We start from the raw sequence: 71568 nt of genomic DNA, 5'->3' as shown, positions 1-71568 counted from the left end.
GTAAATTCAAAGGTTACACACCCTCACCCAATCATATGACTTGTGGCTTGTACCACCCTGCTCACGATTTTTCCCTCTAAAACCCCCTCACCCTGAGAGCTCAGGGCCGTCCTCCTCCACCCTCTGTGTCAGAGTGTTGGACACGGACCAAGCCTGGGATTGCTTGTTATCAATAAACCCCTGTGTGTTTTGCATCGGGTATCTGCTCTGTGGTGGTCTTGCTTGGAGGGGAGGGGGCTTGTCTCAGGACGTGTGTAGCAGGAATCTTAAAATTTCTTATTAATAAAATCAAACCCGGGGCCAGTTATTAGGGTGAACACTGGAAGATCAGAGAGACAGAACAAGCCACAGCTTCCTCACCTCACCGGATCCTCAGATGGTCTTGTTTCCTCAGACTGGAGGCCTCTGAGTCCTCATCCAGAATGGGTCTCAGCTGAACTGTGCTGCTAGAAGCCTGAAACCTTAACCAGCCAAATGCTTAACCAGCCAAATGCTTCTAGTTTCTGGTCTCCATGCCTTATATACCTTTCTGCTTTCTACCACCACTCCCTGGGATTAAAGACTCGCTTTCTGGGATTAAAGGCGTGTGTCACCATGCCTGGCCATTTCCAGTGTGGCCTTGAACTCACAGAGATCCAGAGGGATTTCTACCTCTGGAGTGCTAGGATTAAAGGTGTGAGTGCCACCATTTTCTAGCCTTTGTATCTAGTGGCTGTCCTCTGACCCCAGATAAATTTATTAAGGTACACAATATTTTGGGGAACACAATACCACCCATAGACATGGGTACAACAAGCCTCAGCTGCTCTCCATGACCCCTTCATGCCTTCAAAACCAGCAGCACCTCGGGACTTTTATACTACCAAGTTCAGCTGCCAGCACAAGGTACACCCTAGTCACCTCTGGAACACAGCTTCTATGTGCTCTCAGGGAACACTTCCCAGGTTTCCCTTCAGCGTTGCTGGTCTCTTCTTAATCACCACTAATTTCTCAGCTCCAGCTGACCAGCATCAACTGTCCCAGTAATGTAAAGTTTCGCTTTAGCAGTTCTAGTATCTGGTTAATCACAGCTGATGCTTCAGCTCCAGCTAACCAGAACTTTAATTCAAAATAACAAATGACCCTGATAGAGTCTTTAAACTTCCCTCTGGAACTTTACAAGCCAGGCCTCCGTCTTCTGCACTGCCCTCAACATTCTTATCTTCTCCTACAGAAGAGCTCACCAAACACTGAACACTCAATGGCTTTTTTACACAGTCAAAGTAGGCCCTTAGAAATCAGGCCCCTTTTCCTTTAAACCACTTAAAAAGAGACCTCAGACCTGGGGCCCTAGGGCATTGTCTGGCTTCTGCTTCCTTGCAGTGTCTGTCTGTCTGCTCTCTGTCTCTCTGTCTGTGTCTCTGTCTGTCTGTCTGTCTGTCTCTCTCTCTCTCTCTGTGTGTGTGTGTGTGTGTGTGTGTGTGTGTGTGTGTGTGTGTGTGTGTGTGTGATTCTGCCTCTCTCTGTCTTTAGAGAGGGTCTCACTGTGAAGCCCTGGCTGGCCTGAAATTTGCTATGTAGATATAGACCAGATTGGCCTTGAATTCACAGAAATCCTCCTGCCTCTGCCTCCTGAAAGCACCACAAGTAGCTCTATTTTAATTCCTTGATTTAAAGGAGCCCAGGAACCTAGAAATCCCCTGTTCCGACCCGGGTCCTACAAGGAGGAATTTGAGGTGAACTAGAAGTCACTTGCTCCGTTGTAGGTTGTCTTGAGTTCCAAGATAAGAATGTAACAACACCCTGGTGCACAGGTGGAATGATGTGGCTTTTCCCACGCATACCCCACAGCTATGACGGTCCCGCTTCCCCCGGGTCCATCCACACCCAGCAGTCCGAACTCCAGGTGGCCGCGTGTGCTCCACTAGTGAAGGGCTCCTCGACTGTACTGTTCTCCCAAGGCTTAGCTCACAACATGAACTTCAAGGGGGAGGAAAAGCCAAGATACTGTTCACAAACACTGCTGTGCCATTATCCCCATTTGGAAGAGACAAAACAGTTATTTTTATTTATTTAAAAGGGCAGTGTGAAAAGCCAAGATAAATTATGTAACGAGTTCTGTGGTTTGGCGATTTGAAAACAAAGAGCAGGAAGGAAGGGCTTCCTCTCCAGCTCAGCCCTGCTGTCCTTTTCCCCTCTCACTTACTTGCTAATGACCCCGGGCACAGCACCGGAAGTCACTCTGCAGCTTGCAGTTTTCAAACAGAACTGCGCGGTTTGAAAAGATGCTCACCCAGGACTCTTTCAAATTAAAGGAGACAAAAAGTTGTTCTTAGGTGGCGGGCTTTCCCAAACACACGTAAACGGTAAGAGACAGAAATTAACCAGGAGCAGGTTTACTCAACAGTTTGGGGTGGTACGGTAGATGCTTGTAAGAAGGGAAGCGGGTCGCTTCCAAGTACGCCGATGATGGGTTTGGGTGTACCCTAGATTTTTAGATCTTTTATGGGCCGCAAAAGTTAGTAACAAGATCCTTCATTGTGACAAACATGGCTGTGTGTGGTTGTCTCTTTAACTATGTAAGAACCCTGACATTACAGGGTTGCAGAATTACATGGTAAACTCAGACTAGCCTGTGGTTTGGAAGGTAAATATATAGCCCAATTACCAGAGTCAAGTATCTACTGGTGAGAAAGACTTGCAGACACATACTTGGCTGTGTGAATATTTTACAGGCCCCAGTTCTAGAATCGGGCTCAATAATTCTTGAGGCAAGGTCTCACGCTGCGCCTCTGACTGGCCTAGAGTTTGTTATTTATAAACAAGGCTGGCCTTGAGCTCACAGAGATCCACCTGACTCTGCCTCCTGAGAGCCACCACACTCAGCCCTATTTTTGATTCCTTGATTAAGAGACCAAGAATCTAGAAATCTCCTTACCATGATAATCATCTACATATGGTGTGTGTGTGTGTGTGTATCGTGCATGTAGAGAGAGGTACAGAAAGGCAGAAACGTTTATACAAGAATATATTATAATATATATATTCTATTGACTTCTACTTCACATATATTGATAATAATAAATAACATTTGTTTACACTATAAATCTATGGTGGTTTGAAGAATGGCCCCTGTGGTGGCCCACAGAGGCTCCCTAGTAAGGCCTTACTCAAGGTCAGAGAATCTGAGCTTACTTTACCCAGCGGGGCTGCATAATAGGATGATTTAGCCAGGGATGTGGTTACCAGGTGTTTGGAAGGGTCTACACTTGGCTGTATACTGTGCTTCGATCTTGAAAGGGGGAGGTCTTTTGCCTCTCCCCTTGGTAGTGTATAAAAAGCCCATTAGACTAAAACTGGAGGCGACTGGGAATTGACCCAGGGCCCTCCCGAAGCTATCCTGTGTCTCTGTCTTTCTCTCCATCTATGCCTATATTTCTATCTAATACTTCCTCATTCCTCTCTCCTCCCCCCAAGAACCCTTCAACAGGTTGGAGCTAGTCTCCCACAGGCCCCCATAGGCGTATATATTAGAATGTCTAGTCATCAAGGAATGATACTATTTGAGAAGGATTAGGAGGTATGGACTTGTTGGAGGAAGTGTATAACTGGGGGTGGGCTTTGAAGTTTCAAAAGCCAACCCAGGTCCTGTGTCTTAGGGTTTCTACTGCTGTGATGAAACACTATGACCAAAAGGCAAAGTTGGGGAGAAAAGGGTTTATTTGGTTTACACTTCCACATCACTGTAGATCCTCCAAGGAAGTTCAGGACAGGAACTCAAATAGAGCAGGAACCTGGAGGCAGGAGCTGATGCGGAGGCCATGAAGTAGAACTGCCTACTGGCGTGCTCCTCATGGCTTGCTCAGCCTGCTTTCTTATAGAACCCAGGGCCACCAGCCCAGGGATGGCACCACCCACAATGGGCTGGGCCCTCCCCCATCAATCACAGGCTTGCCTACAGCCCAAGCTTATGCAGGCATTATCTTAACTGAGGCTCCCTCCTTTCAGATGACTTTAGCTTATGTCAAGAGTCTCTCTCGTCCTGCTGCTTGTAGATCCTGATGAAGAACTCCCAGCTATTTTTCCAGCACCATGTCTACCCGTGTGCTGCCATGCTCTCCACCATAATGATGACTGACTAAACTTCTAAAACTGTAAACAAGCCCCCAATTAAATGCTTTCTCTTAGAAGAATTGCCTTGGTCATGATGTCTCTTCACAGCAATAGAACCGTAACTAAGACAGCATCCACATAGTCTATCATGTATTCAGGTATAGTCATAAATTGCTTATTTCTATTGAATTACAATTTATAGCATATATAACACATTTGCTTTCATAAATGTGGAGACAGAGAGGTTCCCTGGAGACTCAGGAAACTTCATGATCCAATTTGAAGTCCTCAACATCAGAGAGCTGATGGTCTAGATTGTAGTTAGGCCTTGAAGCCCTGAGAACCAAGAGCATTAAGGATGGAAAGTCAATGTCTCAGTTGAAGCAGACAGAGCATGAATCCAACTTTCTTCTCCCTTTTTATTCTACGAGTGTCCCCAAAGGGGATGATGGCCACTTATACTGGGGAAAACCATCTGATTTACTCAGTAAATTAATTCAACTGTGACTATTGATCGTGGAGATGGCTCAGTACAGAAAACCATTCACCACACAACCATGAGGACCTGAGATCCTCAGAACCTATGTAAAGGTTAGATGCATAGTGCAAACATCTATAATCCTAGTGCCCCTAAGGGTGATGGGAGATGGAGATATGAAAACCCCTGGAAGCTCCTGGGTCAGCTGTCTAACACTGGAGGTTGTCCTCTGACCATCAATCACATGTCATGGTCCACATATACCCATATTCACACCCCCAAATTTAAAGTTCCAATAACTTGGATCCATGTCCAACTCACTTATCTTTTTTTTTCTTTTCTCTTAAAAAATTTTAAATTATTTTTTAGGTTTATTTTCTTTAGTGGGTTTGAGTGTGTTGCCTGCATGTCTGTCTGTGCCCGACATGTGCCAGGGGCCCGAGGAAGCAGCGAGCCTCCATGAGGGCCTTGGGAATCAAACCCCGGTCCTTTGCATGAACAACAAGTGCTCTTGACCACTAAACCAGCTCTCCAGCCTCATTCTCTTTTATTTTCTCACTCTCCCTTAGCCCATTAGCCTCCCGCTCCTACCAACATGCCTCCCCTATCATGATGGACTGTATCCCTCAGGAAGTGGAAGCCAAATGAACCTTTCATTTCTTAACTTGCTTTGACAGGATATTTTACCGCAACCGTGAGGAAGTCACTAAGACACCCAGGCCTTTGCTTTCCAGTGCAGACCCCCTTCAGTGGGATTCTCAGTTCAGATTCTCTCCTTTGATGTCAGTTTGCATTTTCACAGGTTAGAACACGTGATGGGTAAGGTCCTCAGAGTCCCTTTCATGTCGGTCTAGGGAAGAACACAAGGTTTCACTTTAATAAGTCTGTCACTTAACAGCTACAGCTACTTTCTCTCCACCACACCTGTAACTTCAACCTTGCCTGTGCTCCTCTCCTTGCCAAACTACTAATTTAAAAAAAAAAATTGTTTTTCTGCTTTTCATCACTAAAGAACTGACTAAAAGCAATACACAATAACTATGCCTCAGGTTGGATGTTATGATGACTTCAATTTTTCCCCCCGCTAAACAACTTAGTCCATTACCTTTCTGCAAAAAGATTTATTTACTTATTTTTATGCGTATGAATGTTTTGCCTACATGCATGTGTGTGCACTACGTGTATGCCTGGTGCTGGCAGAGGCCAGGGAGGGCATTGGACTTCCTAGAACTGAGGTTATAGACAGTTGTGAGCCACCATGTAAGTGCTGAGAACTAAATCCAGGTCTTCTGGAAGACCAGCTGGTGCTCTTAACCACTGAGCCATCTCTTTGGCCCAGTCTTACCTTATTATAGTACAGTCTCATTCAAGTTTTTAAGATAAAAGGAGCAAGCACATACAGTTGTTTTTTTTTTTTTTTTTTTTTTTTTTTTTTTTTTTGCCAGAATATAACACAAACGGCCTCTACCCCAGTTCCTGACGAAGTCCAGTTCCCCTCCTAAACCTCACGAACACAGTCTTCATCGTCTTCCCTCTGCTGACACACCCTCACCAGAGGAGCCCATTAAGCTCTGCTTACAGAATTCTAAGACTTCTCTCACCCAAAGATCCAGACTCTTCCATATTCCTCCCATAAACGAGTTCCAAAGGCCCATGACCCACATGGTGCAATTTTTCACCATAGTGGTCCCACACCTCCGTATCGATTTTTGTATCAGTTATTTTTCTCACTGCTGTGATGGAATACCTAACAAAAGAAATTTACATAAGGAAGGGTTTCCTTTGGCTTACAGTTTGAGGGGATAAAGTCCATCATGGCGGGTAAGGAATGGCTGTGGGAGCATGAGGTGGTTGGTTTCATTGCATCTGCAGTAACAAAGCAGAGAGAGAGGGGGGAAGAGAGAGAGAGAGAGAGAGAGAGAGAGAGAGAGAGAGAGAGAGAGAGAGAGAGAGAGAATGGTGCTCACTCTCACGTTTTCATTTTTCTCTTTTTATTCAGTCTGGAACTCCAGCCTGATGCTGCCCACATTCAGGATATGTCTTCCTTACTCAGTTCAACCTCTCTGGAGAACCTTCACCGACAGTGATGTGTCTCCTAGGTGATTCTAAACAGTTGAGCTGACAATGGAGTTTCATCACACAGGTCTTAATACTAGGGGGGGAAAAGTCTCAATAAATTTGGAAATCCCTCACCCTTCCTTCCATTCCCATCCTCCTGGTTTAGACCTCTTCATGGTTTTGCTAGTCTAGAGGATGTCTGTATCTTCTCACGTGGTCATCTGTTCCCACATCACTCCAGAATGCTTCAGAGTTATGTTTTCACCCTGTCACTTTTGTCGTCTTATCCTCCTGACAAACCTTTCAGTGACTACATTGCTCACAGAACAGAGCCCAAATTATTCAACATCAGGCAATCCCAGCTTCCGAGTCAGCCTGCTGGTTTAGTCTTACAATCTCCAACTGTATGTTCTTTCTAATGGAATAAGTCCTAAGATTCCTCGTTTAACTTTTTGTTTGTTTGTTTTTGTTTTTCGAAACAGGTTTTCTCTGTGTAGTTTTGGTGCCTGCCCTGGATCTTGCTCTCTAGCCCAGGCTAGCCTCGAACTCACAGACATCCACATGGCTCTTCCTCCTGAGTGCTGGGATTAAAGGTGTGCACCACCACCACCCAGCCCACGTTTAACTTTTTATTCACAAATTATTTCCGCCTTTCACAACCTTCGGAGTGGGGCTGGAGAAATGGCGTGGCAGCTAAAAGCACATACTGCTCTTGCTGAGGACCCAATGTTGGTTCCCAGCATCCATGTCGAGTGACTCACAACTGCCTGTGACTGCAGCGCCAGGGAGGCCTTTGCAAGCTCCTATACCCATGTGCACACATACAGATAATTCTAAAAAATTAAGATAAGCCTTCAAAAAAAAAAAAAAAAGAACTCCATCTTTCAAGGCTGAGATAAGAAGGACAGTTCTGTGCGAGGCTCCTGCTGCAACACGAACGTGAAATGGCCCCTTCGGGTTCGCGTTCTGAGTGCCTGTTTCCCACGTTAGCACTGCTCAGGGAGGGCTGTGGACCCTTTGGGTGGTATGACCTGGCTGATGGAAGTCCCTGGGGCTGGACCACTGAAGGGCAGAGCAGCTCCTCACTCTTGCTTCCTGCCCAGTGTGAGTGGCTGCCGCTCTCTTCCAACGTTACACACTCAACAACTCAGCGCTGCCTCCCCTGCCGTCGTGAACTGCGACCTTCTGAAACCGTGGGCCAAAATGAATGCCTGTAGGTTGTTTGACCACAGTGACTAACTGACACAGCTTCTTTTATTTCCTTTACCTGAAGGACTCTGGGTGTTTCTCATGCACCTCTGTGAACCACCCCCAGAGTACTCAACGCCTCTTTTTGTATATCAGTAACTCATGTACACACCCCAGCTCTTCCAAACTGCAAACTCCACAAAATCGAGGAAATGACTTGGATCTCCTTTTTAGTGCCTCCCATACTCTCTTACGTTATCTGTTAATCCATTTATCCACTGGTGGTGAACTTATTCATCATTTAAAAATGTAGTTAAACTGCTTCGGATTTTTAAAATTTAGGTGTGTTTTGTCAAGAAACGGTGTTAATGATTTCTCATGTTATCATCTTTCCGTCCAGAGGTTAATCTGTGTGTAGATGAGCTTTAATGATCAGTTCACAAGTGAATTGTATTCTAGATAACAGTGCAGGGGTTTCTTGGTGTGTCCTATAAGAACCAATTCTTTTGTCTTCCCTGGGAGCTAGGGGAGGAAAGGAATTCAGAAGGTTAGGCAATACATTCAAGGTCTCAGCAAATAAAGGCGAAGATTAGATTACAGCTTGGCAAGGCTGGGAGAGTGTTTGTGCTGGGCTCTCCGAGTGAGTCATCCACACAGGCGTGCTGACAAGCATCGAGATCTGACCAACAGCCCACGTAGGACACTGAAGATAGGTCTCTGTAGATAGATGATTGTCCTGTCAGCCTGGTGGGTGTAAAGAGCTGGGCCTTCATCAAATCCTCCTTGGGGAGTCAGTCAGGCTGTGAGATCTGACCTTAACACAGGAGAGGGGAGGCGGACAGAGAGTCCAGCAGCCTGGGAAGGGAGTGGTGGGAAGGAGAGACAAAGTGTTCCTCTCTCATCCCAGCCCTCCCTCCCCCCGCCCCCCCTCCACCGCTGTATTCGCCAAGAACCACGAGAAGTACAAGGACAACAAACAGGTTTGACCTACTGGGGCATGAAATATTTCAGGCTCCCAACAGTAACATCTTGATGGGGATGATTAAAAAGGCTCCCCACATCCATGCCCTGATGGGGAATGCATTCCAGATCCCCTTGTGGACAGATACTAAATTTGGGGTGGCCTCCCCTCAGGGAGTCAGGTCTAGATGGGTAGATGTGGAACTGAAAGATTACACAGATAACTAACCCAAGACTCATTCTGGCCCCACTACTCTCTGTAAACATACTAGGGTGAGTTCTCTGGTAGCAAGCTCTAGAAACCACTCAGGTGCCAATGCTGTCCAAACCTCTCTGGCCAATGCAGACTCCCCTCATCCTGCCACCCAAGTGATCACTCTGAAATCCAGGCGTGGCCTCATCACTCATCTGCTTGAGACCCTCCAGTGTTTCTTACTGTCCCATCCTGCTCTCCTCTCCAGCATCATTTCTGGCCTCTACCCTCTTCCCTGTTCCGGCAGTTCTGAATGGCTTGGGTTAAACTGTTTTTTACACTGTTTCATCAGAGTAAAAAAAGAAATTTCCTCTTCTAAGCCTCTTTGTTGCTGTCCAAGCATCCTTTACTCAGGTCAGATGTGCCCACAAAGTCATTCCCGGGACTCAGAAAAAGAGTACTCAAGTCACAAAGTGTGATGAGCGTTCCAAGGTTACAGAACAGCGTCAACAAACCCTGCAGACCCTGGCCTCCAGGCTTCTCTCCTACCACTGGACCGTATAATGACCCAGTTGTATGTGGGTTTCATGGCACATATCTGTAATTCCAGCACTGGGGAGGCAGAGGCAGGAAGATTGTGAGTTCAAGACCAGCCTGGCTACATGGTAAGGTCTGTCTCAAACAAACAAAACCAAACAACAGCAATAATAATGGCCCAGTCCACTGCCAGGCCATATATTGCTCCCCTCGCCCATACAACTTCCTAACACACACTGCTCATCTCCAACATCACTTTTTTCCCCCTTATGGTACTAAGTATTGGACCCAGGGCCTCACGAATATTAGGCAAGTGCTCGACCATAGAGATAGACTCCCAGCTATGATGGTTCATTTTAAGGGTCGGCTTGATTCGATTTAGAAACAACTAGAAGATAGTAAGGTACAATCCTAGGTATGTCTATGAAGGTGTTTCCAGAGAGGGTTGAGGGAGGATGGCCCACCCTGAATGTGAGGGATACCATCTCATGGGCGAGCGACCCACATGGAGGAGAAGGGGAGAAAGCAGAGAACTAACAGCAGGAACATCCCCCTTTCTCAGCATCATAGCCTGACATGACATGAGTTCGCTTTGCTCAGCCATGCATTCGGCAGCATCACGAGCTAACCACCCTTTCGGCAAAGTAGTGTTCTCAGGAATAATCATTTCATCATATTCTGTGCAATGTGAGTATAATTTCAGTTCACGTGCAGGAAGAAGAGGCTATTCTGCTTCCTTTTGGATACTCAGAATCCTTCCTGTTATTCCCTGGGCCCAGTCAGGCCCCCAAGTGGCTAAGTTCTAAAATGAACCACTGAAATCGGCCAGATCTTAGGGAAAGCTCTGAAGTCTTCTAAATATTCCTGAGGAAGCTGTCTACAGAGAGAAACTCTGCAAGAAATCCCCAGCCCAGGAGAGCACTGGGACATGAAGGGTTGTTTGCTTCAGAAAGTACTTGTGACTTCCAGCAAATCTCAAATCAAAAAGTCCTGGGGGCTGAGCGTGGTGGCACCCACCTGTAGTCCTCGTACTCAAGAGGCCAAAGCAGGAGAATCTTGTGCTTAAGGGCAGCCTGGGAGCCATAGTGCAACCCTATCTGAAAACCCAGGCAAAAGTATTGGGAGGAAAATTGCCTCCAGGAGGTTTCTTCTGTGATCTGAACACATCTTGTTGATGTAACGATGTCGCAACCGTTTTGTTGGGTTCTGACATCCCACACAGCACAGGATCCACCATTTGCTGCTTAGAAGGAAGAGGAATTAGATAATCAAACCCAATTTCTTCATTTTGGTGGCTTTAAGTTACTATAACTGTTGTAGCAGATTTCTTGGTCCACCGTCTTGAATACTTTATTAAAAAAAAAAAAGGCTCTGTGCTGCCCCCCAAAGATAGAATTTCAGAGTTTACAGCAGTGTTATCTTAGAACTCCAACACCTGCTGGGGCTGCTACAGGGTCACACGGAGTGGTAATGCCAAGAACATTATTTGGATAATCAAGGCAAACATTCTTTGAATGTTTTCCCCTTCAGCTATCAGCCAGAGATTTTGCATCCATTGTATGTGTTGCAAACTTTCTCCCAGGAAATATGATTCACTGTGCACATAGTGAATGAACAAGAAAAAGGACCGCATGCTTTAGGCATAACATATTCTTAGTGTGTCAAAGAAAAAGAACAAGTGTGTTTGTCTTTACAACATTTCCCAGGATGGCTTTGAACTCACTATCTATGTGAAGATGGCCTTGATCTTCTGGTCCTCCTGCCTCTGTGCACCACAATACCCAGTTTACAGACTGCCAATGATGAAACCTGGGGCCTTTTGCATGCTAAACAAGCACTCTGTCAACATCCCTTGAAGGTATTATATATCTGTATGTGTGGTAATATATTGATGCATTTTACATTATCTAATATTCAGAAACAAGAATCTGTTCATAACAATATGCATTCCCAGTATATCTAGAACATTGGAGGTCCTCCATGCTTCTCAAATGCTAATGTGCACAGAACCACCAAGGCAGGAGACTATAGGCTGGGATGTGTTTTTCAACCATGGTCTCTCAGCGTGGCATGATGATAATGGGGTCCTTTAAAACAAGAATATGTGGGTAATGTTGGGGTCAAGGCTGGGTTTACAGTAAGTGACACCAAGCAATTGTAGCTAAGGGACATTTTAAAGGCAGCTCTAAACAAAACTGAAGCATTTAATTAAAGAGGGGATTCCCACAATGCCATGATGCTAGTCAATTTCGGTTTTGCTCCCTCCAGTTTGCCTTAAAAAGTTCTAGGAAATAAACACAGTAAAATAAAACATAGAGAAATCACAGTAAAATATAGTGATAACAAATTTAAAGGCTGTGGCATTCTTCACAGAGATTTTGAGATCTTTCCTTCAAATTATTTTGGAAACCAAGACACTGTTCATTGTATAGTATTACATATTCTTAGCCAGAATGTCATATTGATTTTAATTTTACAAAAGAATTGTAGAATTTTTTTGAGGCAATTAACACTATTTACACTTTGTTGTATTTTCACAAAACATGTCTCTTAATGATAGTCCTTACCAGCTGGGTAGTGGTGACACATGCCTTAAGTCCCAGTACTCAGGAGGCAGAGGCAGGCAGATCTCTGAGTTCGAGGCCAGCCTGGTCTACAGAAGGTGTTCCAGGACAGTCGGGACTGCACAGAGAAACCCTGTCTCAAAAAACAACAACAAAAGTCCTTACCACGTACAGTCACTTGCAGATGAGACTGAAGACTTAATGTCTTAAGAAGAGCCGTTCACTTTCTTTTCTGTCCTTAAAGAGTTTATATATATATATATATATATATATATATTTCCTAATCTATTGCAGGTTAATTCCTGGTGGTGCAGGCAACATTTGTTACAAAGACCTCCTGTTTGGGGACAAATCTCAAGATGTAGTCAGCACACTGTGTCTGCTGGGGCTACCGAGCGTGGGAACCTAAAACCAACTGCCGGTGCATGCAAACTCCACTGCAAAGAAAATGACCTCCCAGAATTCTCGGAAAACTCAATACGGATCTTCCTTACAGAAACACATTCCTGGGTGTTTGGCTGGAGTGAAGCTGCTCAGTTTCCATGGTGACTGATACAAAGGCCTTCTCCAGCATTCTACTTGATTTTTGAGAAAGGCTGGGGGGTGAGGGGGAGTGCCGTCCTGCAATAACGGGAACACACACACTCCTGCTGCTTCTCTTTAAAGCAGTTTTTTTTTAGTCCAGGCTGGCTTTGAACTCACCATCCCCCTTCCTCTGCCTCCTGAGTGCTGAGATCACAGGCATGCTACTCCATGTCCTACTAACACAGCACTTTATTTTTTTAATTAATTAATTCATTTTATATCCCAGCCTCCGACTCCCCCCTCTCCCCCATTTTCATCCCCTAATCTACTCCTCCTCCTTTTCTGTTTAGGAAAGGGTAGGTCTCCTGTGAGTGTTAACATAACATGGCATGTCAAGTTGCAGTAAGATTTATCACCTCCCCACGTATTAAGGCTGAGCAAGGGGCTGGAGAGATGGCTCAGTGGTTGAGAGCACTGCCTGCTCTTCCAGAGGGCCTGGGTTCAATTCCCAGCACCCACATGGCAGTTCACAACTGCCTGTAACTCCAGTTCCAGGGGATCTGACACCCTCACACCAACACACATAAAATAAAGTTAAAAAATTATTTAAAAAAAAAAAAAAGGCTAGGGTCTCAAAAGCCAGTAAACGAGTCGGAGACAGCCCCTGCTTCCAGTGTTAGGAGTTCCACAAGAGGACCAAGCTGCACAACTGTAACATACATGCAGAGTGCCTGGGTCTCTCTCATGTAGGCTTTCTGGTTGTTGGTTCAGTTGGGTTAGTTGATTCTGTTGAGTTTTCTTGTGGTGTCCTTGACCCCTCTGGCTCCTACAATCTTCTCCTGTTCTTCTGCAGGATTTCCCTAACTCCACCTAATGTTTGGCTGTGGGTCTGCATCTGTTTCCATCAGTTTCTGGAAGAAGTCTCTCTGATGACAGTTGGGGTAGGCGCTCATCTGGTCACAGGAGATGGCCAGTTCAGGCTGTGTATCTGCTATTGCTAGGAGTCTTAGCTGGGGTCATCCTTGTAGATTCCTGGGAGCTTCCCTTGCACCAGGTTTTCACCTGGCCCAGAGATGCCCCCCTTTTCCAGTCGTCTCTTTCAGTACTCTCCCCCTCCACACACACACCCCCCTCACAACCTGAACACTCATGTTCCCATCTCCACCCACCCTCAGTCCACTCACAAAATCTCTCTTCTATTTCGCTTCCCCAGGAAGATCTGGGTATCCCCCCCCCATAAGTCTTTCTGGGTCTGTGGATTGTAGCATAGTTATCCTCTATCTTAAAACTAATATCCACTTATGAGTGAGTACATACCATGTTTGTCTTTCTGAGTCTGGATTACCTCACTCAGGATGATTTTTTTCTAGTTCCATCCATTTGCCTGCAAATTTCTTGATGTCCTTGTTTTAATAAGCTGAATAATATTCCATTGTGTAAATATATAGTATTTTCTTTATCCATTCCTTGGTTGAGAAACATCTAGGTTGTTTCCAGTTTCTATTACAAATAAAGCTGCTATGAACATAGTTGAGCAACTGTCCTTGTGGTATGATTGAACATCCTTTGGATATATGCCCAAGAATGGTATCACTGGGTCTTGTGGCAGATTGATTTCCAGTTTTCTGAGAAACTGCCACACTGTCTTCGAAAGTGACTGTAGAAGTTTGCACTTCCACCAGCAATGGAGGAGTGTTCCCCTTGCTCTGCATCCTCTCCAGCATGAGCTGTCACTTGTGTTTTTTATCTTAGCCATTCTGACAGGTGTTAGATGGAATCTCAGAGTTGTTTTGATTTGCATTTCCCTGATGGCTAAGGATGCCAAACGTCTCCTTAAGTGTTTCTCGGCCATTTGAGATTCTTCTGTTGAGAATTCTCTGTTTAGATCTGTTCCTCATTTCTTAATTGGATTATTTGGTTTGTTAATAGTTTCTTGAGTTCTTATATATTTTAGAAATCAGCCCTCTGTTGGATGTGGGGTTGGTGAAGATCTTTTCCCATTCTGTAGGCTACCATTGTGTCCTGTTAATGGTGTCCCTTTGCTTTACAGAAACATTTCAATTTCATGAGGCTCCATTTATTAATTGTCAGTCTTAGTGCCTGTACTATTGGTGTTCTGTTCAGGAAGTTTCTCCTGTGCCAATATGTTCAAGATTATTTCCCATTTTCTCTTCTATCAGGCTTGGCATAACTGGATTTATGTTAAGGCCTTTGATCCACTTGGAGTTGAGTTTTGTGCAGGTGATAGATATGGATGGATCTATATGCATCCTTCTACATGCTGACATCCTGTTGGATCAGCACTGTTTGTTGAAAATATTTTCTTTTTTCCATTGTATAATTTTGGCTTCTTTGTTGAAAATCAGCTGTCCATAGGTGTGGATTTATGTCTGGGTCTTTGATTCGATCCCATTGATCCACCTGGCTATTTTTATACCAATACCATGCGGTTTTCATTACTATAACTCTGAAGTAAGGCTTGAAATCAGGGATGGTGATACCTCTGGAACTTCTTTTATTATTCAGGATTGTTTTAGCTATCCTGGTTTTTTTGGGGGGGTGTTCCATATGAATTTGACTATTGTTCTTTCAAGGTTGTAAAGAATTGTGTTGGGATTTTAATAGGGATTGCATTGATTTTTACTATGTTGATCCTACTGATTTGTGAGCATAGGAGATCTTTCCATCTTCTGATATCTTCTTCAATTTCTTTCTTTAAAGATTTGAAGTTCTTGTCATACCAGTCTTTCACTTTAAACTCTGCCAATTGAAGAGTTTTACAGAGAATCACATGACCAGATATGTAATCAGCTGCCTGTCCTTTTAAAACTCCTTCCATTCCACATGCAAAGAGAGCAAAAGGAACACAAAGCCTGAGGTGGCCAGCTAAACCCCAATAGTTCAGAACTCACACAAACTGAACACAACCTACAGCCTTTTCTGTGTGTTCAGTGGCCCTCCTGACACCTGTTTCCCCCTTCAGGCTTCCTATTGATTTGGGTCTTGCCACCTTTTTCCTTACCCTCCCGTCTTGTAATCTGTGATTCTCACAAGAGGAACCTGTGTCTTCTTTCTGGACCCAGTGTTGTGTTTGCCTGCAAGGCCATTTGAGAACTCCGACAAGGCCAGGTGAATTGCATTCCAGTTAGCCATGAACTTGCCAAGAATGGTCTCTCCATTTTGTCAGAGAGTCCAACGGAGGACAGCAAAGAGGAAGCAGATAAGGAGGGCAGGACATCCACACCAGAGTACCGAAGAGAGTTTCCTCTGCAAGAAAAAGTTCATTAATGTGAGCTCTCTTATGTAAATACCAGGATATAGATATAAAAGCCACACAGAGAGGTGTGTATCGGAGACACATTTCAGGAAGTCCACACCTGTGTAGCCACTGCCCAGACTGAGCTATGGAACGTTTTCAGCCTCCACAGGTTTCTTTTACATCTTCTTTCGGCGAATCCACATTAAGATGAACACCTCACTGCTGACCTCTATCATCATAGTATTACGGCCAAATCTTCTAACTTCAATGAGTCAGATATTTCTGCCCTCAGACAAACATGTAAGATGTCAAAATGGTTGTTTCTCATTCACAGTAATCTAGCTTTTTGAGCCTTATAACAAGCCGTCTGGGGTTGGCAAGATAGTGCAATCCTGGAGACCCACCCCGGAGAGAAACTGACTCAAGATTTCCTCTGACTTCTACCTGGGCACATAAACACTAAGCAAATCAGCAATTAAAATAAGCAGTTTTAATATAATGAATTATCTGCTTAATATTAGTAAGTAGAAAGAACTGCCCATAGCCTTTCCTCACTAGCACTGGGAGAAAGGGAGCATCTTTTTTGTTTTTTTAATCATGCAAATGGATAAGGCCATGGATTCAGAAAAATATTACAATGTGTGTATTGTGCATGTTATGCAATATTCACAGTGGGATCTGGGTCTGTGACTCAGAAATGCATTCATATTTCTTAAAAAATTTTTGTTGCATGTATTTATTGTGCATGCGTGCATATGTGTGTGTGCACGGGTGCATGCCACAGTGCTCATGTGATTGTCATGTGGGTCCCGGAGGGTGAACACAGATCATCAGCTGGGGCAGCGAGTGTTTGGCCTACTGAGCCATCTCGCCAACAGAATACCCACATTTCTGAGGAGAAATGGACGACTATTTATATTACATTCAGAAAACAAGGACTGTAGAGAACCTTGTGATAAATTCTGATTGTCACAAAGTCTTAAACGACCACAATTTCCTGAAACATTTGGATTTGAGGATTTTCTATAACACTCTGTGGAGCTGTAGGAGACAGGTTGTCATTTAAGGAACTTTTCTAATAATCAAGGCTTACTCTCATGTCTGGTTCCCCACAGAGCTTTCTCAGGTAATCCCTCTTTTCGAATAACTACAGCACTTGGAGCTTATTTTTCACATCTTATAAAAATATCTGTTTAAAATAAAATACTCAATTAAACACAAAAGTAGAAATTCAAGTATAATAATCCCTCATAAAAAATGTCAACCAACTTTGACCATGTTATTTTGTCTATCTCCATTGAAGTAACAACAAAAATAATTTTAGGGTTGGGGATCACCACAACATGTATTAAAGAGTCTTAGCATTAGGAAGGATGAGAACCACTGTTCTAACCACTGTCCTGAGGGGAAGCTCCTTAAACTCAGGAAGTAAACAACTCAAAAGGCTCAGGAAATCCCTAAAGGAGAATAGGTACACTAGGTCCCTCCTTCCCCAAGTATATATAAGCAGTAATGACTACTGAGAGAAACTCTTAGATAAGTCCATCTTCCTAGAAAACTCTCTGGTAAACTGAACTGCTTAGAAGAGGCTCAGACCAACTGACTGCCTGAAAAAAACAAACAAACAAACAAACAAACAAAAAACCAACAACAAAAAAATCACTCCTTTGTGGTGTGATAAGTTTTAGGCCTCCTGAAGGCCTCTCCACTGTTGCAACAAACCGAATCAGACCAAATTGGAAAGCCCAGGTTCAATGGGTAAAGCGTTCTCAGGCGATTCCTCCAACATGGGATGGGAGACCAGAAGCTTATATACGCTGTGGGAGTGATCTTGATCCTCTCCAGGGGAGGAGCTGTGTTTGGTGGGCTTTGAAGGGGCGGGCTTATGGAAAGAGATAGGGGATGGGAGCTGAGGTGGATCTTCCACCGGACTCCTTCCAAACATGGTGTACCTCAGGTCTCCAGCTTTCATGAGCTGTCATCCATGCTGGTCGGGCTTTTGGTGGCTCAGCTGTCTGAGTCATTCTGTGCCTATAGTAACCCTTCACTTACACTCTGATAAGTAACCCTAGTAAAACTCATAGGTTCATCAGGTTGGCTCTGGTAGTATCCTTACTGTGGTGGTGTGAATGAGAATGGCCCTCATAGGCTCATAGATTTGAATACTTGGCTACCAGGGAGTGGCGCTATTTGAAAGGACTAGGAGATATGGCCTCATTGGAGGAAGGGTGACACTGGGCGTGGGCTTTGAGGTTTCAAAATCCCACTGCAAGCCCTGAGTCTCTCTCTCTTCCTGCTGCCTGTGGATTCGTACATAGAGTTCTCAGCTATTTCTCCAGCACCATGTCTGCCTACATGCTGCCACGATCCCTGCCATGATGAAAATGGACTAAACCTCTGAAACTGTAAGCAAGCTCCAATTAAATGCTGCTTTCTTTCATAAGTTGCCTTGGCTATGGTGTCTCTTCGCAGCAATAGAAAAGTAACTAAGGCAGAAGTTTGGATTTTGTGCTACAACCTTACTTAGGTCAGGCTTGAGCTCTCTATCTGGAGTAAGTAGACATTTGATCCCATCTCCCCAGGAACAGTGTCACACAACACCTGCTCTGGAGCCAGTATAGAATTCTAAAAAACAATAATTAATTAAAAGGTCTACTGCCTATTACAGTGGGTCAGAGGCACACAGAGCAAAGTATGATTATCATTATCATTCTATTCCTGCTACTAATAACTCTAATATCCTCAATTTTATCTAATAAGTGTTAGGATCTATTCTATGGAAAGGATGATAATTATTGTGATAGGAACAAGATTTGTTTTGTACATTTGATCAGTGACTGTTAGAAATGATTTTTTTTTAGGTATAAAACCAGAAAACCTTATTATAATTGATTTATACAAATAGAGTATTTTTAAAAATAAGAACCATAGAAGTAGGGCTTAAGGCTGAACATGGCTCAATCACTTTCTGAATGGTCTCTAAGAGGATGAAAGAATTTCTTCCAAAGGAGGAGAGTCCCTTGTAAATGGAGCTAGAAGCTGTTGATCCTGGACCAGAAAGAAGTATGGCTCAACTCTAAGCTCAACTCTAAGCAGAGTGTGGATGGAGATCCCATTGCACGTGTCCTAGGAATGAGTCATTTGGATTCCTATGTGTTTGAATGTTGGGGGGAGGGAGAGGGAAGAGGAGGAACCACAGAAAGACTAGCTTGTTTTTCTAGTAACAAAGTATTTACTTTTCACTGGGAGGCATTTGACCAATCTGCAAGTCAGAGTACATCGGGCACCTGACATTAGCAGATGCTGCGTTTAATGAGGACTCCAGTGACCTCAAGCAAATTAAATCCCACCCTGATAGCTCTGTGCAACCCCTTCAACCTGGAGTAATCCAAAGATGGCAATCAGGGGCAAGAGAACTCCGCTGATGAAGAATTCATGACTCGTGCAATTTCGCAGCTTGCCACACCTTGAGTTTCTGGCAGGCGGGGTTATGTCAGGCCACACTTATTTATAGTTTCTCTTTCCTGCGGTGGTGACTATAGCAGCTGTACCTATTATTTGTCATCTAACTGTAGTTTTTCCTCAAGTGCCCCACCCTTCAGTGTTCAGGGCAGTGTAACCGCCTGGCTTTGAGGGGAATGATTCACTTTTCTCTCTCTGATTTCTCTTAAACTTGTCCTATACGTTTCCATCATCTTTAAATTTCTCATTTTCTCTTTGTTGCCTCTTATTTACCCTTTTATCTTTTAAAAATTATTATTTCTATCCCTTAAGAGCATATCGATTCCATTATAGTGGATAATTTCTAGCGGTTACAGTTTCTGAAACAAAAATAAGTATCTTCCAAAATCCTAGTTGTGGGTGGGAACAGATGTGGGACAGGGTGTGTGTGTGTGTCCCTTGCTGCCTTCAAGGATGAGAAGATGAACTGTTCCAGCGCTTTCCCGAGAACACTGACTATCTATTCGTGGTGACAATGGCAGCATTAATGATTAGTAAATTCCCGGTAGGTCAGTAACTGGGCCAGCAGCCATGGAGGATGGCATAGAATTTTGGAGAAGACCTACATTCGCCAATAAATACTGCTCAGAAAAATGCAGCCCCATCAAAGTGCCCACGCTTGCGCTTCTTGTGCTCCCTACTCCCCCTTCTCCTGCGTTGCCCATCTCTTCCCTCCTCCACAGGCGGTCCAGGAGAACCCACATCATAATTTCCTCGTGTCTGCTGGACTAGGAGATTGGTACCCGCAGACCACGCGCCGCGCCTGCGCACAGCCGTCTTCTCGCGTGAACGCCCTGCGGTGGCTGCCGAGTCCCTGCCGACCCGGAGTGCCTGGCTGGTGGCTGGCATAAGCCACCCCCTCCGCGTCCTCATGGAACCGGGTACCACCCTGCTCCCCCGAAGCACACCCCTCCTCCCGCCGTCGGGGTCGCGGGTGAACCTCTGCGCGCCGCCTCAGAAGAGTTAACACCCAGGAACCCGGCGCAGGAAGGTGCAGCCGAGAGGAACCGAGCCCGGGGGGCGGAACCAGGCTGGAGCCACGTCCCGCGCCCGCTCCCGGCCTCCCATTGGCCTGCGTGCCTGTCCGTCCGCCCGGCACCGGCCCGCGCCTCTTTCTCCGCTACCTCTGCGCGTGTGGGGCGGGCTCCCCCCGGCAGAGCAAGCCGGAGCTGGCGCCGGCTGCCAGGAGCTCGCGGGAGGCCGGGCGGGGCGGCGCCAGGACCGAGCATCACGGGCTGTAACGCCGCGGCCTCTCCGCCTGCAGCACCACCTGGCGCGGGCCAGGGTTCGGTAAGGCACGGAGCGGGCGGCCTGGTCCTGGAGGGTGGGCGCGGGCCTTTCCGCCCCGGCAGCCGCGCGCGCCGTTTGTGCTTCGCATGTGCGGCCCGCCTGGCGGGTGGGCAGCGGGGCGGAAGGAGGGACTCGGCACTCTGTGGAGCTCCAGCTCGCCGGTGCCAGGACACCCCGCTTTCCTCCCAGGAGTCCAGCCCGGTGCCTTCCAGATCTCCAGCATCCCAGTATCTTTTCCTCTTGCGCTGGGGAAAGACATACTTTTGTAGTTCGAAACCCCTTTGGCAAGATTTCTTTCTCAACAGAGCCCAAGGAGGCACAGGAGTTGGGCTGTGTGTTCCTCATTTTAAAAGAACGAGTTGTTGCGGGCTAGAAAGTTCTAAGATTGGAGTGGTTCTGTCCATTCATCTGTAATGGCACCTGTACACCGGGATTAGCAGGTGACTCTGACTCTCTTCATGACCAACCCAGAGTATGGTGTTGCGTTTGTGGTTTTAGGTTCGACTTTATTTGGGGGGGGGGGGGTACTAATGATCATTCTAGAAAATGTGTATTGCTTGTGGTGATAAGCATGATCGAAATAACTGACCTCAACAGAAGTGCACCCTTAGTAACGTTGGATCCCTGGAATTATCCTCTTAAAATGCTTGTGGCAGTCACTTCTAAGCAAAGCAGTAACGTTGTTACTTCTGTCGGTGTAGGAATTGTTGGTAACAGTAGCAGCACTGTTGTTAGAAATGGTCTGGGCGCTGTTCTCTGAACAGGTTACCCCAGAATAACCCTTTCAGGTTAATACTGTTATCTCCCAGTAAATACCTTGGAAGGTTAAGTAACTATTTCAAGACCCGAGTCTTTAAATAAGCGAAGGACTGGATTTAAACTCAAGCTAACTTCATAGCTTTTTAACTGTGCATACTCCTTAAGTGTTGTTTATGTTGGTAAGTGATTGCAAAGTAATGCAAACTTTTTAGTTTCCAAATATCCTGGAAGATAGAGAAGAAACTGTCGGTTGCATGCCCCAAATAATTTGAAAAGTAAATGCACCTTGTATATAACCGCTGTAAATAGGTGGTTATACATCTGCTACACGGTTTTCAGAAACACAAGACAACAGTTTAACTTTTTTAATACTGGAATTTTAAGAAACCAGCCTTGAGCATTGATTGTAAGCTGCAGTTGTGTAGTTATGAAAGCTTGAAAGTTAGATACAGAGGCCAGAAATGCTGATATAATGTTTTATCATCACTAGGCATGTTGGACCTTGCTTTTATTAGAAGGTCCTCGTTTATTCTTAAAATGAATGAAGAAGCAGCTGAGTCACATCCCTATAAGGAGTTTAGTGTACTTATAAAATATATTTCAGAGTTCTGAAGGACTCACTGTTTCAGGGTTGCTGTGTTTTTATTTGGTTGGTTGGTTGGTTAGTGTTTAGAAAAGGGGCTAACATAGCCCTAGCCAGCCTTGGATTCTGAATTCTTCTGCCTTGATTCCCAAGTGCTGTGATTGCACCCCTGAGCCTCCATATCCTGCTCATTTTAGAGGTGTTGTTTAAGTTAAAAGCTTCTATAGTGCTGTTTATGCCTAATTTGTATTTAATTCCATTTTTAAAATTCTCATCTATACTAAATTTTATATTATGTTAAAAATTAAAGCTCATTGAAGTTGAAATAAACTAGACACACACACACCAAAAAAATGAAAGAAAGAAAAAGAAAAGAAAGAAAGAAAAAAAAGAAACTCACTGAAATCTGTTAATCTGGGTTCCAAGTTACATTTGGTTTAATAAAAATGTAATTATGGAAAGTGAACTAGTTTATTTGAAGTTTATTATTGATCATTTTGCTTATACTGCTGAAATTGATCAATGTTTGCAAATTTCAAAGTGAAGAACATATTATGAAGAACATATATCTACATAATAATATTATGTAGATATTGTTTAGTATTTTCTGTTGTCTGGATCTCTGTCTCCTTTTTTCTTTTTCTTTGGAGCTGAGGACCAAACCCAGGGCCTTGCTCTTGCTAGGCAAGCGCTCTACCACTGAGCTAAATCCCCAACCCCCTCTGTCTCCTTTTTGACCAAGAGAATGAAATATTTTAAATGTTAATTTTGATTATCCTCATAGCCTCTAAATTTATTAAAACAATGTTGATGCAGAAACTCCCAGGTGTTTAGAATGCAGCTTCTGACTGTGTTCGCCTGTAGCTTCTTGAGTCTTATTTAAATTGAAACTGTCTTGATTTAGAGCTTGAGGGAGTGAAGAAAGCCCTTGGAGTAGCTCTTGTCGTGAGCTATGAGAACTGAAACTCAGGGAGGGTGTGACTTAACTGCAAATTAGTTGATTCAGCAAGTGGCAAACCAGGGTTTCAGTCCGGGCAGTTGGACTGTAGAGCTTGCCCTTTTTATTGGAAAACCTTCAAGTCGGCCGTGAGGCTTCCGATAGGATGACGATACTGTGTGTGTGTATATCCATCACTCTGTAAGTCTGTCGTTAGAGTCGCCTTTCCTTTTGTGTGTGTTTTGCCCGTGTGCACTTGGTGCAGAGGCCACCGATGTCCTCAGTTACTTCCCATCTTCTTTGGAGACAGGATCTCTCCCTAAGCAGTAACCTTTGTCTAGACTGACTGGCAAGATCCGCCCGTCGCAATCCCCCCACCATCAGCACTGGGGTTACACCCATGTAACTGGCTTTTTATGTGTGGGTGTTAGGGGTTTAAACTCAGGTCCTCGTGGTTGTGAAGCAAGAACTCATGTCCCCAGCCCTCACTTTATTGAGAGAAATTCGTGTTCTGGTGGAGTGGTTGGTTCCCAGATTAAACTTCATGAACTTTTTTTGGGTTTTTGTTGATGTTGTTTTTTAAGTATATATGTAGAGGGTATTTGGGACCAGAGAGGAAACTGCCGCCTTCTAAGTTAAGAACCTTCTTTAAAACTACTGTAAATCTTGCTATTTGGAAAGCAGGAGGACTGCTGTGATTTCGAGGCCAGCCTGTTCTAATTAGTGACTTCCAGACCAGCCTTTGGAACATAGCAAAACAGTGTCTTTAAGGACAGCATCAGAACTCCCCTCCAAAGCCCACTATCCCCATCCTGTCCTAAAAGATAGGATTTAACTGCCATAAAGTAAAGGTGATAATAACATAAAAACAAAGGATACATTTACTATTATGAATGTCCTAAAAATGTCCTTAGGTGGTCACAGGCCAGCGAAAACCTGACTAACCCCAATGCCAGTTCAGAGACCATTTGGGATCTCCACGGTGACAGCTCATTCCAAACCGGTCGTTATCTGAGTCCAGACTCAAGTTCAGGTCTCTAACTGCCAAACTCACTCATTACACCAAGTCATGACCTCTGTCTTGTGAAGAGTGTCGAAGACTGGTCTCTAGTGATTAGCCTTTCCAGGTGGCAGCCATCTCATTTCTGTCTCCAGGGCATGCAGTGGCTTTACAATTGAAGCCTTTTGTAAACAGCACTCGAAAGAGAGGTCCACTGCCTCAGAGTTCAATGAAAGGGGCCAGGGGGAAGGGCAGTGGCCAATGCCAGCGGAGAACCAGGATCCATGAAACTGGAGTTTCCTGGAGCGTGCCCCAGGTTCCACGACCCTCTGGAGTAGGGGACCACAAAGGAAAGCGGTAGACTTTGGTGGTGGTAGAACATAAAGAACATTGCATTGTCGGGGTGGGGAGACAGTACAGCAGTTAATAGCACGTGTTCCTGCAGCAGACCGGGGTTCAGTTGCCAGCACCCCCGAATGGTGGCTCACAGCCGTCTGTAACTCTGGTTCCACAGGATCTGACACCCCGGTTTGACTTCCTTGGGCACTGCACTCACAAGGTACACAGACACGAATACAGATAAAAACACCAACCTGAGAGACCCTCCCCTTCCTGAACAGTGAAGTTAATGAAATAGGAAAAAAAAAAACAAAAACACAGAGGCAAGTTTGAGAGGGAACTCTTCATATACAGCAGTGGCCAAGAGTTGAAGACAGACTCCTCCTGGGTAGACATGGAACTGTAAGGACAGGTTGAGTCTGAAGGGTTTATTGCTCTACAGGAGATGGGAACAGATTTCCTAGGCCCTGTTTACCCATAGGAACCAAAATTGTATGTCCCGAGTGAGAAGTAGGAGAGCAGTCGGCAGGACTAGGAAGTCTGCCCTGCCCAGGATGGGGGTAGGTTAAGCCGGTCACCCTACATCATGAGTATATCCTAAACCTTCAGCTCACGTGAATCTGGGTTTGACAATCTGCATCCATTTAGATATGGACTAATTTAAGAATTGCTTTTAGGCCATAAACCCTGATCTCGCTGACGCAAACTCTCAGTGGCCTCCAGAAGTTGGCTTTTAGAGAGCATATAACATGTAGGGGCCCACTATCAAAGATCTCTACTGTAACTGCCAAAAGAAAATTACCTCAGATGGAAAGAAATTAAAATTTATATCTGAGTACTGGAGACATTAGAGTGATTTGGAAGGGTCTTGAAAAGGTCTTTGAAATATGTAGTGAAACCAGAATTTTAAATTATAAAATATGAATAGGTTCGAATAGAAATACGGACAAATAAAGTGGAAAATGCCCATCAGGAATAGGTAGTTAGGGCCGGAATGTAGTTCAGTTGGTCGAGTGCTTGCTTGCCTGTGTGCAGGATGCCCTGCTTTGCTGCCTGGCACTGCAGGAGAACTCCCCAGGCCGTGGTGCAGGGAGATCGGAAGCTCGGGGCCTCAGATAGGAGATTTGTCTCAAAAAAAGAAAGGGGTCGCTGAAGCGCTAGGAGAATTTAGGGTAGAGGAGTTGTTTAATAATTTTATTTGGAAGAATGGGATTTAGAGGGAAAAGAAATAACTACATAAAAAGTTAAGAAACAAATCGAACCAAAGTTTCAAGGGCTGTAATTTGGAACATGAAAGGGAAACCAGACCAGGAGCCCAGATAGTAGCTCTTACGCTGGGTGAAATAGCGCATGCCAATTCCTATGATTGGGCTTTCATGGTTTTCAATAAATTAACAACTTTAAGGAGGGTGGAATTATAAATGTGATTCAAAGAAAATCTGTTTAAGTATGTAAATCCACTAATGAGTGCATAGTTAACTTTAAGGCTATAGACTTGGTTTAAATAGCTGTAATCTTGTGCTTCAGGCAGGAATCTCAAGGAGCTAGGTGTCATCCTGTAATCCCACAACTTAGATGCTGAGGCAGGAAGATTGACTTGATTCGGGGCTATAGAATGCAATCCTACTCACCTCCCCCAATAAAAAGAGGGGGAAAAGGATTATAAAACAAACCCCTCTCCAAAAGACATGAGAGTGGGAAGGGGATCTGTTGGGAGACGGCCGGAGGGATGGGAGGAGGAAGGATGTGTGCATGTGTTATGGGGATATATTATATACATGTATAGAATGACAAAGAGTCTTTTTTTTTTTTTAAAGATCAAAAGTAAGAAAAAAAAACCATTAGGGTCATATAAAATGTTTTTGGTATTTGTCCTGTTCTTTGCTGAGAGCTACAAGTTTTGGAGTTTCTTGAGGGATAGGAATGTCATTTGTTGTTCTTGGTAAGACTTTTTGATTCCATCATTTTATGCTAATGAGGTAACTGGGTAAAGCTCCTGGAGAGCTCCAGGATGGGGCTGGGCACTGCGGGGTCTAGAGGACTGAACCTTCAGCCTCACCCAGGACCTCTGGGAAGGGTGGGGCTGGACATTAAGCCCTATAAAACCTCCTGCATTAGAAGAGTTCATGTGCTTCTGGGTTGCCAGACACGTGCAAGACCAGGGGAGGCGGCAGTGTACCCCACTCCTTCGCACTTTGCTCACACATCTATCTCGCTGTTCATCTCTATCCTTTCTGTATCTTTTTAGAGATAATTTTTAGAGTAATTAAAGTCAGTCTTTCTCTGAGTACTGTGAACCATTGTAGCAAACTATCAAGGCCAGAAGGGAAGCTGCTTGGTGAGGCGCACAGGTGGCAGTCTTCTGTTTGAGTCAGCCGCTGGAGTGAGGCCAGTCTTGTGAGTGTGGGTCCTAACCTGTTGGTCTGACGCTATGTGCAGGTAGTATCACAGTTGAATGCAATTATAGAGCATCCTTGGTATCTGCTGTAGAATTGTGTGGAGTAAGCCTTGTATACAGCTAGTCAGGCGTTTTCTGTAATTCATAGGAGAGAGATGCTGCATCTCCACAGAATTGGTGACTGAAATGTGGAAGGAGAGGAAAAAGTTTTCCCTTTACACATAAATAGTTTTGTCCCTTAATTGTTCTGTAGGTAGTAGATCCACTAACTAGGTCTTAGAAATAAGTTCTAGTACTTGTTTCCAGAGGAATGGGGAGCTGCACGACAGGGAAAACAGAAACTTCACTATTCTCTTAACATTGTGTCTTCAATTTTCAACATGTAAATGAAAAAAGTGACCTTAAATCTGAAGAGATTGGGCTCTTTGATTTTTAGATCTCCTGGCCTTGTGATCTTCAAACAGTCAATTTGGGTATCTTTATGGATATTCAGGTCATGTATAAGTTAAAATTCTAGGAATGACAAAAAAATTACATGCAGTAAAAATTGAAAGTCAAATTCACTTCTGTCCTTTCCGCTCTCCCGCCTCTCCAGATCTCCAAGTGTGTGTTTGTCTTTTCCGATTTGTTTTTAATGGGATGCTCATGTTGTATGTGTACCGTCTTCACTAACAGACTCTGCTTCTGTCTCACGATTCTTGCCATCCTTTCTCTTAAAAGACGCCTCAGCTGAATTTTAATTGCTGGCTAGAATTGGACGTAGATGGGTCGTTGAGGGATTTGAACAGGTGGTTTATGAGGATTTTGATGGTTAGCTTTTCCTCTAATCGTCTTTTTTTCTGTTCTCCCACCTCCTGATGTGTCACCTTTTCTTAAGGCTCACACTCAGTGCTTAAATTCCTTCCCTAAAATGTTTGCTTAAATTCGTCTCTGTGTTGGCCTTTTATGTACAGTGATTTTTCACTTTCTTCAAGAGCAGAAAACCTTTCATTCACACATTCTTTTCACTACAGTCCGTTTCATACTTTACTTGAAAGTTGCTTGTATCCATGGCTACCTAAGCTGAGTGGGAACATCTGTGACAATGTTGAAGTCTTAAGCTTTGCATTACATCTCAGCGTCACCCTTGAGATATGAGTGAGTTGGTGGGGCTCCGGGCCTTACGCGAATGTATTTGAAACAGTGTATCTTCTGATTTCTGGTGCCTGGCAGAAAAGAGCTTCAGCAGAGCCACTTGAAAACTGCAGTATGGCAGTGTCCATAACTGAACGATCCGCAGTGCTTGAAAACTAGCCTGGTTTGAATTTGCTGATCTCTGGAGTGAAATACCTGTAGGAAACAATCCAGAAAGGCTGCTCACTTCCTGCCCCTAGGGGGGTGTGTGCAAGTACAACACAGGAAGGAGATTTTCCGTCCTTCAGATGACAGGGATTGGTAGCCTCTGCAGCAGGGGCCAGCAGCGTTTGTTTTTAAGTCAAGAATTAGTGAGTAAACAGTTTAGGTATTCTGAGTCACGTGTGTTTTCTTTGTGTTCTCTGCTTCTATTTTGCCTATGTGTTTCTGCAACCCTATGAAAAATGTGAAAACCCTTCTTAGGTCAAGGACCACATACAAACAGGCCAGAGTCTGCTGCTGCTTTTTAAGAGCACACCCATTTTTGATTGCCAGCCTACACTATCATAAAACAGTATTGCTTGCCCATAAAACAGTATAGTCTTGAGACACTTTGAAGCGAGTGTCTTGTTCCATGATAAAATTTAAAGTGTGGTGCCCATTTTTCTCCCCTAGGGATTTCCCATTGTTTTGGTGGTGTCTCCTGGGGGAAGGAGAGGAGAAACTAAAAACCGGGGAGGGATGTAAACCGAGAACTCCGTACCGTCCCTGTAACTTCTGTGAAAGCTGGACCCAAGCGCTTATTTGAAAGTCCTATTTTATGGTTGTCCTTTAGGAAAGGTCTTCAGTTGGTCGAGCTGTGTTTGTTTTATTGCTTAGCGAGCAGTCACTTGGCTTTGACAGTCTGCTTAGCGGTGGTTCTTCCCGTTTACTCGGGACTTTGAGAAGAGCAGGGGAGAAGCCAAAAGACTTTCCATAACAGCAGATAGACAACCAAACGCAGGTAGCTCCATATTCGTTCTACATAGCTATATGTAGGTAGCTATGTTATATATAGTATATGTAATGCCATTTCAGTCTGCCTTGGGGTCTTATACTAAATTAAATGGTTATTCCAGCATTTGTTGGCACACTTGACACCACTGCATAGATTTTTTTAAAAATCATTTCAAAAGATGCATTTCACACACCTATCATATCCCTTTCTTCTGAAACTTTGTATCGTGCATTCAAAGTGGAATATCTTCTCTGTGGCTACTGTATATTCATTTTTTTGGTTGCTGTGATCAAAACCTGACAAAAAGCTTATAAGGAGAGGGGTTTGTTTTGGGTGAAGGCCATCTTGTCAGGGGAAGAGCTGGAGGCTGGGCCCAAAGGGTGGAGGGAGACAACTGCTGACTCACTCTTTCCCCCTCTTCCTTCAGTCCAGGACCCCAGCCCGTGCATGGTGTCACTCACAGTCAGGGTGGGGGTTTCCACTAAACCTTTCCGGAAGTGTACCACAGACATCGGAGGCATGTCTCCTGGGTGATTCTAATTCCAGTCAGGTCGACGGTGAAGTGTAGCTCCGTGGCCAAGGTCAGGCAGTGTAACATCAGTAGTGTATCTCCCTTCCCATCACCCGTCAGCTGTCTCAGGGATGCCTTCAGACTAGGGCGTTTTCCAGAGTGCAGTGAGCGTCCACGTCCGCCTTCGCAGTGGGTGGTGCTTTGGAGCTGTGTGTTTCTTACCGGCACTTTGCTTTTCCCAGGGGAGAGAAAAGATGTTTTCCCGGGTAAGAGCCGTTACCAGTCCTTGCGCTCTGACATGCCGCCGCCATTTGCACCTGAAGGAGAAAGGCAAGCCACTCATGTTGAATCCCAGAACGAACAAGGTTAGTAACATTAATGCCAACGTGATTTATCTTCCTGGTAGAGGTGTGCTTTTAGACTGACGAGGCTTGAGAGTTTTGTGTTCGGTAGCTCTGTAGCTGTCTAAGGCCTGCGGAGAGTCGCTTTTTCTGTGACGGATCTCTTCATTCAGCTGGCTTTTGTTTCTTTGGTTGGTTGGTTGGTTTTGGTTTTTCAAGACAGCGGTTCTCTGTGTAGCCCTGGCTGTCCCGAAACTCACTCTGTAGACCAGGCTGGCCTCGAACTCAGAGATCTGCCTGCCTCTGCCTCCCGAGAGCTCCTGAGAAAACATTCAGGTTTTGACTCATTCTGACCTTTATTTACTGTATGACACTGGCTTCTGATTAAGACCTCTTGGCAACTTAGCTGATGTCATCTGAAAAAAAATGGCAGAAAGCAGCTCCTGCTTGTTGATGCTTTCTATGGAGGGAATAACACGGGGCTTTTGACCTGCTTTGCATCCTGTCTGGCGTGTGCTTAAGAAATGTCTCAACAGCGGTTGGGGGAGAGTTCAGTGGTAGAGTGCAGCACCACAAAACAGTCATCAATAAAATGTAACTCTGGGTAAATATATACAAGATGGACTGGCTGGTTTTGTATGTCAACTTGACACAAGCTGGAGTCATCAGAGAGGAAGGAGCCTCAGCTGAGGAAATGCCTCCATGAGATCCAGCTGGAAGGCATTTCTCAATTAGTGATCGATGGGGGAGGGCCTAAACCGTGGTGGGCGGTGCCATCCCTGGACTGGTGGTCCTGGGTTCTCTAAGAAAGCAGGCTGAGCAAGCCAGGGGAAGCAAGCCAGTAAGCCGCACCCCTCTGTGGCCTCTGCATCAGCTTGTGACTCCAGGTTTCAGCCCTGCTTGAGTTCCTGTTCTGACTTCCTCCAGTGATGGACTGTGATCTGAAAATGTAAGCCAAATAAACCCTTTCCTCCCCAACTTGCTTGCTTTTTGGTTATGATGTTTCATTGCAGCAATAGAAACCCTAACTCAGACAATGTGATATTTTAAAAATGTAATTCTGAAAAGAGATTTCTTAAAGAAAGCTTGCAAGAGGGTACATAGAGTTTATATCACAATATATGAAGTATGTATGCCTTCTTGGGAATACTGCATTGAGATGAAAGGTGTGTTCTGTTTTTTTTTTTTTTTGGTTTTTCGAGATAGGGTTTCTCTGTGTAGCTTTGCGCCTTTCCTGGAGCTCACTTGGTAGCCCAGGCTGGCCTCGAACTCACAAAGATTCACCTGGCTCTGCCTCCCGAGTGCTGGGATTAAAGGCGTGCGCCACCACCGCCCAGCTGGTGTGTTCTGTTTTAAAAGACTTGCTGTAAAAATTTTGCCTATTCTGTTTTTTTTCTGTTGTAAGAGAAAAATCATGAGCTGTTTAGCATACCGTGTTTACAGGAGTTTGAGGCCTGCAAAGGAATAGTAGGTGCACAGAGTACTCCTCATCTTAGCATGTCGGATGCTTGCAGAGAGTTACGTAAGCTGCGGTTACAGGGTGCTCAAAGAAGGAGCTCCCTTCCCGTTTTCCCCTGCCTCCACATCTTACATGCTCTTTAACCTGTAGCTCATTCCTGATCCAGGACTGGAGACATGGTGTGGTAAAAGAGCACCAGCAGGGCGTGCTGGGAGGCTCATTCAAGCCCTAGAAACGTTATAAAGCAGAACAAAGCAGACCACCGGTGACCTCTCCACACCACCATAGATGGGTGGTTGCTCCTTCTCCGAAACCCTGCAGCGATTCTTAGCCCCTGTTCCTATGCCATCACCAGTCTTTGTCTCTTTCTGCTGCTTTCCATGTCTTGAGACCATGTTCCCACGAGTTTGTCTTTGTGAGTATATGTCCTGTTCCTTTGGGACAGTACCATTCATCTACTTTGTATCTTTTCTAATGTCACCTAGTAGCCACTTTGTAAATACGATGGATTTGCTTATTTGCCTTTAAAGTGTGTGTGTGTGTGTGTGTGTGTGTGTGTGTGTGTCTGTGTCTCTGTGTCTGTGTCTCTGTGTGTGTGTCTCTGTGTGTGTGTGTGTGTGTGTGTGTGTGTGTGTGTGTGTGCCTGCAGAGGTGTCCGAACCCTCTGGACCTGGAGTTACAAGTGGTTGTGAGCCCCCTGCCGCGGGTGCTGGAATTGAACTTGAGTCCTTTGAAGCGCAGCCTGTCTTCTTACCTGCTGAGCCATCTCTCCAGCACACACACCTTATCTGGCTTCTTAGAGTGATGATAGATGTTTCTTTTTCTCTTTTCTTTCTTTCTCTTTCTCTTCCAAATCCAGCACTGGGTATCAAACTCCAGGCCTTGTACATGCCGAGCAAGCTTCTGTCACTGAGCGATGCCTCAGATTCTACTTTATAGTAATATTTACGTGTGTATTTCTATTCTGTATATCTAATGAAGTCTCCGGTTAGTTTGGCAGTCAGCTGAGGATAGGACAAAGGCTTACATGTCTGGAGCTAGAGCCATGTAGTCTCCCGTGCTTCGCTAAGAGTTCTGTTGCATGATGCATGCCCGGTCCACTCAAACACCATGTATATATAGCTCCTGCTCTTGTAGCCTGCCGGTTATCTTCCGGCTCTTTCCTGGATGTTGTATTCCCCCAGCTACCTCGGAGCTTTTCCGTGCCTCACGCCTATGGACATCTTATTCCCTAAGCTTTTTCCTCTGCAGCTTTTTGTGTAGCCTGTTGTTTAGTGGGCGTTAGCCAGGGCTTCAAGCAGTTGTCTGAAACTGGGGTCAGCTGCTTTTCTTGGATAAATGCTAAGCCTTCGGTTATTTTCCAGAACTAAAAAAAAAAAGTTGATTCCTGATCATTTGGCCAATGCTCTTATGCCTTATCCCTTCTATGGAGGAAAGAATTTTAAGAAATCCATACCTAAGCATTTTTGCTGGGTTCATTTTAATATATTTTATCCACAGCTAAAAACTGGAAATTGAATATGTTTTGACATAGATTAATTTTCAGCTCTATTTCGTTGATTTCATTTATAGGTTACATGCATCTATATATAATATGAAGTTTTGGTGAGTTTTCTAGGCATCAATGGCTTAACAGTGCTTTGATTGGCACTCTGTGGTACCCATTGTATGGATATACCGTGAATTCCTTATGGCATAGAGATGAACTTGTAGTTAGTCATAGCCAAGCGATCTAGGAGCATTGTTAGAACTGATCACTGTTACACACCTGCGTGTTCTCTATTTAACTAGATGTTTCTCTGGAATGACTATGTGCAGGTTATATTGCTTAATTAGAAAATACGTGCGTTAAGTGTAGTCAGATGTGGTAGCACCCACACCTTTAATCCTAGCACCACACTAGGGAGGCAGAGTCCTGCCTGGTCTGTGGAGTAAGTTTCAGGATAGCCAGGGCTACACAGAAACCCTGTATCGATCCAAAAACCAAAACAAACCCAAGACGTTCAGATGTGCTTTAGATCCCCTTCCATCTCCAACAGCAGCATCTCCAAGACAGAACCTTCCCGTACATTCATCGTGTATGATGTCATCAATCTTAAAACAGTTTGAACTTCCTGGAAAAGGTGTTTTACCTTTCAGGGTTTTCATTTACTTTGTATTTAAAGGGCGGTGCTGTTGCTCCTGCAGTTAGTACTAATTTTAATTCTTCACTTCTGTTTTTTAGGGGATGGCGTTTACGTTACAAGAACGGCAAATGCTTGGTCTTCAAGGACTTTTACCTCCTAAAATAGAGACGCAAGATATTCAAGCCTTACGATTCCATAGAAACTTGAAAAAAATGACTAACCCTTTAGAAAAGTAAGAGCTGATGGGATGTTTAGTTGTTGTGTTGGCAGTCTTTTTTAGAATCACGGTGCGATTATTTATGGCATGAGAAATGTAGACGCTCCCAGTGAAGTTTGTTCTTTTATCAGTTACCTCCTCCTATGATGATTGTGTCTTCTTCCTTTTAGGGCATGCTTGCCAGTGATCACTGCTGTAGAATTTGACAGACTAAGTTCTGTGCCAATGATAATGCCTAGCATTCACATTCCACATGTGATTTGGACATTGGAAACAGGAGGTGCCGTCTGATTTGCTCCCATTTCATTCCACAGCTTTCACTGGGCTCCCACTTTGTGTGTGACATTTTGCTGCTAGATTTGGAAGTGCAGGAATCCAGGAATAAGGGGCTGCCTCTGGGGAGGGCTTTCTTGCTGGTAGAGACTTGAGGTTGATGGGACATCAAATAATGAGGGAGCTAACTGGCTTTTTTAAGTAGGTTGTGTCTGCTGATAACTAACCTGCTCCCATGATAGCCCAGGGACCAACCCAGCAACATACAGCCCCACCTTCTAGGAGTTCAGCAGCAGATAGCTATGCCGTGGCTGTAACTGCATTCTGTCTGTACTGCGGTGTGTGTTATGGTAGGAAAATTGCAATTTTCTATTCTGAGAGCATGAGGGGTCATGTAGCCCAACTTGGGGAATGAGATAAAACTTCTGGAAGGAAGCGATATCTGAGCCGAAGTTGAAAGCCTGTTGCAAGCTAACAGTTAAAATGAGAAAGGAAGGTATTGCAGGTAGCGGGAGTTGTCTGAATTCAGGACGGACTGTATCTATTGGGGTAAATCTAAACACTGCTGACCTGTGGGAGTAGTTCCGTTGACTGGATGGGACAAAAAGATAGTTGCGTTGAGAAGCGAGTGGGTGGGAAGAAAATGTAATCTCCTCTGAAGTTCAAGTAAGAGGGGGAAGAAAGACACCGAGCCGTGGAAAAAGTGGAACTCTGGTTTAAGTATTCTTGCTTGGGGAACAAGTTGAATGTGTTCATAGTTGCACAGAACAGACTGAGGAGAAACGGCTGCAGCAAGGTTCCAGAAGAAGATAAAGGGGCAAGGGCAGAGGTAGAAGGCTCCACTAATCCAGAGGGGGATAAACGCAGATATATTGGTAAGGGTAGGTGTGCTAGTGATGGCTCTGAACTCTTACCTGGTGAAATGGAATTTGAATGTCCCAGATAGACTATAGAAGGGCTAAGGTCACACAGAAAGCCTATTCAGTTAGGAAGTGAAGCCCCTCGAAGTAGATGGGTCGGAAAGAGCAGCCCTGCCATTGTGGCACACTTGCTTCTCAAGTGTTAACAGCACTCGAGAAACTGATGAGGAAGGAGCAGGTTCATAACTTGAAGGCTAGCCTGGGCTACACAGTGAGACCCTGTCTAAACACAACAGAATGCACCCAAGCAGGCCCTGAAGGCCCTGTGGAGTGATCTCATTTGGAGAGCTGTCGTCCTACAGGGCAGCCTTCGTTTCTACAGAAGAGGAGAATGTAGCCGGGGTTCAGGTTTGGGGGCATTGTTCTCGGCTTCTTACTGTACAGTGAAATCCAGCCTGGCTGTCTGGAGTTGTCTGATTGGTGGGCGGGGACGAACATGCTCTGGTGGGTAGGGGTTTGCAGTGGCAGAGATGTGTGTACCTGCAGCTTCACAAATGGTGACAGTTAGGGAAGGGGGTAGGGGGATGACGGTGTGGAATTCCGGGCATGTGTCACCCCTAAGAGACCTGGGTAGGAACAAGATCAGTGTCAGGCAGACGGAAGGGACTAACGTAGGGTGCAGTGAGAGTGGACGGAGGAGGAGGCCCAGAGTTGCACAGATCCCTCCGCGTGCCTGAGGGCGGGCCGTCTGTCTCTTGACTACCCCGTCATCTCTTTCAGAAAGCCATCTTTCCCATTTTATAGCCTGATTGCTTTTGATTACTTCCCTAGAGGGAGGAGAAAGCTTCTCTTTAATTTCTACCTATTATTGATGTCATTTCTGTCCCTGGTAGCTATATAGAAAATACAGTTCATTTGTATAAATGGTTTAAGTAAGTATTCACCAAATAAAATATAGAAATACAGACGTCTCAGCCTAAAATGGAGTTACGTTCAAATAAACCATTTTTAAATAGAAAATATCATAAGGTGAAGGTGTGTTTAGTATACCCAACCTACCAAATACCATAGCTCAACAACACAATCCATTTCAGAGCAAATTACTGACCTTTGATTGCATGGCTACCTGAAAGCCACGGCTCACTGTAAGAGCCCGGCATAAGAGAGAGTGTTTGCATATAACCTCCACATATACCCTCCCTTTTACAGATGATCACTCCCTTAAGGTTTTTTTTTTTTTTTTTCTTAACAGTGCAAAAGCAATGTGAAGTTGCATACAGTAGAAATAATAGGGTATAGTGGGACCAGAACCCAGGAATATAGAGTATATGTGTGCGGTAGGAGAGGGAAATGGATGGCCTCAGAGCTACATTAGGAGACATGAGTCAGGAACTGTTCCTAGCAGACAGTGAGACAGGGCCATCAGATGCATCGTTTCCAAGGAGATGAAGTAAGTCAGGATAGAGGACATGAGGCCAGAAAGTACATGAGGGTTTGTAACTTTTAGAGGTCTGAGCTTTATTTTATTGGCATTTAGAATTAATTTAAGAACAATTAGAAATTATCACAGATGATGTATTTTAAAAGAATGGATTGGAGCAAGAAAGGAAAATTGTCTAAAGACTAGTTAGTGGTTTAGGCTGGATATGGGGAGGAGTGGACATAGTTGAAAGATACTTTCTAGACTGTGGGAGAGAGAGAGAGAGAGAGAGAGAGAGAGAGAGAGAGAGAGAGAGAGAGAGAGAGAGAGAGAGAGAGAGAGAGAGAGAGAAAGAGAGAGAAAGAGAGAGAAAGAGAGAGAAAGAGAGAAATTAAGAATGGCCTCTAGATGGACCCTTGTTTCCTTGGTGGTGTTTCTGCTCCATATACCCAATAGCGCTTAAAACACAGCTGCATTATAAACTCTGCAGCATTGGCGGCTTCCTGTGTCCCTCGACTTGAGAGCTGTGCTGGGCCTTCAGTGTGTGGTGAACGTTTGGATGCACACCATTTCCTTCAGCATCTGCATTTACGTGTGGGCCTCCTGTTGACCCCTTAGCATTTCCACGCCTTCGTTCAAAGGCTTAGCTGCCGTTTCTCTGGTTATCCTCCAACACTTAAGTACTCCTGTGTGCTGCTAGTTTTTAGTACTGTGTGTTACAGAATTATAACTTCGGGTTTTGGTGTGGTTTCTTTTTTGAGGTGGGGGCTCGTGTGTGTCTGTGTTTATGAACGTATGTGAAGGTGCACAGTTTTAGACATTTAGGTTAACTTTCAAAAGTCAAATTCTTCAGTGTGATACAAGCTAACTTAGACATTATTTGCTGTGCTTAATTTTAGATACATCTATATAATGGGCATACAAGAAAGAAATGAAAAACTGTTTTATAGAATACTGCAAGATGATATTGAAAGTCTGATGCCAATTGTATATACCCCAACAGTTGGTCTTGCCTGCTCCCAATATGGACACATCTTTAGAAGACCTAAGTAAGGCTTGTTTATAAATACAAATATGCCATTGATGATTGTGTAAGGAAAACATTCTGTAATATCTAATTAGATTTCTGTGTGTTACGGTCCTATCTCTGCCAGTTTTCTCGCCTCACAAAAGCCTAATTTGTATTAAAAGCCTAATTGGTATTAATAAAGACTCAACATGTTGATATCTCTTGTTTTTGTAGAAATAGCTCAATTAACTAGCTGCTAATAATTGTTGCCAGTGTTAGAGGAGTTGTATAATAGCTGTACCTTTCTCCTCCCCAGGTCACAATTACGCTTCAGCCTTTTGGCAGTTTGCCAGGTTGGGGGTGGCTTCCTCATTTATCAGCTTTAATTTCTAATGCTTGTCCTCCCTTTTAAAAGAAAAGTTAGCTTTGATGAATTTTAATGTCAGACCGTTCTAGCACCGTCAGACACGTTAGTAGGAAGAGTTCTCCGTGTGCCTCACGTCCTCGAGGGAGCACATGGCTGCCTGTCACCTAAGGGTGACAGGACCGTTAGAGACCATTGAGAGGAAATTGACGGGCTGGATCTGTCAGAGACGGTTTCTGAGTTTTTCTGCCCCTTCTGATCTGTTATTGACCCTAACCCTTGTTTTTCTCCATGGCCAGCTCACATATTGATACCCTTGTAGGCATTTAGATCAGGAATGACAGCCTCTCTCAGCCCCTCCCCCTACACACACACATCTAGTCTGAAGGCTCCTCTCAAACTTGAGTCCGCAAGAAGCAGCTGCTGCATTATTGAAAAGGTTGAGCCCTGCCAGCTTTCTCTCTCCCCACAAGCTTCTGATGAGGAAGAAGATCTAGCAGCCTGAGCTTAGCGGGCACCCTCCGTGCTTATGTGACAGAAACTCCCTGGCAGACACCAAAAAGCACTGTTGAACCTGTATGGTGCTATTATCAAAGTATTCAGAACATTTCTAGGAGATAGCCTAGTGGCTGGCCACATGTGTGGTTTCTTCGAGAAGAGTGTTTCCCAACTCAGCTTAAAGGAGAAAAGGAAACTGGGAAGTGTGCTGCCAAACCTCACCCTGTGGTGGTTCAGTTAGTCGAGGCGTGGGCCAGGTGTAGTTTATAAAAAGCTCCTTGAGTGATGCTCATGTGCACCACAGATGAGAATTGACAGGAGATGTAACCACACGGGGCAGGACTTTTGGATGCTGTTACAGCATGAATTCTGTTTCCTATGTAGGATTTTTTCTTTATTTTTCACTTTGATGATTAGACCATGCAGTGGGGACACATTTCTTTTTGGGAAAATGATCACATCAGTTAACAATAATCTTTGTTATTTTGTAAGCAGCATAGTTATCATTTGAAAGAGTTGAAGTGTTTAGAAATAAATCAGTGCTTGGAAATGAAACCATATCTTGATGCTTTATTAGAATATCTTTAAGTATCCCAATTATGGACAAAGACAGAAAATATCGGTCATGAAATGCGAAAGTGTTTTGTTTTGTTGCAGGGGATTGTTTATTTCAATCTCAGACAGAGGTCACGTCAGATCAATTGTGGATAACTGGCCGGAAAATCATGTTAAGGTACGAAGAGCACACCCTCCTTCTCACATGTCTTCTCCTCCTTGTAAGTTAACTTTAGATCGCCAAGAACAAGTTTCCCTTGTTGCGCTGAGCTGTTGACACTTACGTATACATGCAGATGTGTGCTTTGTGCCTGAGGAGGAGCCAGCAGTAATCGCTCTGAGACGGATCACCGGGACAGTGCTTCGCTCTGAGCGAGACGTTGACGCTAGTGTACAAAACGAGTGTGGTGTAGCCCCTCCAGCTTTAGTTTTTTGGTTTTTGTTTTTTTGGTTTTGTTTTTTGAGACAGGGTTTCTCTGTGTAGCTTTGCGCCTTTCCTGGAACTCGCTTTGTAGACTAGGCTGGCCTCGAACTCACAGAGATCCGCCTGCCTCTGCCTCCTGAGTGCTGGGATTAAAGGTGTGCGCCACCACCGCCTGGCACTTTAGTTTCTTGGTAGAGAAAATCGAATGCTCAACCCAGTGAACCCAGTGTGGTGGTACAGACCTGTAGTCCTATAGTCCCTCCCCTTGGAAGGAAAAGACAGAAGGCCCAGAAGCTTGAGTTGGAGGCCGTCCTGGGATACATGAGACCTGGCTCAGAAAAGGAAAGAAATGACAGAGGAACTCTGGTTCTGGAGGGTAGTGTGTTCTCTCTCTCTCTGTCTGTCTCTGTCTGTCTGTCTGTCTCTTTTTGTCTAAGGTAGATTTAGATCCTTGACAAATACTGTGCTATCAAAAGAGTTTTAAATGTAGCAAATACAAGCCATGGACAATGTAACTGAATTCATAAAGCAAATTGAGTAACTTATTTAAAGACCTTTGGGTGGCTCTGTGCTTGTCACTGCAGTCATCTTACGGCCTTTAGTGTGAATGTCTCGTTCCCAAACACTGATGAATCGTGGGTTCAGCCATGTGCAAGCCCAGCACCTCCACGGTGAGGGTACAAGGATCGGGTCATCCTTCACTACACAAGGAATTCTAGGCCAGTCAGTGCTAAATTGGACACTGCCTCCCTCTCCCCCACCCTTCCAAAATCATTAGTTCAGATAATTTAGGGAAAATTTGGGAAAATAACTAAATTGACAGTATCGTCTTACACACTTGTATGTAGTTGCATATATATATATATATATATATATATATATATATATATATATATGTATTTAAAATCTAGATTGTTGTTTTTCTCCTTTATTTTGCTAAGGTTTTTCTTGATTGCCCTAGGTGTGGAAATCATGCTGTTTATTTTTAGGCTTTTTATTGTGGTAACTTTGGACTTGAATTCGCTTCTCCTGTGTTTCAGACTATGGAAAGAATACATAACTTCATCCTCCTGTCCCCTCATTCTGTTCCCAAGCCAAAGTCAGATGGGAAACATGTCTAGTTAATTCTCCTTTAATAACTCATAATAGGCAGAAGTCCTAATTTAAGTATGCTCATGGGGTTATGTTTGGAACTAGGTAAGAAATGATTCTGCTTCCGAAGATGAGAGTAGAACCAGAACAAGAGAATCCATCCTCTTTAAAAATGCACTTCTTTGTGCCCCCCTTTTGGCAGCTTTTAATAGGCTTTTTGTTTTATTTTATTTATAATGAAGGCTGTTGTGGTGACCGATGGAGAGAGAATTCTGGGTCTCGGAGATTTGGGTGTCTATGGAATGGGGATTCCAGTAGGAAAGCTTTGTTTGTATACAGCATGTGCAGGGATACAGCCTGAGAAGTGCCTGCCTGTGTGCATCGACGTGGGAACTGATAATAATGTGAGTAACACCTCCCTTTTGCCCAGCCTCCCCTATCCTTAAAAAACAAACAAACAAAAAAAACAACTATAGCCATCTCTGAAGATTTGTGAAGGGGAAAGTTTGTCATTTTAGATGTTAAATCTTTCTCTTAAATGTGGCTTTTAGTGTTTATATAAATAAGAGTGAATCAAGTCTATTAAGTTTCTTTAAGGATTTAAGTTTTATATGTTTAATGTAAATAAATACTGTCATAAAAGACTTTATTTTTGTATTCAATTTCTTATATAGGCACTGTTAAAAGATCCATTTTATATGGGCTTATATCAGAAGCGAGATCGTTCCCAACTCTATGATGACCTGATTGATGAGTTTATGAAGGCGATTACTGACAGGTATCCTGTGAAGCTGGTGGTTATGAAAGAACCTCTTCTGAGGGGGGGGGCGGGGGGGGGGGGGGGAGGCACCATTCTGCTGTTTTCTTTTATGTCCCGAGAGCATGTGAGTCGGGAACGGTTAAATTGTGGAAACTTTTTCATGATGGTACCTCTGTGTGCGTTGCCGGCTGGGATCACGTGACATTTAGAAGGAAGTCTGCTGTCACCTCTCCTAAAGTCTCAGTGCGTTCCTCCCATAAGCCTTCCGTGGCCGAGCTCACTCCCTCCACTCCACCAGAGCGCTCCTGCATCTTTGACATCTTACCTGGGCTCACTTTGTGGGGTTTATTTGTTTGTTTCTGGAGATGTGTGCATGTGTATTTTGGGGTGAATGTGGAGGCCAGAGGCCACCTTTGTAGAGTCTGTTCTCTCCATCTACCTTTATGTGGGTTGAACTCGGGTTTTTTTGTGGGTTGAACTGTTTTTGTTTTTTTTGGTTTTTTTTGTGGGCTGCTGTCCTGGGAATGGAGTTCAAGGCCTCACACACGCTGGACAAGCACTGTATGACCGAGCTGGACCCTCAGTTCTTGCATGTGCAGTAAATTGTGGCCGCCATACATGTGACTCATCAAGCCACCTGTGTGGCCCTGCACTCTGAACTGCTGGGGCATCCCGTCTTGAGATTTCCATCACTGTGTCCCGTTCCTATCTCAGATTGAGTTCTTTTCTTTCCAAACAGCCACCTTCTCTATTCCTAACTGCTAATAATGGCAGTAACGCTCATCCCATTGCCAAACCTTTAATCTTTATGACTCTCCTCCATCAGCCGTTCCATCCGCGCTTCCTCAGACTCCGCGGGCACTACCATCTGCATGCCTCAGAAGTGTCTCTTGTTACCACAGCCTCCTTTCACTTCCCCTGGATTCCCCTAAGCCCTTCTCCTTCCGGTTTCTCTCTAGTTCATTTCCATCTAACACTGGGATTAATCTTGTAAAAATGTGTATTGCCTTACTTTTTTTTTTTTTTCTGGAAGTTTCTCAGTGGTTTTCTATTACCACAGCTTAAAACCCAGATTGTTCATCTTTATGGTCTAGTGCCCCCCCCCCCCCGTGTGTATACACACGTGTGTGTGTGTGTGTGTGTGTGTGTGCATATGCATTTATGTGTGTGAATGCTGGTGCATGTACCACGACAAGCGTGTGGAGGTCGAAAACCAAGCTCCTGTGTCTGTCTTCACCTTCAACCTTAAAACGGAGGTCTCTTCATTGTTTTTTTTCCACTGCATACTCTCTTCTATGGCATGCTTTTTATGCTGCTAGCTGGTTCACAGGCTTCCAGAGATGCTCCTGCCTCTGCCTTCTGTCTCTCTGTAAGAGTACCAGATTATTCATGCTCACACCAAGTCCAGCTTTTTTGAGGGGTTTTGGGATTTGAACTCAGGACCTCACACTTACTGAGCAAGCACTTTTACCCATGGAGCCATCTTCCAAACTCTAGCTCAGCTTTTAACATTCCTGGCACGTGGACATACTCAGACATGAATTCCTTGTAGCGGAAAAGACGGTGACTGATTCAGAGCTGAACTGCTCATCTTCCCACACACCGCCTCCTCTTTCTCGCTTTCCTTCCTTGGACAACGAGGTAGTGTCCTCTTAGAGATCCAGACCGCCTTGGCGCTGGACTGCCCCACACTTTCCAGTTTGTTCTGGGATTCCATGGCATCTGCCTCACGCTTCCTGGGTCGTCGTAGACTCCTGGCTGCTGCTCTGTCTTGCCTGTCCCCACACTCGCACATGCCACACACCACTGCTAGGAGGAGGCCATGTGAATTCTTCCGTGCTCTGTAGCCTTCAGGGATTCAGCAAGAGCCAGCTTCTCCCTGTCCTCGGTGTGAGCCCTGAAATATGTGATGCCCTGGCTGTTGACAATTCGGGGTCACTAGAATGTACCTTGTTTAACTTTCCTCTTCACTTCTATTATTTGTTTCCCGGATGAAGACCCAGTGCAGCTGGCTCCCTTTCCAGGCTGTTTTGCCTTCTATTGTCTTGGTTTATTTGCTTGAGTCAGTCTCCTGTGTTTTCTAGACTGGCCTCGAACCTGTGTTCCTCCTGCCTTAGCTCCTCTGGTGCAGGATGTGTGTGCTGCCGTCCCTGCCCGGCCTTCCTTCTCACTCGCCGTGCTCACCTGATAGCTCTCCACTACTGTTTACTTAATGAACCTTTCTGCGTTGTCGGACATCCATCATTTAACGAGGCTCGTCCATTTCAAAGGTCTGCTCTCTGAAACGCAGAAAGAATCCCTTTTAGGGGGTTACTTTGTGCCTGTGTGCATTGGACACCCTCCTGGACACCCTCCTGGGCCTTTGGCAAGCGTTTACACAGGGAATGGCCGTAGACGCATTTGTACCTCTGTGTCTATCAAGTAACAGATGTCCACACTGGGGCTCTAGACTTTCACAAGCTCTGAAACTCAAGGCCTTGAGCCATATAACATCTTTCTTTCAGATACTCATCATAGAAATAGTAAACGGGAAGTCAGTTTAACAGTGGTGCTTTCAACACGATTATTAAAGCGTTTGCTGTTTCTAGATACGGCCGGAACACGCTCATTCAGTTTGAAGACTTCGGGAATCATAATGCATTCAGGTTCTTAAGAAAGTACCAGCACAAATACTGTACCTTCAATGATGATATCCAAGGTAAAGCAGAAGTGAGAAGATTTTCCCCTGCTTTGTGAATGTTTGTTACAATGTGTCTTGTTTGTCTCATTGTGAAATCATGGGTTTCCCCACAGGGACAGCCGCAGTCGCTCTGTCCGGCCTTCTTGCCACCCAAAAAGTTATTAGGAAACCAGTCTCAGAACACAAAATCTTATTTCTTGGGGCAGGAGAGGTAAGTTTTTAAAGCTTTTACAGTTTCAGACCAGTACTCTTGTTTTTTTTCTATAAAGTAAGACTGACCAGAGGTGGTGGTGCATGCCTTTGATTCCATTGCACTCGGGAGGCAGAGGCAGTGAGTTCGGGGCCAGCCTGGTCTACAGAGAGTGTTCCAGGACAGCCGGGGATACACAGAGAGACTCTGTCTCAAAAGAAAAAAAAATTAAGTCAGACAGCATGTTGGTGCTTATTGAAGATACAATGAATTTAGAATTTGCTGAAATGGTGTGACTCTTGATCTCTTATAAAATAATAAGTTCTTTGTGATCAGAGAGACTGTGTAATTTGTAAGGGAAAATAAAGCAAATGTGGCTGATAATATGATCCTCACATATAGAACAATTGAGCATCATCTCATACTCTAGGCTTGATTTTTAAAACTGTGCTTCCTGGACAGGCTGCACTTGGAATTGCAAATCTTATAGTTATGTGTATGGTGGAAAGTGGCCTCTCAGAAGAGGAGGCACGGAGGAAGGTCTGGATGTTCGACAAGAACGGCTTATTAGTTAAGGTAAGGATGCAGAACCTGCAGGAACCACAGAGCACCTGGCTGGGGTGTTGACTGTCTCACCCCTTACAGATGGACATCTCACTGCCTGCCACCGTGTGTAGGAGCTGGCCTGCACTGTGTTGTTGGCAAAGACCATCCCGTCTTGCTGTCTGTCATGGTTTCGTTTTTGTTGCTATGATAAAACAGCCCCAACAAAGAGCAGCGTAGGGGAGAGAGGGGGCCTTACCTGGCTGCAGTTCCAGGTTGTAATCCATTACTGTGGGGAGGCCAAGGCAGAAACCTCAAGTGTCGCAACCGCAGTCCAGAGCAGAGAGAGAAATGCATGCATGCATGCTTGCTTCTTGTTGTCTGGCTCCTCTTACTCTGACACAGGCCCGGCCCGTGACCTGGAGTCATCCACATTAGGGTAGGTCTTTCATCCATCCTCAGTTAAGGCAATCCAGACAGTCCATGCATACACACACCCTCCACACATATCTAACTCCCGCCAGGCATGTCCAAAGGCCAACCTGGCCTAGATAATTCTTCATTTAGACTCTTCTCAGGTGATTCTGGGTTGTTGTGTGAAGTTGGCAGTTACGGCTAACCAGTGCACTGTCTCTTATAAAGACTCTTCTTGCCTTCTTAAGTCATAATCTGTCTGCTGGTACCGGACTTACTTTCTCTTGCTGTGCTCTCAGGCTCTTTTATTATATCTGATTGTATTTGACTCTCCTAAACCAAAATTTTTTGTGGTTCTGGGCATTGATCCCAAGGCCTTATGCCAGGCAAGCATAAGTATTCTCTCACTGGGCTATACCCCAACACTGAAGCTAGGTTTTGAGTTGGAACCCAACATTCTGTGTAAGTTATTAGCAATACGTCTAATATTTGAGCAGAAACTCTTGAATGCTGTAATGTCGTTTAGGTCATAGTCCCCTGTGTCAGTTCATGTGTAGTGAGGAGCTTCCTTGGGTTATTTTAGCAGCTCTGAGCCTGCCTGCCTGCATTCCTTTGCATTGGTTACTGTTTTTAATCAGTTAAAGAATCCCTGAACCTCTAAGTCCCTGTTCAGGGCACCATCTGTGGGAGGCAGGCTCCCACCTTTTAAAGGGTTTCTATGAGGAGGAAAGAGGAATAAGAAACTTTTGGATAGAAAGATAGCAGAGAGGAGACGGACAGAAACACAGGATAGCTTCGGGAGGACCTGGATCAAAATCCACCGGCCCCTTATGTCTCTTCAAAAGGGCTTTTTATACCAATGCCAAGGGACCTCCACCTAGCTAGATCAAAGCATACCATACAGCCAAGTGCAGACCCTTCCAAACACCTAGTAACCATGCCTATGGTCCAGTCATCTCCTTATACAGCCCTCCTGGGAAAAGCAAGCTCATATTCCACCAAGAAACCTCCGTGGGTCTCCACAAGGTCTTACGTTGTGTGGCATATTTCATCTATTCGATATGCAGTACTATTTTCTTTTCCCATGTTTGCATCATAATCTCATGACAGGACAGTTCTTTCCCATTTACATGTATTGGGCATGCTATCTCCACGTACATTTACATGTATAGGACATGTGCATGGCTCTAGTTCTGGTGCTTTTTCCTTCACTGGTGTCCATAACCAGATACTGGGGTAACATTGTATTGTTGCCTTTGGTCCTCTCAAATATCCTGTCCTTTTTTGGGGAGAGGATGTTGGTTTTTTGGTTTTTGTTTTGTTTTGTTTTCCTTATGAAATTTTATTATCACAGAAACAAGTTTAAAATGGCCATAGAGGGCTAGCAGCTAAGAGCACTTGTTGCTTTTGAGAAGACTTTTTTTTAATGATCAAAGACTTTGTTGTTTTCAAAGTCATCAGTTTCAAAGAGATGGAGGCAGAGTACATAGCTAAGAATGTGGCCTGGGTATAAAGCCCAGTCTGGATTATTATAAACAGTTCTTACGGAGGTGCTGTAGCTGCAGTGTTTGCTAATCCAGGTAGAGTGGAATTGGTGGAAACATCACACGTTTACCCGGAGAGGACTGTATTTCTGCAGGTCTGCAGTTCAGGGCTTCGTGTTGTAGTCTTGGTTTTCATCAAGGGTCCGAGTCTAAAGGGACTGTAGTGTTGGTGGTGACAACAGCTTCCTCCACACAGGCGAGCATCCCTGTTCATCTGGACCCTCAAGTCTGTTTTGCTGTTGTTTTGGTTCTGTTTTTTAGAATATAAAGTTAAAGTAGCTTGGCCTGTGGTGTGGGTCTTGGACTTTGAGTCTCTTCTAGTGGTTCTAAACCTGTCATCCATTTGGATACACTGCATGTTCCCTACTAAATTCCCACTCTCTAGAGCTGTGATGATCCTGAGCCAGTAAAGCCAGCACTCTGAGTAGCTTTAACCTTTCTTACTTAGAGATGCCTGGGCAGGGCTTAAACCATGTAGTGAGTTTGAGACAAGCCAAGGCTAGGCCATCCAAACCCTGTCTTAAAGGGAGAGCGGAGTCGGGCAGTTTGCCTCCGCAGTAGAGCATTTGGCTGTATGTTCAAAGCCCTGGGTTCTATTCCTAGTACCCAAAACAAACTTTTTGGTGTGACTGTTCATAAATTTGGTGGGCTATGTTTTCCTCACTTGGTGGGTAAATTTACAATATTTTCTATATTGCTATATTACATTTCTAAAATACTAAAGATTTCTTCGTTGTAAATAATGAATTAGGAGGACTTCATGGAAGGAATGTGTGTTTGAGAGAGATCCCAAGTTTGTATTCTAGACATAATGTAATTTGATGGACTGTATTTTTGGATTCTGTGATGTTAAAATTAGAAGACAAATGTTGAAGAGAAAAGTAAATCAAAATACATTTGTGTTATAGGACAAAATGTATCTCATTGATTTGTGCAGTCTAATATGCACTTAGTGATACTGTATTCTATGAAAACATTCAGGGGCGGACCGCGAGCATCGACAGTAACCAGGAACCGTTTGCTCACCGGGCCCCGGAGAACGTACCTGCAACTTTTGAAGATGCAGTGAATGAGCTGAAGCCTTCAGTTATCATTGGTAAGTGAAGCTGTTGAGAAATAATCCTGTTCCTTAGCTGTTAATAAAGTACATTGATGTATTTTACCTTGCTTTTAGCATATGCAGGTGATCTCAGTGTTGAGGGGACTGGAACCAAGGCCCACTGGACATACCCAAACCTGCCACACCTGTGTCCCCTACGTCCAGAGGTGTAGGACTTGTTCATAACTTGTACACACCCCACTATATACTTGAGCACACCTGTAGGCGGCCTACACTTAAAGCTGTATTGATAGAAAATGATGCAAAAAGGTCTGTCGGCTCATGTTCACTACATACACAGTTTTGTTTCCTTCAGCGTTTCCAGCCTTCATTGAAAATGTACATTTATCGAATCTGTGTATACAAAACCCCACAGATAAAGAGGGCTGACTCCAATAAATATTTTTGGTTACTGTGCATAAAAATTTAATTTTTTTTCCAAGACAGGGTTTCACTCTGTAGACCCGGCTAGCCTTGAACTCACAGAGATCCGCCTGCCTCTGCCTCCCGAGTGTTGGGATTAAAGATGTGCACCACCACCACCCCGGGAATAAACATTTTAAGAGACAGAATCTCATGCTAAATATGGTGGTGCGCACTTGTAATCTCAACACTCTGTGGAGACCAAGACAAGATTAAGAGTTCAAGGCCAGTTTAGACTACATATTGAAACGTTATCTAAAAATCTGGAACTGGGGCCAGCAAGATGGCTCTGCAGGTAAAGGCTTGCTATACACCTGACAGTGTGAGCTGAGCTCCCAGGATCCACATAGTAGGAGAGGAACATCTCCTGCCAATTGTCCTCTCCACATGTACTCCATGGCATGGCGCCCCGACACATACACATGCAGACACTAAATAGATAAATGTAATTTTAAAAATAATTAATTTAATTTTACATATCAGCCACAGATTCCTCTGTCCTCCCTCCTCCCATCCCCCAGCCTTTCCCCCCAACCCCCCCCCCCCTTCCCGCCTCCTCCAAGGCAAGGTCTCCCCTGGGGATTCAGCTCAGCCTGGTAGACTCATTTGAACTTCCACTGAAAACAGAGCCAAAGCTCTTTTACTGTCCTGTGGGCCGGATTTGAACACCGGGGCCCCAGTGCTTGTCCTGCCTGAGCCCCCCAAGGCGCTGGCACTGCGTGCCTGGCTCTTTATAGTGTTTTACTTGTGGAGTTGTGACTGTCGAATGCAACCTTAAAAGGCCAAGGTCATTTCAAGACTGGACCAGGAAAATGCAGTGCAGAGTGGGAATTTCATTGGCAGCCAAGCGGAAACTTTGGGTGTGTTTTGTGAGGCCCATGTCGCTGACGTCTGTGCTCACGCAGCCCTAGGTTCTCGGCACAGATACAGTGCTGTTCCCTGTATAGCTGTAGGTTTGAGTTCTCAATCTTGCGTTTCACTAGTTTTCATTTAGGAACTCTGTTCAGTGTTGAACCGTAAACCTTCACAATGAGTTCCTATAACCTTCACAATGAGTTCCTATGCTGAGAAAAGTATGCCTGTTCTTTTTATTGATAGGAACTCTTATTACTTTTATACTGAGAATTTAAGAACTCTTATTACTTTTATACTGAGAAGAAATCTTAAACGTTCTTTACTCCACTTCTCTCAAAACTCAATATGGAAACAATGTATCCACTCATTGTTTAGCTCCAGAGCGGTGGCTCTCAACCTGTGGGTTGCGACCCCTGGAGCTGAAACTCTGCCCATTAAATGACTTGGCCCTTCCCCAGGCTCTGGCAGCTACTGTCCGATCTCTCTGAGGGCCTGTTTCTGGTCCCTTAGATGAGTAGACTCTCACAACACTGTATCCTTGTCCCTGGTTAGAATGGAGGAGTCATGTCTTTACCGCTTTCCCTAAGCTTACTGTGCGAGCTAGACAATAAATATTTAAGTGAAAATTTTCGGCATTTCATTGCTTTTCTTTTCATATCTGAAGCTGTGTCCCCATAGTATTCTCCCATCACTACAGAAATCTGTCTTTGTAATGATTCCTGTGGTTTTGTTATGGTAAACGTGTTATAAAAACAATTAGCAGGAACCGGTTTGTTATGCCCGTGCTTACTGGTTTTTTTTTTCCATCCTTTATTGTAGGAGTGGCAGGTGCTGGCCGCCTCTTTACTCCTGGTGTCATCAAAGCCATGGCCTCTATCAATGAAAGACCCATAATATTCGCGCTGAGTAATCCTACGGCTCAGGCTGAGTGCACGGCTGAAGAGGCCTACACACTTACGGAGGTATTGGCAGTGCAAACCGCACCCACAGGCCGCTGCCGTGGTCCTCTGTCAGTGAGAACCACACCCACAGGCCACTGCGGTGGTCCTCTGACAGTGCAAACCGCACCCACAGGCCGCTGCGGTGGTCCTCTGTCAGTGCAAACCGCACCCACAGGCCGCTGCGGTGGTCCTCTGTCAGTGAGAACCGCACCCACAGGCCGCTGTCGTGGTCCTCTGTCAGTGAGAACCGCACCCACAGGCCGCTGTCGTGGTCCTCTGTCAGTGAGAACCGCACCCACAGGCCACTGGGGTGGTCCTCTGTCAGTGAGAACCGCACCCACAGGCCGCTGCCGTGGTCCTCTGTCAGTGAGAACCACACCCACAGGCCACTGCGGTGGTCCGTCAGCTTAGTAGTCACACATTATTGCTTCAGTGGCGATGGCCGTGGGCCACCAAGTCTAACCTGTCATTTCTGAGAGCGGCTACCTCATGACTACCACTCACTCGCCCGCCCCCTGGGCATCTCTGGATAGAAACCAAACATACTTACATACTTCTTTTTTTCTTAATTCTTTTTCTGTGGAAACTATCCATTTTGATTTGCCTACGTTTAAGGTTTTTGTTTTTGTTTTTCATCCTATAACCATCCTGCCTGCCCGTCTGCTTCTATCTGGGACAATCCTCCTCCCAGAAGAGCCTCAGTGTGGGTCTGAGGAAGTCTTTTGGTAGTGTGTTTCGCCTTCATTTTGAAGGGCATGTTCACCCCACCTGGAGTTGACAGTTGCTGTATTTCAGTGCTCTAAGAACTGTTTTTTCTGTTTCTGTTGTTTCTGAACTGTGTCTCGATGTCATGGCTCCGGGTTTTGAGCACGGACTTGGGTGTGGTTTTCTTTGTGTTAATTCTCGCCGGAGACAGAGTGCTCCGGAGTGCACGGCGTGGTGGCTGGCAGGTGAGCGTCATTTCTGCTTTGGAAACACAGGGCTGGTGTCTGCTGTGCCACATTCTCTCTGGTGAGGCTGAGACTGCGTTTGCACAGTGGGTACTGTGGCCATGCCTAGACTGTTTCGGTTGTGTGGGCCGCCCGCCGTGACTGGCCTGGCCCCTTCCGCTTTGCGGTCCCTTCCCTCTGTCAGTCTGTCCTTAGGGTCTTGGCGCCAGTTCTTACATCGTTTTCACTTGTGGGAATTCTGCTCTCTTGTTCTTTTTCTTTTTGATTTTGTTGTTGTTGTTTTGGTTTTTTTGGAGACAGGGTTTCTCATCTCACGGCCTCAGGTGTCACTTTAATACTTACTTGTCCCCCGGCATCTTTCAGCTTTCTACTGAATCTTTTCCCGTTGTGGATTTTTGGGTTTTTTTATTGTTGTTGTTATTGTTGCAAACTCTCACTGTGTAGCTCATGTTGAAACTTAGGTGTCCTCCTGTTCCAGCCTCCCAGGTGCCCAGATCTCACTGTTGAAATTTTCTGTCTTTTCATTTCATTTCCTGAATACATAAATTATAGTTAAAGTTTCTGGTTGTAACAACTCTCCCTTTCTGTAAATCCATTTTATTACCCCCCCACTCCCCACCCCCCTCATTAGTTTGTAATTCTCTGGTAAGCTTAGCTGATTGGTTGTTTGTCTGAATGCTGGGAAGCATGGATGGCAGGTTTAACAGTTACTTGATTGAGGCTTGGGGCCTTTACCTCTCTGGTGGTTGATAGGCCGGGCTCTGTGCCTCTAATCCATTTGGCACACAGTCAGGTAAGGGCTTGGTTTCCATCCCTCCCTCGCTCCCTCCTGCTGGGCAGCCGAGGTGTTTACTGAGAACCTTTATCCTTGTGTCCCCCAGCTGCTCTTGGCCTGTGTTTCCGGAGCCTCCCCAGAGCTGCTCAGGATCTCAGCCACAGCTCTGCTGTGGAGATCAGCAGTCACCTTGAAGGGAACCGCCTGGAATGCTGGAGACAATGGGTCTCAGAGTCTTCTTTCCCCAGTCCCCCGGCACCAAACCCTGATTGCTGTGGTTCCTCTCTGCTGCTTTTAACACTCTGTAGGACGTACTTCTTAGTGTCACTCCACGGTAACCGGAGGGGACATGAGCCTGGAAGGTCACTGCCGGAGCAGAACTTGGAGAATTTGTTTGGTCGCAGTCTCGTGTTGCAGATGGACTTAGCGTTTCATTCCCTTTTCTCGTTGTTAGAGCGTTTAATCTCTCAGCTCCTTCTGCTGCTGCCACTACTCTGTCAGAAAAATAAATTCTTGTGACTACTATTAAATCTGTAATGCTGATTGAAATCCTTTCTTTTCAAATCAGTCACAAATCAGCATAAAGGAGTTTTATTAAACTGATCTCCTCCTCTTTTCTGCCCTCCACAAACAACAGTCTCACACACACACACACACACACACACACACACACACACACACACACACGGTGCACAGACATCCATGCAGGCAAAACTCATACACATAAAATTTTACATTTTTAAAAAAATGTATTCTCTCTAGTCGTAAGCTTTTACCAAAATATAGTATTATTGTTAGCTTGATTGCTTATCCTATCTATCAGTTTTGGGTAAAATTGATGACTGTTATTCCCCAAATTAAGCCATTCTCTTGCATAATAAACATTAGGCTCAGATCTAATATATCAGTAGCTCTGACATTTTCAAAATAAAGAAACATATAACATTATATATGTGTGTCTACATATATAGTGTTTTGTAAAGTTCTAAATCAATAAAAGACTGCTCAGATATTTGAGAATTTTATTTTTGAACAATAATGTTGAACTTAATACACATTTTTGGAAAGAACCAAAATTCTCCAAAGAGAATAGTTTGATAAACTGTAAACAATCAGTTTTAAGATGCAGCTTTTAGGCCAGGGAGACGGCTTAGCAGGTGAAGGCAGTTATCACCAAGACTAGTGTTCTGAGTTCAGTCTGTGAATCTCGCATGGACAGAGAGAACAAACTACCACAAGTCACCTGTTTACCTTACCATGTAAATGGGCACACACCACACACAAGTGTGAGAAACTTGAGATTCTCTTCCCAGACCAAAAGGCATGGAACCATTGAGTCAGAGTTCATATAAATTCTTTCTCACTGTCACACAGAACAAGGGTGTTAAGTTTTGTATTTGCCTCTTGAGTTTTTAGTGCTCCTCTTTTAGGGGAGAAATGACTTGTTGCTCTAACGCCCTTTGCTGCTCAGCGAGAGGAATACTCCCTTTTCTGTTGTGAGATGAGATTTCAGTGTTGTCCGAGCTGCCCTTGAACACAGTTATCTTCTCGTCTGCCTCCTAAGCAATTGGGATTAGAGGAGGAAATTGCTGGAACAATGTCTTCATGTTTTAATAGCCAGTTAAAACTAGACTGCCGCTGTCGTGAAATCTGACCGTGTTACGTTCCGCATGAGGACCATCTAATGACTGCAGAAGAAGTGGAAGTTACTTAGCGTGTGGAATTTACCTGTGAGATGCTGTCCTGAGCCATTAGCGTAGTTAGCTTGCTCCCACGTCTAAACTTGGTATCATTTTGAAATTAAATTTTGAATTTGCATTATATTGAAATTACTAAAGCAACACAATGTAACGTAGTTCTTCAGATTGTCCAACATTTACTATAAAGACTATTAGTGTTAGGGCTTGGGAACATAGATAGCTCAGTACAGTTTTACCTGACATGCACAAAGCCACTATTAGATCCCCAGTATTGCATAAACCAGGTGTTGTGATACATACCTGCGATCCTAACACTCTAGAGATGGAGGCAACTGTTAGATGTTCTAGTAAGCGGCCATTTGTCTTTCCATTTCAGTTAGTTTCCTGTGAATCTTTTGTTTTGTTTTTGTTTTTCAAGACAGAGTTTCTTTGTGTAACAGCCCTAGCTGTCCTGGAACTAGCTTTGTAGACCAGGCTGGCCTCGAACTCACAGAGATCTGCCTGCCTCTGCATGCACCACCACCACCTGGCTTCTGTCAGTCACTCTAATCTAACTAAATGGGGTATCTAAACATGATTTAACACTAGCTATTCTTGAACATTCCAAGATAGGTTGCCCTGTTGCAGTGCTATTGTTCTTTGAATTTGGTGAGGCCAGGTAATAATGTAAACAGTTTTTTATGAATTAAATATATAGCCCCTTTGATCATAAGGGTGTCCAGTCTATTTTGGAAATATAGACAGTTCCACTAGCATCACATCTCTATAGACATAGTACTAAAACTGGATAAAGAAAAAAATATGTAAAGACTTACCTTTCCTTAACAAGGCAGCCTGGCAAGCTTGTTGTGTACCAGTAGTGTAATTATATCACATGCCCATATTTTAAACTTGGGGGTGGGTATCATGGTATAATAGAAAAAAAAAAAACATTGAATTTAGATTTATAAAAATTTGGATTCAAAGCCGGGCGGTGGTGGCGCACGCCTTTAATCCCAGCACTCGGGAGGCAGAGGCAGGCGGATCTCCGTGAGTTCGAGGCCAGCCTGGTCTCCAAAGTGAGTTCCAGGAAAGGCGCAAAGCTACACAGAGAAACCCTGTCTCGAAAAACTAAAAAAAATAAAAAAAAAAAAAAATAAAATAAAAATAAAAATTTGGATTCAAATTTAACTGCTACAAATTTTAGACACAGTGTCTACAAAGTACTTGAAACTGTCCTATCCTTAGTTTCTGCTTTACTTGTTGGTTCTTTTCATCAATGAATGGAAGGTGGTAACAAGCAAGCAGGGCTTTCAGGAAAGGTGAATGAACTGAGTGGCACATAGCGCGCCCAGCACAGAGCTAGTGGAACAGACGGACCACGAGTGGTAGGAAATTAATTTTGCTGTTTCCCGCTTCATTTATGAGGCTCACATCAGTCTTTATTACTTGAGGTGCTCTTTATTAACCAGTGTTCATTTTATAAAGGAAGTAGAGTGTTAGGGTTTAAAGAGATAAATGGATATTTTTCAACTTCATTTGCCTATGTACTATGCACAAAACAAGCTTTATTCTAATAAAAGAATTTAGATTAAAGGACTATGTTCTGTAGTAAACGATTTCTTGTTCCTAGGTAATTTAGTAGTCTAACTTAACCATAAGACTTACTCTTTTATGAATTTCCCTGAATAAGTGGCCAGAAACATTGAGATGATTTTGTCTTCACAGGGCAGGTGTCTATTTGCCAGCGGCAGCCCCTTTGAGCCCGTGAGACTCCAGGATGGACGAGTCTTCACCCCAGGCCAAGGAAACAATGCCTATATTTTCCCAGGTAAATGCCATCGTGACTGATGTTATAGATCTGTCATTAATTGCATAAAATTGTTTCAGCACCAGCTGCTCTTCCAGAGAACCCTGGTTCGGTTCCCAACACCCACATGGAAGCTCACAGTTTGTAACTCCAGTTCCAGGGCCTCTGATGGCCTTGCCTGGCTTTTGCCAGCACTGTGTGAAAAAAGTGCAGAGACATGCATGCAGGCAAAATATCCAGACACATAAAATAATAATTTTTTAAAAAAATTTCATGGAATTCTTTCGAATTTAAAGTTGACATAACCAATAGTATTTACAGAAGTGTGATATTTTACAGGGAAACAAGGAATTCAGTAATTCTAATTTGCTCTGTTTTCTTTGAAAATCTATTCATTCCGTTAGACTTTATTATAGAGATAATGTAGTACCTGTGTCATGAAAGTACAGAGGAACAGAAGGTTAGGGTTCTTCGGCTCTGTTGTACTTTTCATCACACTCTCTGGTGTAACTGCTTTCGGGTTTTGCCCTTTTCCTGGTAGATACAATCCATAGGTGTATGTATCCCTCTGGCGTGGTTCTTTTAACTTGTCTGTAGATGTCAACTTCCTGCTGTGAGCCATCAACAAGACTGCACACATCCCTTCGACTGTTTGCCGATCCTGCTGCCCGCCCTGGGTGTCTCGCCTGTTCTCCTGAGTCGTTATATTTACCTTACACAGCAAAGCACTTCGTTAGAAGTTTACATTTGTGTGTCTGTGGTGTATATGCACGCGTGTGTATGAGTGTGTGTCTAGTGTGTGTGTGTGTGTGTGTGTGTGTGTGTGTGTGTGTGTGTGTGGTGTATGTGCACGAGTGCAGAGGCCAAAGGATGGCATCGGTGTCCTTTCCTGCTCTCTTTGCCATATTCCTTTGAGGTGTGGTCTCTTCTGAACCTGGAGTTCATGTTCGTTCAGCTAGACTGGCAGCCAGCAACCCCCAGTGTTCCTGTCTCCATGCCTACAAACCAGTGCTGCGGTTACAAACACATACAAGACCATGCTGGCCTTTTATGTGGGGGCTGTGGTCCAAACTCAGGTCCTCCTGCTTGTACAAGCCCTCTGAACCCCTGAGCTGTCTCTCCAGAGATTACTGTCAGCTTGCCCATGAAGAAGGAAAAGATTCCAGTGTTTAGCTTTTATCTTACCCCACCTCATTGTTGGTTAGTTTCTAGTCTACATTGTGGAGAGTTTTTCAGCAAGTGTGTGGTGTTTTGTTGATTTTCATGCTTTGTCTGGATTGACTCTGAGTATTCAAAACCATTATTATAAAAAAAAATTGTGATTACATAATTAGTATTCACCAACTAGATTGTGATTTGTTAACTCTAGAACTTGTTGTCGCTGTGTTTTTCTGCAAGTACCAAGCACGATGCCCCTTTCCATTTTACTTTACTCTTGATTTCTGCAGCTAACTGTCTCAGACCTCATCTTCTGCACAGGGGTGCTGTCCCACTCGATCCCATGTTTCTAGAATATAGCTTTTGTTTTGTTCTGTGTTGTTGTTGTTGTTGTTATTGTTGTTTGAGACAGGGTTTCTCTGTGTAGCCTTGGCTGTCCTTGGACATCTGTAGACCAGGCTGGCCTCGATCTCAGAGATCTTCCTACCTCTGCCTCCATAGTGCTGAGATTAAAGGCGTGTGCCACCACCTCCCGGCTTAGAATATATATTTGAATAAGCCTTTAAAACAGGAAAGGTGCAAAACTACGCAGAAAAACCCTGTCTCAAGAAAGCCAAAATATATATTTCTAAAAAGTATGTTGGGGAGGGGGGCTTTCCCCCCCTTACTTTCTCCCAGGTACTCTTGAGCAGGAACAGCAGGAAAAAATAGATAGAAAGATAGCTGGAGAGAGAGACAGAAACACAGGATAGGTGGAACAAAAGACACATACACACACACACACACACACACACACACACACACACACACAGCCAAGTGCAGACTATCGCAGACACCTGGTAACCATGCATATGGCTTTGAGGCTTCTCCTTCACTCACTTCTGTTAGGCCCATGGTGGGAGTGGGAAATCGGTAGTCAGGCTCCATTTATTTACATAATACAGTGTTTTTCTCTCTCACAATATTCACAGTTTTCCCTTAGAATTGATGGTTTTACCAGGATGTATCTGGGGGTGGGATTATTCCCTTTTGTCTGGCACATCTGTGGGTGAACAGCATCACTGTAAAAACAAATGTTTACATATGAGTTTTTATTTACTTTTTTCCCCATTTCCCTTATTTTATTTCATCTTTTTCTACATGGAGCTTAATGTTTGATCATGGTTGAATCTCTGTATTGTAACTGACTTCTCAGTCTCATTTTTACCTCCTCTTTATGTCTTGTAACTTGGGAGGATGCTGTGCTACTCACTCAGCTTGTGTCTGTTCTGGTTTTAGTACTTTTAGTGTATTTTCTAAGTTTCTTTAAAGATAGCATACAATTTCATTCCTAGTAACTTCAGTATGTATCCAAAAACTAAGTAGGCCCTCCCTTCTCAGCCCTTGGCTAAGACAGTGACTAGAAATCAGACACTTCAGTTTTTTCATTGTGACCACTGTACTGGTATCAGAATACAAGAGAAGTCTGTAGTTTGCTTAGCACCATGTTTATCAGTTCATGGGATTTAACAGTTTCTTATTCCCAATACCTTATTTTAGAATTATGTTTTTCATTTCTTTTTTTATTTTTGCAGTTAAGAATTTTTTTTTCTGTCATTGGAAATATTTCTTCCTTTGTGTTTATTTCCATAAACTTCTGTTGGTCTTCAGTTACCTTTTTATCTGTTTACTTTTTGCGATACTAAGGATTGAACCCAGAACCTCATGCAAAATAGACTAGTACTCTACCATTGAGCGACATCCCAGCCCATTTAGAAAGACTGTATTGAGCAAAATGGGGATCTGGCATGAGTTCCTTTGCCACGTGTTTCTTCTTCCCCCTTTGGGTCTTCCCTAAAGAGCCGGTAGCAGGCTCTAGCTAAGTTGTCAGTAATACATGGCACCAGCCAGGCTCATTATTAACACTGTCAACGTAAACAAGGTGTTTATTTAACCTGTGATCATCTAGTGTCTTTGTTTTGTAATGCCCCCTTTTCTCTTCATGTTGTTGTGGTTGTGTCTTGAGACCTAGCATCTGTAAAGACACTCCTCTACCATCAATGATTTCTCTCTAGCATTTGGTAATGTTTTAAATTGTCCTGTTCTATCCAGCAGTATTCCTGTAGCATAAAAATTTGAGAGCCAAAAAGAGAATACTTTGCTGATTTTGACAAAGCAATTTTTAAATTTGTATTTGACTTTTTTAAAGATTTATTTAGATTTTTTATTTTACATGTATGAGTATTTTGCCTGCATGTATATGTATGCAACATGTGTGCCTGGTGCTCGTGGAGGTCAGAAGAACGTGACAGATATCCTGGGTGGGTGCTGGGAATCAAACCCAGGTCCTCTGCTAGAGCACCCAGTGCTCTTGACCACTGGCCATCTCTCTAGCCCTTATAATTTTACTCTTAAGAACTTTGGCAATTGATTCTTTACATATATAGCATTTTAAAGCCTTGGCTTTATGAGTGAAAGCTATTAGCCTTATGGAGAGACAAGATGGAAGTCAAAACAGACCCACCAGTGGGAGGTTGTCTGAAAGTTTTATAAAAAGAAATTTAAAACTCAAAGGCTGTGATATGTCAGAACTACCAGTCCTACCACTCTAACAATGGGTAAGATTTAAAATTCAAAGCTGAGTATAATGGTCCAAGCTTGTAGTTTCAGTACTTGGAAGACTAGGGCAGGAGAAGTATGAGTTCAGAGCCATCATGGGCTACATATTTAGAAAAGATTAGAGGGCCTGGAGAAAGTGCTTGCTGCTTTTGCAGAGGGCCTAGGTTCAGTCCCAGCATCCCAGCATCCATGTGGCATCACATAACCATCTGTAACTCCAGTTCCATGGGATCCAGTGCCCTCCTCTGGCCTCTGCAGGCATCAGGCACATACATGATGCACATATACACATTCACACATGCAGGCAAAATACTCATAAAAGTAAGTAAAGATGTACAGATAAATAGACAGCCTTCAAAGATCAGAAGGTGTAGGCAGAGTTTTCTCATCCTAGCAGCTGCTTCCAAATTACCACACAGAGGCTTATATTAATTGTAAATGCTCTGTTGATAGCTCAGGCTTGTTACTAGCTAACTCTTACATTTAAATTAGCCCATATTTCTAGTTGTGCTTTGCCATGTGGCTCATGGCTTGTTACCTCATTTTCTACACATCCTGCTTGCTCAGTGGCTGGTTAGCATCTCTCGACTTTCTTGACTCTGTCCTTCCTCCTCCCATCATTCTCTCTGCATCAGGCTGTCTTGCCCAGTCTCTTCATGCCCTGCTGTTGACCAGTCATTTGTTTTAACCATGAGTATAATCCACAGCAAGAAGCCAATAGCCTATTGATTGATAAGACATGGGATTCTGGGTCAAGATCAATGAGAAGAGAGCTTGGTGAGGTGGCCAGGGTTTGAACTCCCCCCCCCCAACCCCAGCACTAAAATCACTCACTAATCAGGAAATAAACAACCAAGGGATAAGTTATGTTTGTCCTTCAGTGTTGTTTTAACTTCGGCACAATGGCTATGCCAAAATCTACAGCTATTTCAGCCAGCAATCGCAACTCCACAGTTGCTGACCTGCTTCTCTGGCAGCAGCCAGCGGGACTTCTATTCCTGCAGGCACCAGCTCTGTCACTGCCACTGAAGGTAGCTTTCACTAAATCTCTATGGTTCTATTTATAAATGAGACTCGAGATTCAAAGGAAAACCTGGGAGCTCAGAGAGGATAAGTAGCAACCAGCTAACCCTCTCTCCTTGCTGGTGTCTCCAAAAGACCTGTGCTTCCTTGCCAAACCCAGAAAAGGCTGCACCACTTCACCAAACCAGAAAAGGCTGTGCCACTTCAGATCCCTCCCTGCTACTTCCTGTGTCTCTCTGGTGCTCTATGATTACTTCTGTCAACTAGTTGCTAACACAGCCACTTGACCCAAGGTTGTTTTTATTTAATTATTGCAAATACAAACTTGGGATCACAGTGTAATCAAATATCCCCCAACACTAGAGGAAGGACAGTGTTGACATATTGTCCAGGTTTGACTCCCCAGTGGTCACCTACACTGGGCTGAAACCCTACAGGACTGCACCTGGGAGTGGATTGTGGTTTATAGCTGTGGGTGGTCTGGAAAACTCCAGCCTTTGCTCTGGACTGCCAGTGCCTGGCAAAAGCGATCAGAAGTCTCTGAAAACACACCAGTCCTCAAGTTGTTTTTCTAAAGAAACATACAAATGCAACTCTTGTTTGGAGGGAAAAAGGAGACGTGGACAAACACCTGACAACACCAGCAGACACCACAGGACAAGAAGACATGTTCAGGTCTACACAGAAGATAAGTGCCGTAACACAAACATGATTATTGTTTTATAGCAATAAGAACAAAGCTTCGGAACGTTGGTCAAAATCATTAACTTCTAGAATTGAGTAACAGCAATAATCTAATGGGTGGGTGAAGAGTAGACCAAAGCCGGTAACTGGAGGGCACTGCAGAAGAAACTGTAAATGAAACAGTCTAAAGGGAACATATGGAGACACAATAGACTTTTAATTGTCATTAAGTCCCAGAAGACGGTGAGAGTGGAAATGAGGCAGAGGCAGCCTTGTGGGCCGCGTGGCCAGGAATGCCTTCCAGCATAGCTCAGGAAGACCTCTGTGGTGTAGACAGGAAGTCCCTATCTAAGACTCTCACTGTGAGGCTTCAGAAAGTCCCAAGAAAGAGAAGTCATGGCAGCAGTTGGTGCAGCTGTGGGCAAAACATCTGGTTTCTCAGGATCGCTGCGGGCCTAGAGGCAATGGAGTGATCGGTTCTTGTTGCTTCTCAGAAATACTTGCCAACTAGATAGAATTTATTACACAGTGGCAATATCACACAAGAATTGGGGCAAAATGGAGACATTTCAGAAATATCGAGAACTCACTGCCTTCGTATTTGCATGAAATGAAAGGACAGGAAGTCTTGTTCCTTAGGCCAGTGGAAAACAGTCCCAGAAGCTCAGGGACGTAGGAGGGAGTGGAGAGCAAATCATGTTGTAGATGTGCAGTTCAAGCAAACTTGTATAGACAGCAAAAGAGTGATGCTGTGTTTCAAAAATATGTATCGAGACAAAACGCACAGCAGTGCGATCTCGGTTAAATAGACTTGACCTGTTAGGGGGGATTCGCCTTGTCTGGCAGGAAGATAAATTTTAAACTAATGGAAATTTTTAGTGAGGAAAAAATGCTATAAACTTGAGGATGATCACTAGAATACTAGAAAAACTTGCCATTTCCAGTCAGGGAATATTGAGGGATAAAATGCAACAATTAAAAAAAAAAAACAAGAAGAGAAAAAACGGATCATAGACTGGACAGGACAAATATAAGATCTAACACTAGCTGTAGCCTTCAGCACTTAGTGTCTGCACTAAAGTGAGCTAGCCCACTAACAGAGGGAGGAGGGAGAGGAGGGGGTTAAACTTTGGGGTTGGAGAAATGGTCAGCAGTTAAGAGCGCTGGCTGCTCTTCCAGCATGTCATGTAAGAAAAGTCTCTCATTATAAAAAATTTAAAAATGGTTGATATCGTAAGTGTTTAACAAAAACGGACATCTTGGAAGAAAGCAAGTCTGTGGGAAAAGTTTTTGAAAGAACTATAAATATCCTTATAGAGCTACTGTATTTCCAAACAAGATAGGATTTCAAATTAGAAAACAACAAATTCTTGAAAATAAAGTTGATAGCAGAAAGATTATAATAAAAAGTTGAGGGAACCACTTAAAAATAGAGTTTGGGACAGGAGATAGCAAATGAATAAAGTTAGGTGTCAGCTCCAGAGGTTACAAGTTCAGAAAATAGAAATTTCAGGACAAAGGAGGAAAAAAAAGCAAGTGTGGGGGGGGTGACATCAAAGACAAACATTTCTCCAAGTGGAAAGGCTGGGGTTCAGAGAGGGGTTCACCGTGGAGTTCCAGACACAGTGGGTTTGAGAACATACCCAAGACACAGTCATAAAATCAGAATCAAAGATCTCCGTGCTTCCAGATATGAAAAGACAGTGCCCGAAGCTGGAAGCCAGGAGATGCAGAACTATTTTCAAACATACATTCTAAGCCCAGAACAGTGGAAATAGGTGAGCACATGTTTTCAGAATTGCAGTTTCAAAAATTAAAAAAAAGAAAATGTATTTCCCATCAGTTGTTCTCAGAACACTGTGGGAAAATCTGTCCTGCTAGAAAGAGAGGGCAACAAAAGACTAGGAAAGGGAGTTTAGTAATGGACTCAGAGAAACACAGACCCTAAATGATGGGGTGAAGAATCAGCTGAGCGAAGAGAGCTGCTCCAAAGGTTTATGCCAGAAAATACACAGGGTGCCAAAATACAAGAAGATCAGGCAATTAAAGATGAGTTCTGAGATGAAATGTTAATTAATAAAGATCACAGTAAAGGGGAAAACAGAACAGTAAACTCGGGGGGAAAGAAAACGTATACAGAAGGGTACATGGCCCCAGCACAACATTAACACGGCCTGGACTGAACAGCACTTAGAAAGCTGTACTGTAAACAGTGCGTGTAAACTGGACCCCAGTTCTGTTTTTGTCCATATTGGGAAGAGAGAGAAGCCTGGAAACGGCAAGAGGGCAGGATGCTTGTGTTCAGCCAGAAGGAATCAGAGGTCTCTAAAGCTCAAAATTGAAAGAAATTAAAGTATCAGAGACTCAGAAATAGTGAACTCATCAGCTGAAGGGCTGACAGGAGCCGCTACTGGGGAGTCGAGTCCAAGGTGGCTTGGACCTGCTTTGTTGTCTCTTCCCTTAGAGGTTGGTGAATGCGCGTTTGTGTGTGGCTGCGGGTGTTTCTGTGTGTCTGTGTCTCTGTCTCTCTGTGTGTGTGTGTCTGTTTCTCTATCTGGCTTGCTCTTGTTCTTTGGCACTGGGAGGTGAAGCAGGCCCTGACAAACCCCTGAGTACTCACTGTGTTTATAAAAGTAAAACAGTTGAGAAAGCCACTTACTTCTAAAATGATTTTGTTAATGAATGAGAAGCAGACATTGACGAGATCGTTCGCTTTCACTTTGGTCTGGTTTTGCTTTCTCTGGGGCTGTTTGGGCCGGGAGTTTATTACCATGTGTTTCTTTTTCTCAGTTTAGGAATTCAGCCTTCCATAATTTGAAAAGTGACCTTATTAAATAAATAAGCTGTGTAATGTGTATTCCAGGTGTGGCTTTAGCTGTTATTCTCTGTCAAACCCGGCACATCAGTGACAGTGTTTTCTTGGAAGCTGCAAAGGTAATGTTTTAAATATTGCTGATTGTATAAACTATGGACTATAGAGCGAAAATTGATCTTAAAACAAGAGTGGGTTAACTATCCTTACGAAAAGGAAGTTAGCAGTCCATTTCTTTTTTAATTTGTCTACTTTTGTATTATGTCAATTTTTTTAAATCATAACTTTTTCAAATGCCTGATTATAAGTTGTGAATAGTTCATATTTCTAACCCTTGTATCTATATCTTATGTGTGTATATGAAGGTCTCGTGTGACCTGTCATGTGAAGGTAACGCTATGACAGCGTAGACGATGATAACGGTAGAAGATAAAATATAACTCCTTCCATATTCGTAGTGGAACACCACACTCCCAGTAGGAATCCTGAAGAAGTCACATTAGCTCTAATGCTGATGTGTATTTCCTTCTGTGGTGTTGGCATGTGTGAAGCAGAACATACCATTAAGTCTTTAGATCTGGTTATTAATTTATTGCTGAACAGTGAGCAGAGTTGTTTTGGTTCTGTTGTGTTTTGGTGGGGCTTTTTGATTTTATGTTTTTAGACAGACCCTCATCATGTAGTGTCACAGTGTAGACAAGGCTTGCCTCAAACTCACAGGCTCACCTGCTTCTGCTTCTGCGTGCTAAGATTAAAGGTGTGTTCCCACCATGCCCACTTGATGGCAGTTTTAATTTCTATATTGGTTTAGTGTAGTCCCATAAGAAATAAAAATTCTGCTGTCTCTACTTTTTTGTTTCTCCAATGCTTTCTTCATTTTACTAGATTCTTCTGTTGAAACAAAAACATGATGCTGGTTTTCCTTTCAGGCCCTGACAAGTCAATTGACAGATGAAGAGTTAGCCCAAGGGAGGCTTTACCCATCACTTGCTAATATTCAGGAAGTTTCTGTTAACATAGCTATTAAAGTAAGTAGTTTGTGCCATCTTACATGAACTCTAATGACGTTTTCTTGTCCTAGTAATACAAGTGCATTAGAACTAAGTTATATTTAGAAGGAAATTTTATGTGATATATGTTCTGATGGTTTTGTTTAAGAAGGAAGTGACGTAGCCCAGGCTGCTATGTCCAATATGACCCAGTGAAGGAGACCTGCTCTGCGTTACTGTAGGATTGTGAACCTAGGCTTGTTGCACCCCTAGCCCGGGGAAGGGAGGGAATCTGCTGCCACTTGCTTCAGAGTCTAGCTTTCCTTTTGAAGAGAAGAAGCTCAGGAAGATGTGCATGTCTTTGGAGCCACAGGAGCCTGCAACCCCTGCCCACCTCCTTAGAACACCGTGGCCAGCGGCAGAACCGAGCGTGGTGCATCATCAGGACAGGGCTATTGTGTGTTCCCCAGTAGGCTGCCTCCAGTCACCCCTGCATGCCTGCATGACCAGCTGGGGCTCTTATCTAATGGCTTGCTTTTAGCCATTTGTCAGCATGTCTGAGGGGGAAATGCCAACGTGAACTGCTCTGTTGCTGGGCCTCATGGCCTGGATTAAAGCACAAGCTCATGTTCACTTTGGCAGCACCGAACGTTGTAGCTGCCTGTTGTTACCTGCACTCTGAGAAGGGCCCCGTCTTCCCTTGAAGAGTCTTGTCCCTCCTTTATTAGAGGGTTTTTTTCCTTTTTTTTTTCCTTTTTTTTTTTTTATTATTATTCTTATTTTATTGTATAAGTGTTGTGTCTACATGTATGTTAAGTATACCACACGATGATGGTTCCCAGGAAGGCCAGAAGAAGGTATCAGATCTTCTGGAACTGGAATTGCAGGCAATTGTGATTCACCATATGGGGTGCGGGGAACTGAACCCCCACTCCCACCCTCCCACCCCCCACCCCACCCCATCCTTGGCAAGAGCATCAAGTGGTTCCAACCACTGAACCATCTCTTCGGCCCAGAATTTTAAGTTTCTTTGTTATCTAAAATCCTTTTTTTTGTTTTTTGGTTTTTGGTTTTTTTGGTTTGCTTTGTTTTTTCAAGACAGGGTTTCTCTCTGTAGCTTTGTGCCTATCCTGGAACTCACTCTGTAGCCCAGGCTGGCCTCGAATTTACTCCTTAGTGCTGGGATTAAAGGTGTGTGCCACCACTGCTGGCCCGGCTTTGTTATCTTATATTCTTAACTCAGTGGATAGGACTAGGAATTTTAAGAACTTTTAGTTTATTCAACTCTTGGGATTTTTTTTTCCTGCAGAGTTTTACATTTTAATCAAAAGTAAACATTTTTTTCCTTTAAGAGGATGGCACTAAAAAATATAAGAGTTTAGATTTTGAGAGGAAGAGGTGTTTACCACACTAAACAGCATATCTCAAATGGGAAAAAGCATCAGAATTGCCTGTACTGCTTGTTGGCAGAGTCCTGGGCCCTAGGACCAGGCTTTGGTCATAAGAGGCTGTGTAGATTTAGGGTGAAGCCCAGGATTTGCATTTCCAAGTTCCCAGGTGATGCTGATGCTCCTGGTCTGAGGACTGTGATTAGCACTGGCATGAACATCCGGGTGCCATCTGGATTGCCTGGGAGCTAAGCTCTGTTCTGTGTATCCCAGCAGTGTCCCACATGTTGTAGGAAGGAGGAACTGTCTAGAACCAAGAATAGCAAGTTTCAAACTGGAGGACTTGCATGCACAAAGATCCACAAAAGAACATGGTACAGATCAGGATTCACTCTGAAGGCAGCAGACAGCCGCTGAAGGGTTGAATCGGCCTTATGTACTTCAAGAGAGTGGCTGACTACAGCCATGTTTCTGGATGTGTCTATTCCTTTGTCGGTTCTAATTTTTTTGTGGGGGGGGGGGCAGTGGGCGCACACATATTTAAGATTGCATTTTGCTCTTTGGGGCAGTTCTGATTAGGAAGTAGAGTCGCCTGAACAGCACAGCCTTTCAGCAGGGCTGTGGGAATGGTGGCTGGTACTTGCATATAGATTAGCCTACTAGAATTTCAATTTGTTTGTTGAATTTAGAGAAATACTATAATTCTTTTCTACATCAAGAAAGGTGGCCAGAACATATCCAAGTTGTCATGAGATGACCGATAATTTTTATTTTATCTTTCAAATTTTGCATAATTTTAAAATAATTTGAAATTAGTCAAAGTAATATTATTTTATATTTTGGAAAAAGAAAAGTGCCATTTTTCTGTATTTGTGTCTGTGTGTTGTGATGCTATTTTAGGTTAACATTCAGAGCCTAAACACAGTAATACTGTTTATTTTCCAGGTTGCAGAATACCTGTATGCTAATAAAATGGCTTTCCGATACCCAGAACCTGAAGACAAGGCCAAGTACATTAAAGAGAGAATATGGCGGAGTGATTATGTTTCCCTGCTTCCGGATGTGTATGACTGGCCAGAGTCTTCACTGAAGCCTCCTCAGATATCAGAATAGGCGCTTGCCCATGAAGACGCTCCATGCTGCAGGGAACCACTATTTTTAGACAAAAGATAACATTCTCAGAGTTGCAGTCGTCCGTGTGTTTCCTCCGCACCACTTTGCCTGGCATTTTTTTTTTTTCCTGTGAATCTCTTTCTTTGGGAACAGATCTGTTGGATATACTGTTAATGCCCACCCGCGCCCACAGTCCGGTACTACGAATGCTTTAGTTCTGCTGGCGGTCGCCCCGTGTGCTCCTGCTTGAGCCTGCCATGGTGTTTTTGCTGTTACATGAATGTATCTTTCACTTCCACTCAGTACCTCAAGGGCTGTGGATATGAATACAAAATGTTGAGAAGAAACCAAAATTTAACCTAACTCCAAAGAAAAACTGTCAGTAGCTGAAACTGTTCTTTTATATACGCTTCATTTACTTTCATGCTCTGAAATCCTTTTGTAGTAGACAGATATGGGGAACTATGAAAAAAATTCCCGATTTCCTAGAACTAAATCATGGCTAACTATAACTTTATAGCAGAGTGGGAGGAGCCACCACTGCCTTTAGACAGGCTGAGCAGCCATCTGCAACAGTGTACAAAAAACCACTTTTGTCTAATAAAAGTCCTACCTTACATTCCATTGTTTCAGCTACATTATCTTATTGACGGAACAGAAACTTAGGTGTGTTGATTGTGAAAACACAGTTTCATCGTCTTCAGTTCTAGTCGAGGGAGGGTCATCTACCCAACACCTGAGGACGATTGTCATGTGATTTGGAAATCCCATCTGAAGGACTTCACCACAGTCGATACCTTTTTTTCTGTCCCCCGTGTTCTTTACTTTGCAGTGGTTAGAGAATTTCCTACGACACATTCGTTTGAATATTGGTAGTGACGTCTTTCTCTGCTGAGAATGGATAATAGGTTTCCAAGCTCAGTGGATATAAAGAAAGTAGAATTAGACCAGGAAATGCCTTCTTTTGTTTTCTCATGGCAGGGTCTCACTATGTAGCTCTGGCTGTCCTGGAACCCACTCTGTAGACCAGGTCTTACCTGCCTCTGCCTGCAGAGTGCTGGGATGAAAGGTGTGTACCACTACACCTGGCAGGAAATGTCGTTTATATCCCAGGAAGATGTTAAGCACTGTATGAAGATGTCAGTGTTCATGGGTCACATGTTGGGGATTCTGAAGGAACTCTCTGACGTGTTCTGAGAAATAGCAGTGTAGCTGGGATATTTGCCTATCTCAGTGCTTTGAGGGACAAAGCTTGTTTTTGTTTTGAGGCCAGCAAGCTGGCCTGGAACTCGCTATGTGTCCCTGGCTTGCTTCCAAGTGCTGAGATCATAGTTATGAACCACATGCTCAGGGACAGAACTTAAAAATGCTCACCCTGGAATGGATGCAGTACAAAGCAATTCATAGGTACATATCACAGTACATATTTTATACTCTGTAGGTGGAAAGGACCACCTTTCCAGCTTCCTGCTTAAAGAGATCGAAATTATGATATTTAAGACTGCTTAATGTGCACCAGACCCCAGGTTCAGTCCACAGGACCACCCCCAAAAGAAGCAGGTTTGAAATGGCATTGCCATTTTAAGTATGGGTAGATATGGTGGTTAATAGTAGTCAAAAGTCTGTTTAGTAAAATAAATCATAGTTTTATTCATCTAAAGATGAAAGATTATACAGGCATGGGTCCAGCACTGAGGCAGGAGGACCTCAAGTTCGAAGCCAGACTGGACTACTTAGTATCATCCTGTCTAAAAAAAACCCCACAAAATGAAAGCAAGATGGTTCAGTGGTTAAGGCCCTTATTCCCAAGCCTTGACACTTAAATTTATTCCTGGAACTCGTGGTGGAAAGAAAGAACCAACTTCCAGAAGTTGCCCTCTGACACACACACAGACACACACCATAAATGTAACAAAAATCATGAAATAGGTTTTTTTTTTTATGTTCTTGTTAACATTATGTATGTAAAATCTTAGTTTGGAAAAATCTTAGTTTGGAACATTGCACGTATAAAAATTGCCAGCTTTTTGCTTATTTACTAAAGATGAGGACATATGCTGAATTAAAGTAGTCTTACTAAGATGTTGCTTATTAAATATCTAGTACAATTCACAGCAGTCATTTTTAAGGAGAATGGCAAAATGAAATACAGCCTGCTTATAAATATCAATTATTGGATGTCAGTTTAGATGTTTTTAATCTAAGAGTGGGAGGCCATGATGGCATTATATTGAGGGGGAGAATTATTTGGGCCTTCCATGGGTAATTTTGCCAAGCAAGAAGGTAATTATTTGGAAGAGTGGTAATGGGCTTATACTCAGTGGAGTAGATGAGCTTCCAGTCATCAGTAGGAAAAGGGTCCCTGTTTTCTTTCTTTCCATTGTGATGCACAGATGTTATTGTTCTATGAGTTTCCTTAAACCGTTTTCCGAGAGTGGCTTCTTAACTAGAAGTTTGCTTCAGAATCACTGTGAACCTTTTAAATGGCGATTATCTTTCCTCCCTGCCTTCAGACTCCTAAATGACCCCCTAGGGAGGGGAGCCCTGGCAGGTATTTTCAGCGGAACCCCCAGGGTTCTGATGGGCACCTTGTTCTCACAATCACTGCCGTAATGTGGGACATCGGGGTCATCTGGATGGTTGGCCCCATGCTGCTGGTGCAGTTTCAGGACGGGGTTCACAACCTTGCTGGTTTTTTTTTAACTTATTTTTTATTAAATTAATTTTCATACGCTATATTTTGATCCTGTTTCTCCTCCCCCCCCCAAAAAAAAAAAACCTCCCCGATCTTCCCCATGCCCCTACCCACTTGATGCTCATTTCTCGGTCTCTGCTTCCTCAACAACAAAGACGACAAATGGAGTGTCCCTGGGTCTATCGACCCACTCCAGGGGACTGTCACTGGGCATGTCAACACACTCTAGGGCAGTCCCCATGCCTAGGAGTAGTTGTCTAACACAAAACAGACTCGTGTTTTTCCGTCTGGGTGTGTACTTTTGTTTTGGCTTACTCTTTGGTTGTTGAGGTCTCAGATTTCTAATGACCTCACTGGTGGTGCCCATGTGGTTGGAGAGAGCTGGCCGGGTGGTTTTATGTTGCACGCACTTTTACATTTAGTGCTCAGACGCTGTATGCTTCAACATTTATGAAAAGGGTCAGCTGAAATTATACAGAATGGCCTGCATCTAATTTTCCTTAGTTGATAGAGGATATTTTTGGAGGTTAATAAGGAAGCTTTATATATATCTTTTTCTGAAAACATAATCTGTAATACTTTATTAAGCTCTAGTGACCAGTTTGTATTTGTGAAACAGCAGCTGTCCAATGGCTATTTGTGGGGCGGTGTTCTTGGTCCTCTGGAAGGACTTGCTGGTCCTTGACTTTTCTCTAAATTCCTGGCTTCTGGAGAGGAGATTTTACAAAGTTACTGATGAATTCGGACTGACGTCCTAAGGAGTGCAGAGCGGAATATTTGTCATTGCTCACACAGGGCATGGTGATGTGCAAAGAGCCTTGCCTTTGGGGAAAGTACAGATGTCCCTAGAGCTTTTTGTTTGGGGCTTTCTTGTCAGTGTTCTGGAGTTCACCTACACAGAACCAGCCCTAGTACAAATCTCAAAGCTCCTTACTGGGATTCCATTTCCAGAATCCTGCAGGGAAGAGCAGCAACAGCCTGTTTCCATTCAAGGTGTACTCCAGTGCAGACTTGTTGCTGACACACACCTGGACGTGTCTGTTACCAACCAGTATGATCTGCACTTTGTACATGATGTTAAAACGAGACTCACTAGCCAGAGGTGCTGTGAGCCTCTAATCCCAGCACATGGGAAGTAGGAGAAAGATCGGAAGTTAAAGGCCACCTTCAACCACGGAGGTCAAGACAGCCTGGGTTCCATGAGACCCTGCCTCAGAAACCCAAACCTCTAAAGATGAGCTAACGATACACACTAGATACGTTAAATGTTCAAGATAATTCAGCTGTAGAAAAACCGCCTCATCTGAAGTCAGATGTCTTAATATGTGCTGGAAGAAAGAGCGCTGGGTTTATGTTTTTTCTTTCAAATTTCAAGACATTCAGGTAGTCCAAAGGAGGACATGCCTTGGGGAACTCTCTAATCTTTACTGGTACTTAAAGTATCGCTTAGGTTTTAAAGCAATTTCTTAAAGAAAATTGTGTCCCTCAGAGAGAAAAAGGAAATGGTCCAAATAGTTGGTTTGTGTTACTTTCACATTTAATTTTACCTTGTGTGCTTCCAGGAAGGCCCAGGCTAGCACACAAGTAAGTGTATCTTTGTCTAAGTAATTACTTCCCCAATAAATGGACTCTTTAATTTTTTTCTGCCACATAATATATGTGCAGTCTTACTACCTTAGACATTGTTCCTACACTTCATATCCTGTAAGTCTTAGACTCCCAGACATCTGTTGGGTTATATTCCTCGGTTTTCAGGACCTTTGTTTGCTTTCACTGGGCTTTTTTATTTCTGTTTCTGGGGCAGGGCTATTGTGACGTCGTCAAGCCTTAACACTTGTGACTTAGCCACCCCCGTGCCGGAATGGTCTGCGCACATTCTAGAAACAGTTTTCTCTCTTCTAACTGTACTTCCAGAAAATCATTGCTTTCATGTGGTCATTGGGTTGTCACTGATGCATTTCATGTGCAGTTGCAAAGTCCTGACAGACTCACCCGGGGGGCTGTGCCCGCCCCGTGTCAGGTGTTCAAAGCATCTTGCACATGTACACTGGAGCACTGTGTTTCTGGCCCTGTATTACAAACAAAGACAGAGTCCTAGGGACGTTAAAGAACTCATGGTGAGCTGCCAAGCTGGGGCTCAGGTCAGACCCCTGTCAACGAAGGGCCGGCCTCTGCAGCCAATTTTATCTGAGTGGAAATTCTTCACCTATTTGTACAAGATTAGTTTTGAGTCCTCATGAATGCATTTTACCAGTTCATGGGATTTTTTTTTCCCTTTGTTCCTACTTAATAATTCAAATACCCTACAAACCCCTTATTTGTTAAGTATTGGGTGTGTCTATTAAGGGGTTTTCTGGTTTGGTTTGGTTTGAATGCGATAGGTTATACCAAAGATTCTCAATAGCCAGTTCACTGACAGCTCTAGATTCGGTAATTTTCACAGAGCCGCTGTCACTTTCCCGAAGATCAGGGTCGGTGACACTTTCTTGTCACTCACGTTGTGAATCTGCTCCTGTCAGCGCGCA

The 71568-nt window shown here is 43.9% G+C and overlaps 1 protein-coding gene across 2 annotated transcripts; it reads left to right on the top strand.

The window, feature by feature from the left end:
* The first annotated feature begins 20127 nt into the window (after positions 1-20127).
* Positions 20128-66967, top strand: Me2 (malic enzyme 2). Of its 2 annotated transcripts, none has more exons than XM_006970098.4 (16): positions 20128-20645; positions 29525-29647; positions 33307-33440; positions 36878-37027; positions 38507-38582; positions 40163-40324; positions 40595-40698; positions 43269-43378; positions 43474-43571; positions 44013-44126; positions 47033-47147; positions 49248-49390; positions 54502-54604; positions 62910-62980; positions 63788-63886; positions 66181-66967. In XM_006970098.4, the coding sequence occupies exons 2-16, from the start codon at positions 29537-29539 to the stop codon at positions 66346-66348; spliced, it is 1758 nt and encodes a 585-aa protein (XP_006970160.1). In that variant the 5' UTR covers positions 20128-20645; positions 29525-29536; the 3' UTR covers positions 66349-66967. The 2 variants fall into 2 exon arrangements, with proteins under 2 accessions (XP_006970160.1, XP_042120411.1); XM_042264477.2 differs by lacking the exon at positions 20128-20645 and adding an exon at positions 20761-21085.
* The last annotated feature ends 4601 nt before the right edge of the window (positions 66968-71568 follow it).

This window comes from Peromyscus maniculatus, chromosome 19 (assembly GCF_049852395.1).
Source record: "Peromyscus maniculatus bairdii isolate BWxNUB_F1_BW_parent chromosome 19, HU_Pman_BW_mat_3.1, whole genome shotgun sequence".
Lineage (NCBI taxonomy): Eukaryota > Metazoa > Chordata > Mammalia > Rodentia > Cricetidae > Peromyscus > Peromyscus maniculatus.
The sequence above is the reverse complement of the archived record's forward strand: the minus strand, read 5'-3'. Positions and strand labels throughout refer to the sequence as shown.

Coding starts and splice junctions, on each gene's coding strand:
- Me2 (XM_006970098.4), top strand. CDS start 29,537: ATGTTTTCCCGGGTAAGAGCCGTTACCAGTCCTTGCGCTCTGACATGC. Junction 43,379..43,473: donor CTTCAATGATGATATCCAAG/GTAAAGCAGAAG, acceptor GTTTCCCCACAG/GGACAGCCGCAGTCGCTCTG. Junction 44,127..47,032: donor AGAACGGCTTATTAGTTAAG/GTAAGGATGCAG, acceptor GAAAACATTCAG/GGGCGGACCGCGAGCATCGA.